Here is a 66,981-nt window from a genome sequence, read left to right as displayed (position 1 = left end):
CCTGCTGCTCTTAACCACTACACCAAAATGGCTCTCATTTCCTGGCGAGTTGCCGATCTTCAGAGAAAATCAGGACCTGTTGAAAATAGCATCAGAAATACTTCCCACCTCTGACCCAAAGCAGAACTCATGGGGGGGGGGGCGGTTGTCTGTGTCGACAGTACCATGTATTTCAGGGTATAAACATCTACTAGTGAAACCCCCAAAACAAAAGATTTGAAGGGGTGTGATGGAAGTATAGTAGACAGTTCTCTCTGTGTGTAGTGACAGCCCCTGAGGTGGATGGTGCTGAGAGAGCTCTGAGAGAGCCGTGGCTAGCCCAAGGTCACCCAGCTGGCTTCAAGTGGAGGAGTGGGGAATCAAACCCGGCTCTCCAGATTAGAGTCCTGCTGCTCTTCTTAACCACTGCACTAAACTGGCCACACTAATAAATCTTCATTACGTGCATTTGCTCCACCAGCAAGCAGAAGGCAGAGAAAACGACAGCCCTACAGAGTCACAGGATTTTCTTCTAGCACCAGCTTTCACGGCCTAGTTGTTATTATGCTGCTATACAGCCTTGGGAGCCCCCAGTATTGCTGAGCCACTGGGTATTTTTTTTTTAATTTTGAGAACAGAGCTTGAGCTCCACAACAAAATGGCTGCCCTGGGAGGAGATGGGGCTTTGTCCAGTCGTGAAATATCAGGAGGTTAACATGCTTTTAGGAGGCAGCAGTTTCCAGATTAGTGCAAGAGAATGCCTTGTGGGCTCTTCTGAACTAGGGCAGCCAGCTCTTGTGTTCAGAAAGTCTTGGGAGAAGAGCCTGGGGAGGGTGAAGTTTATGGAGGGGAGGAACCTCCGCGAAGCATAATGCCACAGAATCAGCCTTCCAAAGCAGCCATTTCCTCCAGGATAGTAAAAAAAATTCCAGTAGCTCCTTTAAGACTAACCAACTTTATTGTAGCATCAGCTTTCGAGAACCACAGCTCTCTTCGTCAGATGCGTCATGACGAAGAGAGCTGTGGTTCTCGAAAGCTTATGCTACAATAAAGTTGGTTCGTCTTAAAGGTGCTACTGGACTCTTTTACTGTTTTGCAACTACAGACTAACACGGCTAACTCCTCTGGATCTGTGTTCTCCAGGGGAACAGAGTGCTGTAGTCTGGAGATTAGTTGTAATTCCGGGAAACTGGCAACCTTAATAGGAGTGCTGCATCTCCTGTTCACGCGAAGCGGAGAAAAGTCAGCATCTGCCCCCTTGGTTTTAGGGAGAAGATGCTTTGGGGGAAAACCAAGTGAGCATCAGGAAACACTATTATTATTATTATTATTATTATTATTATTATTATTATTATTAATAATAATAATAATAATAATAATAATAATAATAATAATAATAATAATAATAATAATAATAATAATAATATTTATATCGCGCCCTCCCCACAAGCGGGCTCAGGGCGGGTTACAACAGAAGATAAAATATACAAGATAAAATCACAATAAATTAACACAGCTTTCTAATAAAACACCTGCTCACTGTATAAAAACCATATAACATCTGACTAGGGATCCCAGACCCCTGGTGGGGGTGAGGGATCCCCCCCACTCCCCCACTTACCTAACCAGCAGGGGGAGGGACATTCGCTGCGGGCTCTCCCGTGCGCAGCAGCCACCGGGATCGGGCCCATTTAGGCCGAGATCGGGGCCACTGCAGAGCACGGGAGTGCTCCTGTGCTCCGCAGCACCTGAAAACGGGCCTGATCCATGGCAAAATGGGCTCGGGCCCATTTTGAGGCACTGTGGAGCACAGGAGCGCTCTTGCGTTCCGCAGTGCCTGAAAACGGGCCCGTTCTGCTGCGGATCAGGCCCGTTTTGAGGTGCTGTGGAGCGCTGGAGCGCTCCTGCGCTTCGCAGCGCCTCAAAAATGGGCCCATTTCTGTGCGGAACAGGCCCGTTTTGAGCCCCTGCAGAGCCTGGACGTGCTCCCAGGGGCTACACAATGACATCAGTTCTGAAGTGACGTCATTGCCCCAAGGTAAGTGCCAGGCCCTATCCCCCGCCCGGAGGTTGAGGCGGCCTGGCAACCCTACATCTGACGGAGGTAGAGGTGCGGCTTAACCATGTGTGGTTGCTCATATATAGGAGGTAGATGGTCAATACCCCCTACAGACATAGAGGAGACGGGGAGAGAGGCTCATTTGGTGGAATCGCTGATGGCCTCAACCATACGCCTGGCGGAACATCTCCGTCTTACAGACCCGCCTGAAGGAGACAAGATCTTGGCAGGCCTGGGTGTCCTCAGACAGAGAGTTCCACCAGGTCGGGGCCAGGATCGAAAAGGCCCTGGCCCTGGTTGAGGCCAACCGAGCCTCCCTGGGGCCAGGGACCACCAGTAGGTGCTTCCCAGCTGATCTCAGCACCCTCCGGGGAGTATATGGGAAGAGACGGTCCCTCAGGTATGCTGGTCCCAGTCCGTTTAGGGCTTTATAGGTCAAGACCAAACCTTGAAGCTGATCCGGAACTCCACGGGAAGCCAGTGTAGCTGCTGCAGAACTGGAGTTACACGTGTCCTGAAAGGCACGCCCATCAAGACACGGGCAGCAGCGTTCTGGACCCACTGTAGTTTCCGGGTCAGATCAAGGGAAGCCATAGGGAAGCCACTAGTGGGTGCCACAGAACTCATGGGCACTGTGTGGGGACTGCTGGTCTTGAAGGTGCCACGACTCCCGTTTTGCTTTGCTTTCATTGCGCAACAGTGAATTTTTAGGCCGTATGCTTTGCCGTACGGTGCCATCTAGGGATCAAAAGCAGAGCTACAGCAAGTCCTGATGAAATAACCAGGAGTCTTAAAAGAGGAACAGTTTTTTCCCGCACCAGCTTTCCCGGACTAGAACTTGCTTTTTCAGATGCAATGATTAGCTCAGGGGTTTGAAAAACAAACGAGTGGAGTCATTGGCAAGATTGCCCCTGGGTTTTCCTACGGAGTCGTTTCCGTGTCCTTGAAATGTCACGCCAAACTGCTGGCGTTTCTTTCAGCAGTCTTTCAGGTCTGTATCGGCTTTGCACTTGCTATAGCGATTCTGCAGTCCATACCCTATTGCATTATTTATTTTTTAAATTATTATTTTTATCGTAGAAAATGTAAAAGATAGAGCAAAGAAGGAAAGTAAAACATAACAAAAACACAACTACCAAGAGCCAAAAGTGGCCTGCCTACAAAGTAAAAAAACAATAAAAAACATAATAAGCATTATTAATAATCCATTACAGTTTTTCGCCTACAACACTCCCTCCTTTATTATCAATCAGCCTGTGCTCTAATTAATATCTTTCCCCTATATCTCATCTTCTTGATATCCCAGATCCTTATTCTTAAAAATCAAAACCACAAATCATTAATTCGTTTTTCTTCGTCTCTCGCAGATAGTCCATAAAGGGTTTCCAATGTGCTGTGAATATAGAAAGTGTTTTGTCTCTAATTGTATTATTTATTGAATGTCCCAGCCATTGATTATATTGATTTGCACTGTGTAATCTGCCTTGAGTCTCAGTGAGAAAGGAGGACAATAAATAATGTAAATAATATAAATAATATAATGTATATAAATAATAATATAATATATATAATATATATATATATAATATATAAATAATAATTTATAGTCCACCTTTCTCGCTGAGAAAGGTGGATTATAAATAATGTAAATAATAATAAAAAGGCGCCATAGAGTGCAGAATGGACAGGGCGAAATGTAATTGTGTAAAATTCAAATCTGGTGGAAGTATTTCAGGCCTGGAAACAGGGCTATTTCCTTTTTCAGATGGGTTGCACTCCCCCCAAAGGAAATGGTTTTTAGTTTGGGCATATTCCTGGACTCTTGGCCTCCAGCTGGAGTGTGGTGTAGTGGTTAGAGTGTCAAACTAGGATCTGGGAGACCCGGTTCGAATCCCTGCTCTGCCACGGTGACCGTGGGTCAATCACACTCTCTCTGATATAGGAACAACCCGTTCTGTGACAAAATTTCTGACTACAGTGATGTCTTTAAAACGTCAAAGCAATAGGTCTTAAGTATAAAAAGAAATAGGTATATTTTATCTGACTTGTTAAAGGGCTTTTAGATATAATCAACTCAGTTTAGAGATTTTGGTATTAGGGCAAATTTTATTTTATCAAATCTTGTCGAAGGCTTTCACGGCCGGAGAACGATGGTTGTTGTGGGTTTTCCGGGCTGTATTGCCGTGGTCTTGGCATTGTAGTTCCTGCCGTTTCGCCAGCAGCTGTGGCTGGCATCTTCAGAGGTGTAGCACCAAAAAGACAGAGATCTCTCAGTGTCACCAAGTGCAATAGTGTCTTTTACTGGAACACTTGGTGACACTGAGAGATCTCTGTCTTTAAGTGCTACACCTCTGAAGATGCCAGCCACAGCTGCTGGCGAAACGGCAGGAACTACAATGCCAAGACCACGGCAATACAGCCCGGAAAATCCACAACAACCATTATCAAATCTTATTTATTCCTTCCGGCTATGTGTTTTATTCTATGTTTATCTTACTGGGATATTTTATCTTTGAATGTTTTATTTTGACTTCGAATTATGATGTTTTTCTACGATGTTATGATGTTTTAAACCTTTTAACCGACGTGATTATGTGATTTAAGCTTAAGAGCTATGGTCAAGCGAGCTTATAAATAAAAAGGACTCTCTCACCTTAACCTACCTCACAGGATTGTTGTGGGGGGTAACATGGGGGAGAGGAGAATGATGTAAGCTCCTTTAGGGAGGAAAATGCTATATAAATGAAGTAAACAAACAGCTGGTAGTGGTGGCCAAGGGTGCCTTTCACCAGCTTCTCCTGGGAAGGGGAGATCCTGCCACTGGAGTACATGCTCTGGCAACATCTAGATTAGATTACTGCAATGAGCTCTGTGTGGGGCTGCCCTTGAAGACTATCCAAGAGCAACAGTTGGTGCAGAATGGTGTGGCCTGAACATTGACTGGAGCGGGTCATAGGGAAAGAAAATAAAGTTTTGCATTTTATGTCGAGACCTAGTCCTTTGGTATGTTTTGATACAGGAACACAAGCACATTCTTGCATACCCTTATGGAGGCATGGTTTATTCCCTTCCCCCTCCTTCCTGCCATATCTTCAACAAACTCTTTAAAAAATCTTAAGACCAATAAAAGGGAGCAGAGTGGCAGGGAAGACACAGCTGAGCAGGATCTCATAGCATAAGTAGCTACCTTGGAACCACAACGTTTCCCAGGCACTGCACAGGTTAAAGTAAACTGATCAGGGAGGTCAGAGTCTGTCAAAGCCCGACAACTGTTTCATGTTGAAGATTTCACCTTTTCTAATCGTAAGTGTTCACAAGTGCCAAGACCTCTTTCCATGCCACCTTCAGTACTTTGGGGGGAAACCAGCCTACCCCCTCCTTTGTCCATCCCAGCCTCCTTTAAACTCCTTCCTGCTTGCATTTTATTTTATTTATTTGACTTCCAGCCCTCCTTCCCGGCAAGCGGGCTCAGGGCAGCTTTCAACAATGTATAACATTTATCCAGAGGAGTTAGCCGTGTTAGTCTGTAGTAGCAAAATCAAAAAGAGTCCAGTAGCACCTTTAAGACTAACCAATTTTATTGTAGCATAAGCTTTCGAGAATCACAGTTCTCTTCGTCAGATGCATGGAGGGCAAAAAGAAACTGGTCAGATATAGAGGAGGAGAGGGGAGGGCGGAGTAGATGCAAACAGCCCCTTCTGATATTGAGATGCAAACAGCTCCTTCTGATATGGAGATCAGTTTTCTTCTGTAAAGGTTCAGAGGAGTTATCCGTGTTAGTCTGTAGTAGCAAAATCAAAAAGAGTCCAGCAGCACCTCCAAGACCAACCAATTCCACTGCAGCACAAGCCTTCGAGAATCACAGCCCTCCCCGCCAGATGCATCTGACGAAGAGAACTGTGATCACAGTAAAATCACACCGTCTTACTTGATTGGTTATACCAGAATCGTACCACAAGATGGCAGCAGACTCCTCCTCCTTGCCTGCCTCTCTTAGATGAAGGCACAGTTGTATTGTCGAAGGCTTTCACGGCCGGAGAACGATGGTTGTTGGGGGTTTTCCGGGCTGTATTGCCGTGGTCTTGGCATTGTAGTTCCTGACGTTTCGCCAGCAGCTGTGGCTGGCATCTTCAGAGGTGTAGCACCACCATTCCCACCTCCACCCCCATCTCCCACAGATCTCTACTAGATTGTTCCTGAGAGTTCACTCTCTCTTTCTCTGGCTGAACAGGGTTGCCAGCTCCAGGTTGGGTAATACCTGGAGATTTGGGGAGCGGAGCCTGGAGAGGGCAGGGTTTGGGGAGGCAAGGAACATCTGCAGGGCAAAATGCCATACAGCCCATATTCCAAAGTAGCCGTTTTCTCCAGGGGAACAGATCTGTATGGGCTGGAGATCAGTTGTAATTCTGGGAGATCTTCAGCCACCACCTGGAGGCTGGCAACCCTAGTGGGGAGGGATGGTGTGTGAGGCTAGGGACATGGGAGAGTCCTGGAAAATGTGAATTACTCGGTACTGGTGAGTGCCATCACGGAAGAAGCCACATGCAAAACACAGGCTGGCATATACCGAGAGTGCTTAGGTTTACCCAAGGAGTCACAGAGGTGTGACAGCTTGTTCATTGTGTTAGCGTTAGCATCAGTAGGTGACACGGTCCACACACACTTGGCTTTAAGAAGTAATATTGTGCTGCTGTGCCAATTGTCCAAACGCTGGGACTCTCCTTTTTAAAAGTGTTGATTTTAGGATACACGCTTCAGTGTGGTGGTGGAGGAGAGTTCCCTCAAGTCATAGCTGACTTATGGTGACCCCTGGTGGGGTTTTCATGGCAAGAGACTAACAGAGGCAGTTTGCCATTGCCCGCCTCTGGAGCCCTGGTCTTCGCTGGAGGTCTCCCATCCAATTCCTAACCAAGGCCGACCTTGCTTAGCTTCTGAGATCTGACATGATCAGGCTCACCTGGGCTACAAGCTTCAGTATCTTCTCTCAATTGTATGATGGAGAACTTTACTCATTAGGTATATCCCTATGTAAGATTTAGGATCGGGAAAGGCAGTCCTCCTCCCCTGACTGATCACGGCTCCTTTACCTAAAAGAAGCACAAACATCCTGTGTTTTGCAGAAAGGCTTGGAAATCCCTGTCTTGCCTAGTGATATATGACTAAAGAATAACTAAGGCTCATTCTAGGTGGGGGAATCTGGGTGGGGAAATTTATGGAGGTTTGAGGATGGGAGAGACCTCAGCCGGGATGCAGTGCCACAATGTCCACCCTCCAAGGCAGAAATTTCCTCCAAGGCAGTTGTAATTCTAGAAGATCTCCAGACCCCACCTGGAGGTTGGCAACCCTAACTAAGAGACAAGGACCCCCCCCCTTTCCTCCCCCTTGCTAAATGAGTGGGACAGTTCTGTGTATGAACCTATGGAATTACTCCAGTCCCATCTCAGCTGTATCTGTGAAAATCAAGGCAACTCAAGGGGATTTTTTTCCCTATCAGCCACGGGCTTTATATTTTCTAGTGGAAGTTGCCGTTTTCCTTCTTCTTTTCTTGGCATATGGGTAAAAACACATCCTGGTACCAGTTCCACCCAGCAAAGCTTTTTGCAGCACGATGAGGCCCCCACCACACAGTTTTTCATTTCTTCCACCCTATCCAACTTCATGAAGAGTCCTGGAGAATTCGAAAGCTTGCCTACTGTTTTGTGCCATTTCGCCCAAGTGAACTGATACGAATCATACTTCCGAATAACTGAGATGGTTCGTCACAAGTAGCAACGCGTCTTTCTCTCATCTGATGCCGCTCAAAGCATTTTGTGCCCTCAAGTTTCTCCGTAACACTGTCTGGTTTGGTTTCTGTTGACTCTTTATCTAGTATAACTCAGAACATTAATCTGGGGTTTTGCTAGTATAGGACAGCCATGTTTCTCTCTTTTCTGTTCTCTGGCTTACCAGGGACCCATGGGTTTCTTAGCACTGGAGGAAGATTTTTAATTGCTACGGGTGTTTATGTTTTCAAATAGAGAGCAGCTGTCTCTTTCCGAGAGCCTGTGGTTGAAATCTGTTCCGCCCGATCCAATGAATTCTGCAACTTCTCCCATACAGCATCTGAACAGATAAACAGCAACTTTAGGCTTCCTCTGTTAAGCCCTGTCTGGCATGTCCCTTTTTGCCAAAACATCTAGCCTGAAAAATAGCCCTAGGGAGCTTACAAAATTTCCCTGCCGCTTTGTGACATCTCAGTTGATCCCCATGCAAGATGTTACGCTACGGCCGCCTAAATGGCATGCTTCGATCACATAGCGGCACATCCTCTTCCTTGCGGTGAAACGGATCGATTCGTTTCCAGAATTTGACCTCAGTTGGCTGAATGCAACTTGGAGAAAATCGGGCCCCTGGTGCCCTCTGCAGAGGGGTTGAACCAGCCATCAGTTATGAAAGATGGCAAAACATTCAGGTTTATTTATTTTTGTACTCTCTTTCTCTCCCCAATGGGAACCCAAAATGTCTCACAACATCCTTCCCTTCTCAATTTAATGGGGAACTGTTAAAAAAAGCAGGGCTTTTTTTCAGCAGGAACGCAGTGGAACGGAGTTCCGGAACCTCTTGAAAATGGTCACATGGCCGGTGGCCCCGCCCCCTGATCTCCAGACAGAGGGGAGTTTAGATTGCCGAGCGGCGCAGAGGACAATCTGAACTCCCCTCTGTCTGGAGATCAGGGGGCGGGGCCACCAGCCATGTGACCATTTTCTCCGAGGGCAACCCACTGAGTTCCACCACCTCTTTCCCCAGAAAAAAAGCCCTGAAATAAAGTATCTTCCTCACCTAATTTATGTTCTTACTGGGTAGCCAATGGCTCATCCCTACTGTTGCCAACCTCCAGGTGAGGCCTGGAGACCTCTAGACAACATTTCCTTGTAGGAAATGCCAGTGCTGGAGGGTGAACTTTATAGCATTGTAACCCACTGAAGCCCCTCCTCTCCCTCAAATCTCCAGAAATTTCCCAACCAGGAGTTGGCAACTGTACTCCCAGCTAAAGCCACTTCTGGTATCAAGTTACAATTTTTGTTACAATCTATGACTGGACCGAGTCAAATGTTTCTGATCTCATCACTCCTGCAGCTGTGGAGAGGCTCTGCAGAGATTTTGGCACACTTTTGTTAAAAATCAGATGTTTCTAGGACTTTGGGACTGTTCCGCATTTAAACCTGTGGGATTGCCGCCCTTCAGCGGGACGAGAGGGCAGAAGTAATGGCACGTCTGTAGCAGAACTGCAGATAAAGATCATAAGGGGAAAGGGAGAATATAAATATTGCAAAATCAAAATATAGTCTTTGCACACATGCTGTGAGGGACCCATACTGTGGCCAAATCCCCATTCTGCTGCAGGGGGTGGGGGGTGGGACAGCCACTTAGAAAAGACAAAGGGGAGGGCGTGAACCATTCCTACCCCCAGACGTAGAAAGCAGCGACAGATGGCACGCGTGTAACTGATCTCACTCCAAGAGAACTCAACTCCAGGGAACAGCAATTGAGAGAAACGTCAGGAGCCCCCAGTGCCCTCTGCGGAGGGGTTGAACCAGCCATCAGAAAGGGCTGCCAGGCCCATCGGAGGCACGGCTGAGTGCCAGCAGGCAGGGCCCAGAGCTAGGGGGTGGAAACTGCAATTTTGGGTGCAGGTGGCTTCCTGGAGTTTTTCCCCAGTCACACCTGGATACTACCCTCTCCGGCTTGGGTTTCAGCCCTCACCTGCTGCTTTGTTCCAAGGCTTTTCATTAGCACGGATCCTGCTCTCCAAGTTACCCACATGGGCCCCAGCTGTGGGTTGGTTGGCTCCATTCCAGCTGCCTAAGGAGGGAACCGTCCGGCTTGCTTCATGCCCTGAATTCCCCATCAAAAAACATCTCCCCCTTGCTTTGCCATCACGGATTGCTACTCTTGTGGCTGGCTGAGTTGAACCGTGCATCCTCGGAGAGGCAGTGTGGCATAGTGGCTAGTGTGCTGGACTTGTACTAAGGAGGCTGACCTTGGGCCAGCCAAAACTACCTCAAAAGGGGAAAGGTAGGATTTGAAAGCAAGAAACGAACGGGTTGGCACTTGGCTCAGAGACATCACAGAGGGGGCTTCTTGCTTTCCATCGCCCCCACCCATGCAATTCTTTTCGGTATTTAGCTGCAAATGCAATCAAAATAGGAGTTCCTTACAGACCCGTTCCTAAAAGGCCACATTCCCCACAAAACATATCCATGGCCAAGATCCTCCTCTAAGCCTATCTGGCAGTAAATCCCCCGCTTCTCCTGCAAAGGAGACCTATCCAAATTCACTGCAGTGCAATGCAAAAAACTCTGAAAGAAAAAATGCCCTCGAGGACTGGCTCAGAGACCTCATCTTACACAGCCCCCTTCATACTCCCTCGATTAATCCCTTTCGTACTCAGGCTGGTGCAGCAGGATTGGCGAGGCCTGTGTTCGAATCCTCGCTCTGCTACAAAGTTCACAGGGCAGCCTTGGGCCTGTCATGATCCTACCTCATTGTGTTGTCGTCACAATAACAAGGGGGAATGGAGAACCTGGGCTCTGGAGGAACAATGCGACAGCTAGGATCCTAAATCACATGCACCAAAGGAACCAGCCAGCTCGAGGACAGGGTCTTTCCCCCGTGGAGTGCTCTGCTAGAGCCCATTATGAGGACCTCAGGAATGGCTGAGGCACCAGCTGTCATTTGACTTCACCCGGGAAATGTGCTGTGCGCTCTTGGGATCGTGAATTATTTACAGCTGGGGTGCGATGGGAGGGAAAGATTCTGCTTTCACACACTTTGCATAAAGTACTTTCAGTGCTCTTTAGTGATCATTTGCAAGTGGTTTTTCCTGTTTCAGGCCCTTTCTACACGTCCTTAAAGGGATGGCCCGCTCACTAAACGCTGCTGGCTTTCCCCCTTGACTCCAGACATCTCAATTTTTAAAACGGTAGCAGGCTGTTTGGCTGCCATTTCTTCGGGACCGTGGGAAAGTGCGTTCTCAGAAAAGGCGCTGAAAAAATGGAAGCCAAACAGCCTGCTACTATTTTGAAAACGGAGACGTCAAGGGGGAAAGCTGCCAGTGTTCAGTGAGTGGGCCGTCCCTTTAAGGGTGTGAGGAAAGGGCCTCTCACAGGAAAATTCACTTGCAAACAATCACTGAAGTACACTGAAAGTGCATTATCCAACATGTGTTAAAGGAACCTCAGACTTGAGGGGGGGCTAGCTCAGCAACCCTCTTATGTCTCAACAGCTGCACCCATTTCTGCATTTCTACAGAGTGGGCCTCACCCCAGAAGCAGGCATTTTTACACCAGTGTTGCCACTCGTATCCAAACTAAGGCCTTCGTGTTGGGGCTAGAGGTGGGCACAAACTGGGGAAAAAAATGAACCGTGTGGTTCATGGTTCATCACGTTTCACGAACCATGGACCACGAACTTTCACAAACTTGCCCCAGTTTGTGAACTGGTTCGTTCGGTTTGTGAAAATGTCACTTCTGTGGCAGCAGAAGGTCACTTCCGGGGCTGCAGAAAGCCCATCCCCCCATTGCCTAGGAAACTGATTAATCAGTGCCAGGCTGTCTGCAGTGACGAACTGAAAAACGAACCAAACGAACCGGGCTAAAGTTTGCGGCGGTTCGTCAGAAATGGTCTCTGATGAACTGCCAGTTCATGAATCACGAACTGGCCTGGTTCGTGATGAATTTTTGTTCGTATTTCCATTCGTGCCACTTCTAGTTGGGGCGCATCTTAGCTTTTTCCCACTACAGGAGTGTTGGAAGGAATGCATGTGTGAACTCTATGGGATAGTGTTGGGTCTGAATTGACAGTGTGCGAGGAGCAGGCTGGTGGCTCATGTGTGTGTTTATAATTCGTCACTTGGTGCCTTTACTCCAGGAGCAATGAACGTGCAGGCTTGCTTGCTTTAAGAGTCATACGCAAAAACAGCTTTGAATCCCCCCCCACAAGAGACTGACATTTGGCCTGCATTTATATAATAGTAAATTGCAAGAAGTTTTCTTTAAAAAAAAGAGAAATCTGAAATTTTGCATTTCTTCAGTCTGCTGAAGATTCCAGCAAGCATTCCTCAGGGGCTGCATGAGTTCTCACATCATGGCAGCTTTGCTGATCTGAACAGGGACTTCTGCAGGTGCCACCCTGCAAACGGGCAAAATCAGCAACTGCCTGTACACACACACACACTCTGTGGTGCCCGCGGAACATCCCCCTAGATTTACACAAACTGAAAAACTGGAGCATTAAGGACCTTTTTTAAAAAACGGAGGTAGGAGGGCTGTACAGTACATGGTTCAAGAAAGATGCTTTAGTAATGGGATAGGGACTGTATACTATACTGCTGTGTACTGTCTGTTGCTGTAATGTTTTCCTGTGTTGTTTCTATGCTGTTTTATATGGAACATTTAATTGCTTATTCTTTATTCCAGCTCCGTATCAAATTTCTGCTTTTTTTCAAATCTCTGCAGATTTTAATTTGCATATCCCTACTGAGGTGTTTATTGAATATCCCAGCTGTTGACCGTATTTGACTCATACTGTATAATCTGTCGTGAGGCTTTGTGAGAAAGGGCCACTGTAAATTACACAAGCAAACAATTAAATCCATTTTTAAGTGGTCTTGACCCCCTGCGTTTGCCTTTGAATGCCCAGCCAGCTTCTAAACCGTTGCCTGTTGTTGAGAGACCGGGATCTGAAATGGATTTTAGATTTTCAGAAGATATCAAGACTAACAACAAATGATGTTGGCTGCAGCTGAGGGACATCATCCCACCCAAATCAGGTGAAGCAGGGATAATGTTTGCAAGTGATGCACCTGGAAAAATCTAAAAGATTTAACAGTGCAATCCCAAGAAGAGTTACTCTGTCTAAGCCGATTGATTTCAGTGGGCTTAGACAGGAGTAACTCTTCTTAGGATTGCATTCAAAATGTCTCAAATGGGATTCTGACTGCCTTCCCCAGGCCTTTCTGATTTCTGAAGTGCAGAAGAGGCCCCCCAAAGAGGGATAATAATAATAATAATAAAATTAACATCCGATTTATATACCGTCCTTCAGGACAACTTAACGCCCACTCAGAACACTTTACAAAGTATGTTATTATTATTATCTGCACAACAATCACCCTGTGAGGTGGGTGGGATGAGAGAGCTCCGAGAACCTGTGACTGACCCAAGGTCACCCAGCTGGCTTCAAGCGGAGGAGTGGGGAATCAAACCCGGCTCTCCAGATTAGAGTCCCGCACTCTTAACCACTACACCAAACTGGCTCTTCCATCAAGGCACCTGAGGGGGAGAACCCAAAATAGGGCACTGTTCGCCATATGGACAACACAACCCAGGAGTTGGAAGTATGTACAACTTGATGGGGATAACAAAATAGTTTGAAGCCATCATGGACTCTGAGTTCTGCACCGATAGAAGCAAAGCCTGGGGCAAAATCTCCCCTTCCAGGATCCAGTTGGCACTCTGAATTCCCAAGCTGAGAGGACTTTGGCCAAAAATATTTCAAAGAAGGGACAGAGCAGGAAATAGTGACTCAGAGCTTGCACACTCTCCGAAACGGCCCAAGAGAACAGGGTCGCTTTTGTGCGGGCAAGAGTCGTACTTGAAAGCCACAGACTACTGCTTTCTGGGCTGATGCCATTTCCCCTCCCCTCAAGTATCCCAAGGGAAAGGAAGCGGGGGTGCACACACGCAAAGATAGGGGTGAAAATTCGGAGTTCTTAGCATATTTGTGGGGTTCAAACTTGCGCCCGCAGGAAGGCTCGGCGTGGGCAGATAGTCGGCTTGCTCAGAGGCTGCTGTCACTGCGCCCCCTTTAAGGTAGGAAAATCTGTGGAAGTCGAGTTCTTTCCTCATGCATATATTGCGTGACAATCCTGCCTAGTCAGTAAGCATCATTATTATCCTGTGTCATAGATGGGGAGGGCTGAGAGATTGTGGCTTGTTGGCAGCTAAAAAGGTAAAGGTAGTCCCCTGTGCAAGCACCGAGTCATTACTGATCCACGGGGGGCGTCCGCATCATGACATTTTCTTGGCAGACTTTTTGTTATGGGGTGGTTTGCCATTGCCTTCCCCATGGTCAAACCACACGAGACAAAATACACTTGAATTACACTCGAATTGCACTCAAATACACTCGAATTACCCGTGTAATTTGGGTGTACTTTGTCTCATATGGTGAGACCCCCCCGTCTACACTTTACTCCCAGGAAACTGGGTACTCATTTTACTGACCTCCGGCTACCAGAACCCGGCTTCTGCCAGAATTGAACTCAGGTCGTCAGCAGAGCTTGGGCTGCAGTACTACAGCTTACCACTCTGAGCCACGGGGCTCATGTTGGTAGCTAACCAGTAGTTAAAGGGAGATTTAAGCCAGAGGTTTCCTCAAGCTCCTAACTGTGGTGCAAGATAGTCAGAAAGCATACGGACTCTTGAAGGTGAGCACCCCATTTGGCAGGGAGCTGACCCCGGACTATCTCCATGGCTGCTCTGGTCTGCCTCCTTCAGCCTAATCCATTTGTATCATTTGTGCCTTTTTTGAGTTTGAGCATTAACAAGCTGTTGAAGGGGAAAAAAGATTAACCAAAAGAAAATCTGCAAGGGCCGTGGCGATGTAAACTGTGACTTTTATTATCATTTCTTCAAACTGTACCACGAAAGGCACGCCACAGACTTTCTGGGTAACAATGCAAAAACCGTTCCTTACGGCAGTCATTTGATCTCTCGGGCGCAACACTGTCCTGGTGGGAAAAGCCTTTCACGGAAAGGATTTAAAGGTAGCGCAGGCCGCGGCGATGCTCGTAGGTGGAAGGCGGGCTGACATTGCAAGGGAAGGCCTCAGGCACCCCAGACCTGGGCAAGAGTTCCAAGAAATAAAAAACGAAAGGAGAATAATAAAAAGAAAACTTAATATCGTACTGGCTCCCCGTACAGACTCTATAATACAAAGGTCATGCTTCTTTGACATCCATGTAACATAACACGGACCCATAAATGATTACCTGTCGGTTACCAATGCAGAGGGAAGCTACAAGCACCCTTGGGTGAACGATATGGTATGGCACTGACAGGGTGGCAAGCATCCCTTACAAACCAGCAAGTGCCTCTTCCACACACCAACACAACTTTGGGGTGACAAAGCAAATTTCAGCAGTGAGCGACGGATGTATCCAAATCTTTAAAGGATCTCAAACGCCAACGAGCTGCGGTTCATGGGGCTGCCAGGGAATATGGCGCCCTCTTCTGTCTGAAGCCAGTGGGTAGGAGTTTCCCCTTGCAGGTTTAAATCAACTCTCCTCCTTGGCTTTTCAAGACAGTCGTTCTTGGCCCAACAGTTAACACTGATTCACTGATCGACCCATTTCAACACCGAAAGAAAAGGAAGCACAAAAAAAGCTCAGGCCTCTTTATAAAAAATATCCCTATGCTTTCAGCTTTATAAAATAATATATATTTTAAGAAAGTCTCCAGTTAGAAAAGCCGGCGTATCAAAATATGGCAACGTTATGGCTGTAAATACAAAACCCTTCAAAAATATTGGTTTCTTCCCCCCCGTTGGTTCTTTTAAAAGGCATTGTGCTGTGAATCTTGGGTGTTTTTTTGTAAATGCTCTCCCACCCTATGGAACGGCTGTCAAACCACCTTCGAGGAGAAAATCCTGATCCTTTTAAACCAAACACGGCTGGGGTCCTGAGAGTAGGAAACTCTAGAGTAGCCCCTCTGAAAATGGCACAAGCGATGCAAGGGAAAGATGTATCCATAACAGCATCTTTTTGTGCTACCGAGCATTTGGTATAGGAAGTCGGACAACGAGGATTCTATCGGGAGAGCCAAGCCAAAAGATGTTCTCAGATATTCTACAGGAGCTGAGAGTCTCTCTAAACAAGACGAGGATTCGCAAGTGAAGGGAGACGCGATGTTAGCCAGGAATCGTAGTGTAAAAAGACAGATTGGAAGGCTCTGTCATTTTCACCGCTCTAGAACCCGCACGGCAAAGATCGCTTCTCAGAGGGTTTGTTTATTTCCTCTTTCGGAAGGCGAAATTGACAGAGCCTTCAGGGAGGTGAAGAGGAAATAAACAAAGCGATCTTTGCCTTGCGGGCCCTAGAGAGGTGAGAATGACAGAGCCTTCCAATCAGTTTTTTTATACTACGATTCCCGGTTAACATCGCATCTCCCTTCACCCGAGCATTCTTGTGTAATTCGTCTCGTGTATAGACTCTCTCAATGGTTGTGCTCTTATAGTCACAAAGCTTTCTGCAGCATGTACCTGGATTAGGTCTGACGCTAGCGAGGCAGAAACTGCCCCGTTCCCTGCAATACGGATTTGCACTCACACAACTTTTCACTGAAACCATGCGAGATAGCAGCACAGGTTTCAACAGAATGCCGCACAAATGCAAAATGAGCGGTGGTAGTGGGGTGGGGTGGGGGTTAAGAGTGTTTTTTTTTTTTTACCTTGCCAGGATCAAATCAGGCTTGATACTTTTATTTATAGAGGACTATAAATAAATATACCGTGGTGATACAAGTAGGTCAGAAGCCTGCAGTTGCTGCATGCACACATTATAATATGTCTTATGCAAACTATTTTTGCGTGCATCTGTTTGGGCGCACATTCTAAGCAAAGATGCCCTAAAGCTCAGCTCGGGGGGAAGGTTCTATGGCCCTCAGCTATACCTCATACCCTGAAGCCAAAAGCCCGTAACTGGTATGCTGCTTGTGCTGGGAAGGAAATGGGGTACTGGAGGAAGTAGCTTGGCCATGCAGTTTTTGGTGATTCCCCCGTCGTAAAGCCAGCTCCGAGGAGGCAAATCTAACAAGCTTCTTTTCTCCACTGAGCAGGATCCTCAGAAATCCTCGGGCATGCTGGCTGTCTCCCATTGCACAGAAGAACGCTGTGAGAACGCTGCTCCCTTCCTATTACAGACTGAACCAGGCAAAGGACTTTCACAAATTTCTACGCTCCCTCCTTCTAGAGTTCCTGGATGATGTGTGTGTGTGTGTGTGTGTGGGGGGGACAGCAACACGTGCTGAGAACTGTGGCCCACCCCTCACAGTCCCCCATCCCAGGACCCTACGGGGAACCACTCTTAAGGCGGTCCGAAGATGGCAGCCAAAGAGAACTTTGCCAGATTACAACAGGAAAACACGCGGCTTCCGGTTTTCACTGGCTCCGCAGGGGAACTTCAAACATGAGAAATATCTCGGGGTATAAGAAAGCCCGAGTTTAGAAAGAAAGAAAACATGATATACGATTGAAAGACAGACAGGAAACCTTGCAATGCAGGAGCACCCCCCAGCTCCTGGACCGCAAAAAGGGAAACTTTCATTCACCTTGCATAAGGTTAGTGCTTATATGATTGTCTATATATGTATCATGAAAGAAAGGCATAATTATCTCTTTCTTGAAAAAAGGACGAGAAATAGAAAAGGCAAAATTAAACATAGAGGGGGTCTATACGTTCCATACATACATAAAACATATACTTCTCTCCATAGAATTATATATGTATTTTTATATAATCTCTGTCTCTCACTTTCTGTCTCTTAAGGTACTTTGGTCAGCAAATCTTATTGCTACATCTTTAAAGATAATTTGTTCTTCGGTTTCTTTTTATAAGAAGCTTCCAGAAGCTTTCCAAATCCCAATCTCTCTCTCTTTTTGAAACACAGATATTCCTGTAAACTTTACACAAAACCACCCGATGAATGATCTACTCGGATCACAACCCAAGTACAGTTCGTTTCTGCAGAACAGAAAATGCAAGATGGATCGAGCACAGTATGCTTTTCTGTTGTTACCGTCACCAACACTGAATATCCTTTTGTTTGGTTATTGTGATGTCGCATCTGTTTGGGATGAGTGCAGTTTCTTTGGCTTGACACAACACAGAAGATGGACCCCCCCCCAAAAAAAACAACGGGGACATTGTTACTTTACTGTCCACACTCCACAAAAGCAGAAATCAAAGCACAAAACCGAGAAGCTTGTATGGCAATGTAAGACGTGAGAACATCCAAAGAGTGGAAAACATCGGGAACTTCCTCGAGGTGGAAAAAAGAAAATTCAAAACGTTAAACACGTTGTGCACCTTTTTGTCAAAAACGAGGGATCCATGAATGTTTGACTGAGACACATTCAAAGGAAGAGACCCTTCCTTCTAAATCCAACCAATTTAAACCCAGATCAAATTCTGCAACACGGCACCAAGAGAGGCGCAGTCTCCCACCTCCTGAGAAGGAGGTCGTTCCGTTAACAGTGCCACGGTGGACAATGCCTTGATATTTAGCATCCGAGAGAAAAGACATGGAAGGAGAGAAATCCCTCTATGGCACCATAAAAACAGCACAAGGAAACCACTATGTGCCTTCATTGGGTCGTCCTTCTAGAGCAACCAGCTCTGAAGCAGCGCTCGGGAAGAGGCGGCGTCAGACAACGAACTCTGGCACTTCTTCGTGGGCGAGATCCAGGGAGAAGTATTTGCTGGTTCTTTTGACGGGGAAAGCGTCTTGGATGTTGACGCACTGCTGAGCCAAGCAGCCGTTACAATACAGGCCTTCTTCTGCCAGTCCGTGGCCGCACCCGAACGTGTAGCTCTGGGCTGTCTCCTGGCACAGGCTTGCCAGGCGCAAGAAGTCTTTTTGGTACAGCCGGATGTCATCCAAGCTCAAGCTGTGCCGGTCGGTGGAGGTCTTTGGCTTTCTGCAGACTGTCTGTGGGGGCAAAAAGAAAGCGAGCTCAACAAATACTTCAGATGTACAATTAACTACCACAGTCAGAATATTGTCAGGCCATAAGAGCACACAAAAAAGAACGCCGTGACCGACGCACTACAATCAATTTCAGAATCAATCTATCAAAAAATCTTTTTATATCACTTACATCAATTCAAGAAGGTCACACATTTACAGAAGGTATACACGTCCTAAATAGCCAGCTTACAGCATCAATTCTAACAAAATTAAAATGCACAAGTGCTTATGTTTTTTATAAAAATGCAAGTGCTAGCTTAAAAGGACCGTACCTCCTGAACATAGCGCATACATTCAAAGGCCACAGTGTAATACAAAAACTTCCATTAAATACAGTATACGATGCTTAACATCAATCCATACAAAAAATTAAATAAGTAATGCATATATCACAAATATATAGTAACTGCAACGGGTTTGCTAGCGAGAGTATCTCGTTTCTGGCAGTTTCTTCTTCCTGGCAGTTACCAAGAGTATTGAATCAAAAACATTCACATATCAATTTTCATGCACAATTGCTGTTCGCTCAAGGCCATAAGAGCAGCCTTGCTTTAATTACATGAGTAGCAGCGTCATTTCCAAGACTTTGAGCCTACACAGGAAATAATGGGAGAATGGCTTGTAGGTGGAGAATTTAGTAAAGGCCTCATGTTAACTGAGAGCCAAGCCACAAGTGATGCCTCACACAGGTTGGACACTTGTCAGCTTCCCTCAAGTTTTGATGGGAAATGCAGGCGTCCTGGTCTTGCAGCTTGGCTCTCCATTTAATTGAAGTTTAAACTTCTTGACCTGAAGCTTCCCTAAGCAATACAAATCGCTTTGGGAATCTTTGACTCGGGGTTTCCGAAACAGAGCCAGCATGCTGGGGCCAATTCGGAAATCCCAAATCTTTGCAAATTGGGTCCGATTCAGGTATTTTTCCCGAATTGGAAACCTGAATCGCACGCCCCTAGGAAGGATCACAGTCCAAGACCATTTAGATTCACATAATGGGACTTCATTTCCATGCCCCAATTCACACACCTGTGGCAACGAATCAATGCTCTGGCCACGGAGCTTGACAACGGTCTCTGAGGAGCTGGAAGTAGAAGAACTGACTTCTTTGACAACCAATCCTGAATTGGATAACATGGAAGATAAACAGAGAGATGAGGTCCATTATTATAGGTAAATGCTTCAGATCTTACAGGCAGCACTGACGACCCGTACCGTACACTCTTATGCCTCCCCAGGGTGTTACCTGAGTGCCCGTTAAACTTCCTCGCCATCAGCATGTCCTCCGTGATATAAATGCAGACGTCGGGGCTAATGTCGTCCAGAGACGTTTGGCTCGTTGGCTCGAGGTCTCGGGGGTCATCAACCAGCATTTCTATTTCTGAAAGAGAGAGGGGAAGTGGTGCGACTGGCGTGGAAAAGAGTGTCTGGGGTGCAACAAAGCAAAATCTCATTTACAGGAAGTCGTGGAAAATAAAGGTCGGGGGGGGAGGGTCTGTTTCAGCTGTGAACCACTAAAATTTGGAAAAGATTTCAGCATTTTGCAAAAGTTCTTGGGATTCCACCCCCCTCCACATACACACCGTCTGCATTCTGGGGCATCGAAAACCACTATAAATAGTGACCAGGAGTTAAACAGACAGGATCTACCATCCAAATTACATTTTTCCTTGGGATGAGACAGCAAGCTGGTTTTGCTCATGGCTTAGAGCCCAACTCATCCTCCTCCTTGAGAAGGGATTGAGTAGCTAAAAATAGGGGCCTGAAAAGCGGCAACTTCTCTCTGCCACCTCCTAGCCATGAGGATCTCGAAAGTTGCACAATTGTTCCAGACACTCAACGACTTATCCCCACCGTGTTGTTTTGCATCCTTCATTCTCAAGCGTTAAACAGGATCAGGTGAATGTCTGCTTATGTTGTAGAAAACTTAATATCTCAGTCATAGATCCAGAGGAGTTAGCCGTCTTAATCTGTAGTGCCAAAATAGTTAAGAGTCAGTAGCATCTTTAAGACTAACCAACTTTATCATCGCATAAGCTTTTGAGAACCACAGCTCTCTTTGTCAGATGATGAAGAGAGCTGTGGTTCTCGAAAGCTTATGCTACAATAAAATTGGTTAGTCTGAAAGGTGCTACTGGACTTTTTACTATAAAATGTCAGTGGGATTGTGGATCTCGGCAGCTGTCCAATTAAAAGAAAGCGATGGATTTTAGTAATCAACTACTTTCATTTTATTTTCTTAGAATGCTTTGACCCCGCCTTTCTTTGCAAGAGGATCCAAGAAACCAAAGAATACAAGTCATAAAAAACACTGAACAACGGGAAGGAAGGTCCTGGACAATTAGTACCATTTTGGGAGCCAAGCGGGCTGAAAAAATAGGGAGCATATATATGTGTGTATGTGTATATACATATACACCCACATATATCATGTGGATGAAATATGCGGAAATGCAGCAAATGCAGTTTTTGCCATATATCAAAGGAATTACTGATCAGATGGGAAAGCTTATGAAAAAGCATAACCTTCAAGCAGTATTCAGACCCACCCGAAAAATACAACAGATGCTACGATCAGCAAAAGACAGTAGAGACCCCCTCACCTCTGCAGGAGTATACCGTATACCCTGCAGCTGTGGACAAGTTTACATCGGGACCACAAAGCGTAGCATCCAGACAAGAATAAAAGAACATGAAAGACACTGCAGACTTGGACAGCCTGAAAAATCAGCAGTGGCTGAACATAGCCTAACTCAAACAGGGCACAGTATCTTATTCCAGGACACCAAAATACTGGACAACACTTCCAACTACTTTGTCAGACTGCACAGGGAAGCCATTGAAATTCACAAGCATAAGCAAAACTTCAACAGGAAAGAAGAAACCTTAAGAATGAACAGAGCATGGGCTCCAGTTCTGAAAAACACCAGGCCAACAAAACACTCCACACCCGACAATAGCCCTGCAGAGAAGATTAGCACATCAAGCACCAATCCATATGCAAAAGAACCTCCTCAGGATACAGTGAAGCCTCCCGCCATTAGCATTCCACACCCTGGGAAACTCTTACAGGATGACTCAGCTCAACCCCACCCCTCCTGAGTAGATACAAATGACCTACATCTTTTCCACACTGTGACACTGAGAGATCTCTGTCTTTTGGTGCTACACCTCTGAAGATGCCAGCCACAGCTGCTGGCGAAACGTCAGGAACTACAATGCCAAGACCACGGCAATACAGCCCGGAAAACCCCCAACAACCACAGCATATAAACGGTTCCATAAATAAATAACAACATATTTAAAAATAATAAACAAATAACACTAAAAAATAAAAATACAATCTAAAATATATTTAAATGTATGAAAAAATGAAATTGCAACCCCTTGGCTGAGTTTTCATGGCAAGAGACTAACAGAGATGGTTTGCCACTGGGTGCTTCTGCAATGGTGGTCTTTGTGGGAAGTCTCCCATCCAATTCCTAACCCAAGCTGACCCTGCTTAGCTTCAGAGATCTGATGAGATCAGGCTCACCTTGCCTATCCAGGTCAAGATATTTAAATAATATAAAATATACAAATTAAGTATCAGTGGAATCATTGATGATGTCACAAACCTCTCATAAACTTTTGGCACATGCTTTTATTGCTATACTGATATAAGGGTTGAATTTTTTTTTAAAAAAGATTGAAAATGAACGGAGAATATCCGGTTTGGGAGAAAATGGGAAGCCTTTTCATTTAGATAGTTTGCTTTTCCTTCATTGTTTTTTTTTCTGTATTGTGTATGTTTTGTCATTGTTTGTTGATTCGTTGTTTTTATTAGTATGTGTGCAATTGTAGTGTTTTTAGGCTTTTTTTAATGATATAAAACTCTTAATAATAAAAAAGCCCTATGCTGCCTTTTCTGGCACCAGATGTAGCCTCCACACCATGTCATTAGATCTTTTGCAATTTTTTAAAAATTGCCATTTTCATATTGCTACATCAACCAGCAGGAGAGGAAAAGGCAGAGGGTGAGGAATGGTTCGATGATGACAAACATCTAACTATCAAAATGTGATTTGGAAGTGGGTAGGAATAGGCGGGACAAAGAAAACCAAATGAAACATTACGCATGGGGGGAAAAAATGACTCAAACTTGGCTTCCAGGAAAAGATCGAGGTAAGAGTGGTCTCGCCTTGAGTTTCAGCGAGAAAGGTGGACTACAAAATAAACTAACGAACAAACAAATAAATAAAAGAACCAGAAAAAAAACAAGGAAAACCCAAAGCGAAAACCAAAGGCAAATAAACGCATGCAGAAATCGGGGTATAAATCAAAGCAGTATGGGGCCAGAACAGATGGGGAAAAAACCTTGTGGAAAACCCTTGGCCTCATGGGTCTGGAGTTGCTGACCATAGATGACCACACATGACAAGTCCTGTTTATACGGCAAAATCAAAGACTGAGGTATACAGACAGGAGGAGCTATCATACACGGAGTCCAAACTAAAAAGAACATGAAGATTTGGGTTTATACTCCGCCCTTCACTACCCGAAAGAGTGTCAGAGTGGCTTACAATCACCTTCTCTTTCTGTCCCCGACCTCTGTGAGGTAGATGGGGCCGAGAAAGCTCTGAGAGAGCTGTGACTAACCCAGCTGGCTTCAAGTGGAGGAGTGGGGAATCAAACCTGGCTCTCCAGATTAGATTCCTGCTGCTCTTAATGACTACAGCAAACTGGCTCTATGGTCCATATACCTCAGTACTGACTACTCTGACCAGCAATGGTGGCCCATGATCTCAACCAGGGCCCTTTCCCACCCCTGCAGGCCAAGATACTTTGTAAATCAGAGATATCGGGGCCTGGAACATAATTCAGGCAATATTTTCCACTGCTGAACAAGAGTCCACCAATGGCAGCTGCAGGCTCTTACCATCGTCCTGAGAGTCCTCTTCCAGCCGCTCCTTCTCCCCGCTTTCCACGCCAGAGGTGTGGGAGCTGCCGTGGCTGGTCATCGAACTGCAGGCCCTGAGTTTGCGGTGGACGGAGGCTGGCAAGAAGTCGTCCTCGGCTGCACGATCTCTGGGCTTGGGGTCAGCCTCGATCCCGGAGGTGTGGGAGCTGCTGTGGCTCATGGTGGAGTGGCGGGAGAGGCGTTTGTGTTTCACGCTGCCGGAGCTGCTCCCGCTGGCTCGGGACCGCTTCTCCAGTTGGTCCATGTCAAGGTCAAGGGCATCGCTGATATAGGACTCCCGATACTGCTTCTTCTCTAGAAGGGAAAGCCGAGAGTTAGAAGAGAAGAAAATGTGCCAAGTAAGAGTCTCTGACTGTCCAACCGTTGCTCGTGGTGCCTCCGAAAATGTATTGATGGCGCAACCACACTGGGGGGGGGGGTTACATAGAGAGGACGGGAGGGAAAGATCAGCAGAATTTACACACATTTCCAGGAAGATGCACTGTTGTGGTTGGGTAAAGGAAATTTCTACCCAGCCACCGGATGACGTTAATCAGAGACGGGTCTGCAGGCATTATACAATGCTATTATTGAGAGCCAGTTTGGTGTAGTGGTTAAGAGTGAGGGAGAGCGGGTGTGATTCCCCACTCCTTCATCTATAGCCAGCTGGGTGACCTTGGGTCAGTCACAGCTCTCTCAGAGCTCTCTCAACCCCACCCACCTCACAGGGTGTTTGTTGTGGGGATAATAATACTTTCTAACTTGAATGGTTGTGCACAGGGTGAGGCCTGCAGTGGTTAACTCCCCTGCCTGCTTGTCATTCTTCCCCCCGTTTCTTCTCTTGGTCGCCCCTTCCCTCCTCTTTCTCCCTTATTGCCTTCCACTTCCTACTTCTCCCTGCCCTCCTCCTGGCCACCCACTCTCTTTCAGAGAGCTGCTATAGCAAAGTGGTTAAGTGGTTGGGCTGCAAATCAGCACTCTGCTGGTTTGACTCCCAGTACTGCCATGAGCTCAGCAGGTGGCCTTGGGTAAGCCACTCCCCTCAGCCCCAGCTCCCCAGCCGTACTGTGGGGATAATAAAAACACCGACTTTGTTCAACCCTCCAAGTGGGGCACTAATCCATCCAGAAGGGTGGTATATAAACACACTGCTGTTATTCTTAATATTATTATTATTAACTCAGTTCCCCTTTCTATCCCTTCCTGGTATGCTGAAGGGAAGGTAGGACAAAAAGACAGGCAGGGAAAGGAATGCAGGGTCACCTTCTGCTTTTCCTCTCTGCCTGCTTCAAGTGGATCCCACCGTCATATTTCCACTTACATGTTGCCCAAAGTCTTTTTTGTGTGTGCGTGTGATGTCTGCACATTGTTCTTAAGTAGAGATGGGCATGAACCGAAAGACGAACAAAAGTTCGGCATGAACAGGGCCGGTTCGTGGTTCGCAAACGGATGGTTCGTCAGTGCCCATTTCTGATGAACCGCCACAAACTTTAGGCCCGTTCTTTGGGTTCATTTTTCGGTTCGTCACTGCAGACAACCTGGCGCCGATCAATCAGTTTCCTAGGCGATGGGGGGGATGGGCTTTCTGCAAACCTTTTGCTGACCCGGAAGTGACGTTTTGCTGACCCAGAAGAGATGTTTTCATGAACCAAAAAATGGTTCACGAAACAGGGCTAGTTCATGAAAATTCGTGGTTCGTGAAACACGATGAACCACGAACTGCACGATTCATTTTTTTCCCTGGTTCGTGCCCATCTCTATTCTTAACCTTTGGTGGGTTTTTTTATAACAATTTTTTATAACAATTATGATTCTCCTGAAAATGAGGGGGTGCCCTGAAATCTGTATGCTAGCTAGTGGAGTTTTTGACCTGCACGGGCCATATATAGTAATTAGGTATAAAGATATAGAGAAAGTCCTGCAACTATTTACTCATATACACACGGGCTCTATTTGGAAATTCTGATGAACACACAGATAAAGCTTGATGCCACACTTCCCCTTGACATGCATCCAGTTTATCCCTTTAGGATTATTTATTTACTCAAAATATTTATCTCCTGAGCATTTGAAAAGAGTGACAAAGACATTGTGTTTTATATCTATTTCCCCCGCCTCCTCCCCTTGGGCCACTTTAAATGATTTTCTCTTCCTTTCTCTCTTTGTCGCATGCATGGATTGCATCTGTTCATTGAGTCTCCTAACTGCTGATCATATTGCATTTTACTCAGTGCATGCCCTCGCTGTTGATTATATTGTATTCGCTCGCCCTGTGTTATCTGCCTTGGGTGTCAGTGAGAGAAAGTACTACTAGTCAGGGCTCATTTTGAGGGGGAACGCAGTTCCGGCAGTCCCCCAAAGAGGTCACATGTCAGGTGGCCCCGCCCACCTGACTCTCAGCCGTTTTGGGCCCGTTTCAGCCTGGATTGGGGCCGAAACAGACCAGATCGGGCCTCTGACGGGTGGTGGATCACTCTCCGGCTCAGCAGCAGCCTGATCCTGACCATTTTGGGCCCCTTTTGGCCATTTTCAGCCCCTTTTTGCCAGTTTGGGCCCAATTTTTTGCCAGTTTGGGCCCATGAATGGCCAGGATTGGGTCCAAAACAGCCAATATAGGTGATGTCAAGGGGAGTGACATATGCTAATGAGTTAGGCTAATGAATTCCTCCAGCTCTTTTTCTATGAAATGACCCCTGCTACTAGTAGATTCAAAGGAGTTAGCCATGTTAGTCTATAGTTGCAAAATAGCAGAGTCCAGTACCTCCATTCAGACTAACCAACTTTATTGTAGCATAAGCTTTCGAGAACCACAGCTCTCTTCATCAGATGCATGTGATGAAGAGAGCTGTGGTTCTTGAAAGCTTATTCTACAATAAAAGTTGGTTAGTCTTAAAGGTGCTACAGGACTCTTTGCTGCTGCTGCTGCTGCTGCTACTACTACTACTACTACTACTACTACTACTAGCAGCGAACTGGTAGCTTATTTGCGAGGACTTATTTCCAGAGCAGTTGGAAGATGCTGGAGGCAGGCCCCCGGAAAAGAGGAGCCGGGAGAAGGGGTGGACGGCAGCTACCTTCGTTCTCCTCCAGCTTCCGGATCTGCCGCAGGATGGGCTGTAGGTTCATGTAGAGGCGGTGGCTGTTGCTCAGGAGCTGCAGGAGGTGCCTGGAGCGTGTGGGGCAGCCCGTGTAATAGGTGAGCTTGCGGGCTGACGGCAAGCCGTCGGGGAGGATCTCGAACCTCTTCCCCTGCGAGGGCAAACAAGATGCAATTAATCTGCAGAACTCACTGCCACGAGATGCAGCATTGGTTTCAGTGGCTTTAAAAGGGGATCAGATGGGATTGATCCGTCAACGGCTGTTAGCCACGATGACTAAATAGTGCCTCCATGTTCAGAGGCAGTCCATCTCTGAATACTAGTGCTCGGGGAAACAACAGGAGACGGCTTGGGCCTATGTGATTTGCTTGCAGGTCCTTCTGCTTACTATCAATCTCTTGGCCTGTCAAGGCCGGTATTGTCTACTCAGACTGGCAGCTGCCATCCAGGGTCTCAAGCAGAGCTCTTCCACATCACTTACTGTCTGGTCCCTTTTTTAAAAAACTGGAAATGCTGGGGAGTGAACCTGGGGCCGTCTCCATGCCCGGCAAAGTCTCCTCCGCTGAGTCACAATCCCTTCCCGCTTTGCCCTTTTCTACCCGACTCTTCTTCACCCATTCCTGGCATATGGTAGTTGAGGTGGGCGTGCCCTCCTGCCATAGGGGGACAGAGGTCCCCATGGTTTCTGCTGCTATCACAACTGGTCACCCTGCCCCACGGGCTCTGCCAATGTTGGAGGGCTGTTGCATTATCTTTGCGCTGCCGTCTTAATGATATTTATTGTGATTTTATTTGTATGCTGCCATGCTTTAAATTTTATATGGTTGTAATCTGCTCACAGCCTGCTTGTGGGGTGAATGGACTAAAAGTCGAATAAATAAATAAATAAATTCTGTGTTTCTCATCGGTAACCCTCTGATCTCAACTCTCTGTCCTCGTCTCAACTGCGCAACAGAGTTAAGCATTCGGAACAAGATCTATGGCATCACGCCTATGGGAGCTACAACTATACAGACGGGAGTTCGCAAAGGCGCGTCTCTCACCAACTTCTGCGTGTGCCTTTGGATCTGTAGGATGGGACCTGTCGGGGTGTCTTGCACTCTAGAAGACCTTGCCCGAGAGAATCATGTCTGGCTCCTTCCCTTCTGCCACTCAGAAAGCGGCACGTGCCTTGCGGGGAAGGCTTTTATGGTCCCTCTCTTCGACTGGGACTCTCACTTGGCACTGCGGCAGTGTGCTCTTAGTTCTTGGTTTATTACTCTGCTTTATTTTTATTGGCTGCATTTTCTTGTACTTTATCGTAAGCTGCCTGGAGGCCCTTTTCTGACTAGGAAGGAGGGGGAAAATGTGAGCAGCAAATAAAGCAAAACAAAACTGAGTTCAGATACAAGATATCCGAGTTCAAATTCACGTTCCGTCGTGCAGCTTATTGGCGGCATGCTGAGTAAGAGACCCTTCCTTAGGATAAAACCAGATGCTGACCAGAACAGATGGCTGCTGTCTGTCAGCATCTTTCCTCTGCAACCCATGGAAACAGCAGCCAGGGTGGTATAGTGATCACAGCATCGGACTAGAGCTGGCGTGATCCGAGTTCAAATCTCCAGTTTCCTATGAAGCTATGACCTTGGGGCCAGTCACTCTCTCTCAGCCTAGCTTACTTCAAGGGTTAATGGAAAGATGAACCTCTGGAAAGAAGAATCGTCACCTCCATCCTAGGATGCCCTCCTTCCGGTCCAAAGGAGCACAGTCAATGCTACCCCTTCAGTATTCTACCGCATCATTCTACTGCAAGGGTGGTCTAGACCTTGGTGCCTCTAACAGCAGAAAGATCTTAGCATAAGGGTGGAGCACAATCAGCACAAGATATTTCTCACATGAAAAGTTGGAGACAATTCGTGAAGCACCAACACTTTCCACCAGCCCGATACTACAAGAGCCAGTTTGGTGTAGTGGTTAAGAGCGGCAGGACTCTAATCTGAAGAGCCGGGTTTGATTCCCCACTCCTCCACTTGAAGCTAGCTGGGTGACCTTGGGTCAGTCACAGCTCTTTCAGAGCTCTCTCAGACCCACCCACCTCACAGGGTGTTTTGTTGCGGGGATAATAATAACATACTTTGTAAACCGCTCTGAGTGGGTGTTGTCCTGAAGGGCAGTATATGAATCAAATGTTGTTGTTGTTGTTATTATGAGGCAGAAATATGATGTAAAGCGAACAGTGGTGTAATGTGGACTGTGTTGTACTTGGAGCAGGAAGACCTGGGTTCAAAACCTTCCCCATGGAGGTGATCTTGGGAGGTCAGCTGCCTACTCTAAGGGCCAAGCTACACATGACGAATGACACTTGAACGGCAAGTGTATTCCTCCCTGTTCACTTGCCCTCCACTCAATCCACTTGCTGTTCAAGTGTCATTCGTCATGTGTAGCTTGGCCCTAAGGTTTGGTAAAGATAAAGTAGGGAAGAGGGAACTGTGTACAGGCAGGATAAAAACATGCTATGGTAAGGAATGACGTTGCCTGCGGAGGAAAGGGAATGTTTCCTTCCATAGGAGGCAAGCCCTTTTGACTCCAACACGAGTCTTCAGAGTCCAGTGGGCTGTTCCTCGATTGCAAATCAAGTGTGTACATCTGTGTGTGTGTGGGGGGTCAATTTCCAGTGGAGAAGCAGCGGTTGGGAGTAAGCAAGGTGCTTAAACCTTCTCCTCACCCAGGACTGTTTTCTTCCCCTCCTTTCCCCTCCAGCGGCCTCCCTGCCGTGTTCGCAAACTCATGTAGTACGTTTTTATCTCCCTCTTCCTTTGAAGAGCTCGAAACAGTTCTCCTTTCCCAAAAACTCTTTGAGGAAGGTCAGGATGAGGATGCGCGACTGGCCTGAAGTCAACCAGCGAGCCTTCCGTGACATTTGAACCCAGGTCTGACACCCTAGCCATGACCCTGTACTGGCTCGGCAGGAACCTGTGGCTCTATTCACATTAAGCAGACTTTGCCCTGGCTAAGAGGCAGGTTGCGAAGTTCCACATTGTGTTATTTAGAGGCTGGACACGCAGCTACTCGGGAAGAGAGGCCGACTCGGGCTGGCTCCATACTCACCACAAAGACAAGCTTCCCGACGTTCGTCCAAGGGAAGTCAAAAAGCAGCTGCCTTTCACTGTTCAAATTCTGGAAAGGGGGAGAAAGAAAGAGACGCTGCTTGACTGTGGAACGAGGGGAAGGGGTAACGGTGGTTTCTTCCGTCTGAAAACTCCGTAATTTCCACCAAACGGAATGCTCTGCCATCACAGAACCGGAATTAGGACTGTGGGCTGCAGACTGATAGACCACCCCTCCTCCCAGGGATACTAGCGTAGCCTATATATAGCGGGAAATCAGTTGTGCACAGCTCTGATTGGCTGGTGCCTGTTACGTCACAGAGGAGGATCCCAAGCAAAATCTCTACTGATGGAAGGGATTTCTATCATCAGAGCAGAACTTCCAATCCCTTCCACAGTATCCCCAAACCCTCCTGAAAAACTTCTCCTGGGAAAACAGAAGACCTCCAAGTACAGAGAGGTCTATCCATGGCTGTTGGCCATAAGAGCTCAATGGAACCTCCATGTTCCGAGGCAGTGTATCATCAGCAAGGCCAAACGGAGAAGAGGAAGTAATCAGGCATCCTTTTCTTGATTTTGGAACTTGACATCAGTGCCAACCTGCTCCCCATCGCTTTTAAAAAACTAACATCAGCCAATACAAAACGAGGCCGTCTAGATAAGAGTTAGGGGTCTCTATATATTTGGGGGGAGGCTTCCCATTTAAAAAAGACACAAATTAATGGGGGGAAGTGGTCGGCAGTGGAAGGGGATGGGAATTCCAGTTGCTCCTTGCCATCCCACTTCACCATTGACAGCCCGACTTGCCAGTCAATGAATTCTCCTGCCGAAGGGAAAGGAATGCTTGAGGACTAGAAACTTGCTGACACGTAAGAGACAAACAGTGCAATCTTGTGGAAAGTTACTCCAGTCTAAGTCCCTTGGCTTCAACAGAGTAACTCACCATAAGACTGCAGTTAAAAGAGTCTCAGAAATCCATATTCTTTGCCAGATCCCATGTAGAATGTTGTACGAATGAAAACGAGCAGCCTGCGGATCGGGCACCGTGCGACACGGGAGATGCAGAACTGAGATCTCGTACCGTTTTTTTTTTTAAAAAAAATACAAAACCACCCACTGCATGTGACTGAATCAGGGCCACGAAAGCAAGGAATAAAATTTCCCATGCAATACAAAATTACGTTTTTCCTTATAGGGGAAAACAACATGGGGTTTTTTTGGAGGGGTGGGCTGATGGAAATGAAGATAACGACTCTTTTCCTGAAAAAAATCCCATTCAAACATTTCCTTCCATCTATGTGGTTATGGAAATTTTTAAGGCACATACCTGAAATATCTGTATCCCCCGCGTGGTGAGGCCAAGGGTCAGAGAGGCCTCGATTTCTTTTTTGTCCTGCAAAAAACCAGATAATATAATGAACTCGCTTTCTTTAGAAATGTAGCCATTGCCCCTAGCAATTTTAACAGCTGTCAGCCCTGGATTGCTACAGAAGAGAGCATTCAAACACGGAAAGCACAGGGAGAGAGATCTGAAAGCCAGTTTGCTGGCTGTGGCGTGAGACTATGGCTGATTCCGCACACGTTGGATAATGCACTTTCAATGCACATTATCAATGGTTTGAGGTGGATTTTTTGTTCCGCACACAAAAAAATCCGTTCCAAATGATCTATAAAGAGGATTGGAAGTGCATTATCCAACGTGTGCGGAATCACTCTATGTCGGATTTGAGCACACCTTGGATAATGCACTTCCAATCCTCTTTATAGATCATTTGGAACGGATTTTTTTGTGTGCGGAACAAAAAATCCACCTCAAATGATTGCTAAAGTGCATTGAAAGTGCATTATCCAACGTGTGCGGAATCAGCCTATGTCGGATTCGAGCACATAGAACTGAGTTCATGTGATTGCCAGTCACAACTGTAGCGCTACTCGGGAGAAGGAATAACATGGGGTAAGGAAAAGAGACTGAAGGCGATTTGAAACAGGAGTTTCTGCTCGTGGTGTGTTCATCCTCCACATTCTGCTTTTGAGAGGCAGGCGGAAGAATTGTTTCAAAAACGGGACACACATTTCTTGAGCGGAAGCCCCAGCCAAACCCCTTTCAATTCTCTCCTTTTTAACACTCTCCAACCAATTTCAAGGGTCAATCCAGAAACTGGCAAAGCTATAGATCAGGGGTGGCCAAACTGTGGCTCGGGAGCCACATGTGGCTCTTCTAGACATATTGTGTGGCTCCTGGTGGTCTCTGAGTATCACCATGGCCATACATTTCATTTTAATTTCTCTCTCCCCCTTCCCTCCTTTCTTTTCATGTCTTTCCCTCCCTTTCCTTCCTTCCTTTGTTCTTTCTATGCCTTTCATATTTTCAGTAAAAATGTTGGGGTTGCCAGGTCTGACTCAGAAAATACCTGGGGACTTCGGAGGCGAAGCCTAGCAAGGATATGACATCACTTTTATGTTTCTCTTCCAAGTCAAAGGTCAGGTGACGGCTCTTCCCAAGCTCCACCCCTTCTGATGATGCCACTTTCAGGACACTCCCCAAATCCACCTTTTTCTCTGAAGTCACTTCAATGCATCATGTCTTGTGGCTCTCAAACATCTGATGTTTATTCTATGTGGCTCTTACATTAAGCAAGTTTGGCCTCCCCTGCTATGGATTCATAGGACATCTGCTTATTTTCTGAGACACTTGAGGGGGGGCCAGACTCTCCTCTCCCCCTCTGAGCTCATCTTCTACTTGCAGGTAATTTTCAGTGCCGGGGATCCTGAGAACAAAGGCTGCAGCCAGAAGTGGTTCAATCCATTCTGGCAACTTACCTCTTCCTCTGTCGATTCAGGAGTTGCTTTACTGGGCACGGCACTAACCAAAATCCTAGCTGGAGGTTGTGCTCCAAGCAACACTCAGCAAAATAAAAGAAACACAAAAGGCTTCCTAAGCTAAAAAAGTAGAGAGTCCAGTAGCACCGTTAAGACTAACCAACTTTATTGTAGCATAAGCTTTCGAGAACCACAGCTCTCTTCGTCAGATGCATGCATGCATATGTCGAAGAGAGCTGTGGTTCTTGAAAGCTTATGCTACAATAAAGTTTGTTAGTCTTAAAGGTGCTACTGGACTCTGCTATTTTGCAGCCAACAGACTAACATGGCCAACTCCTAAGCTAAAAAAGGGACGGTGCAGCCTTATCTTCAAAAGGCCAAACTGGGTGCCCCATGACATACCCAAGGGGTCTTTCTTTCTCCCAAAAAGCCCGTAGGAAGTCAAACCGCATTATAAGTGTTATCAAGAATGAAAGAAGCACTCTGCAGGATTATTCTAAGGCCCCACAGAGCCCAGCATCTTGTTTCCAACAGCGGGCAGTGAGAAGCTTCTACAAATTCAGAGTCAGGACATAAGGGAACAATTCGCAGTCTTTGCAGGGGGGGGGGAAGCACCTTTTCTGCACTCCACACTGCTTCCCTTGCATGTAGCACTACAGGGCATAAGGGAACAGCTTCCTCTTTGTCACCCATCAAGATACTGTCATGGAGAGGTATACTACCACTAAACATGGAGGTTCCCATTTAACTGTCAGCCCTAAATTTGAACCGGTGTTATTACATTATCTCAAGTGGGTAACTCTTATATAGAAATGCATGAACTCTAAACAAAATTAGGAGCAGAAGAGAAACAAGGAACAGGTTGATTTCACGCAGCACCCGAAAGCACGTCCTGCTGCACAGCCAACCCAAGCAGCTTTTTTGAGGAAGTGATATTTTTTCAGAGAACCAGTAAAGCAAGATGCAATCATAGAATTTGAAGGGGCCTTACAGACTATCTATCCCAGTCCCCTTCCCAATACAGAAACACCCGACAATCAGAGCGGTATGGCCCAGGATTCTTTGCAAGCCAAGGGGGAGGCTGACGCCTTCTCTTAATCGGGAAATAGCCGGTTTTGCAAGCCAGGGATTCTCACACCCCGGCTGGCATCTCCTCAAATACTCTGTGCAGAACCAGGGAATGCTAGACATGCTTTGGGACTCCCGTGTTCAGCACTCCCAGTGATGTTTTAAAGAGTTAATGTTTAAGCATGCTGATTCATGTTGGCGCCGTGGTACACCTGGTCTAAATCAGTCACCGGTGTGTCCGTGAATCAACTTTTTAAAAAATTGCCGGGAGCTCCAAACACAGGATTCCCGAAGCATGGAGATCCATAACAGAATCGCTGCTACAGATTTCCCCGTTTCTGCATAAGTGGGGCTCCATATACAGTTCAGAGCACTATTGTTCGGCCTCCTCATGAAGATCTTGATCAACCCAGTTGTAAAACTTAAGGGCACAAGGCACTTCTGTCCACCCTTGTCTGGGGTACTTGTCGAACAAGCCAAGCTCCGAAATCAAGTCGCATCAAGGCACAGAAAAATGTTGGAAATGTGGGAAACACACGGGCATTTTTTCATATGTGGTGGTCCTGTAAGGAGGTGCATAAGTATTGGATAATGGTGCATGCCTTGATACGGACATAAACAAAGAACAGATGCACTTCACTATTCATGTAGTAACTGCAGCTAGAATTCTACTTGCGTCCTACTGGAAACGACAAGCAATACCTAATCAGGAGGAACTAAGAGCCGAAACAGACGAGACGAGTTCCCTCAATTCAACCTGGGTTGAATTGCCTCAAGGTTTGACGGGAAATGTAGGCATTTCTCCTTCCCGTCGCTCAGAGGAGGAGGGGGGAGGAGGAGGGCTCCTCTTGCCCGGCTGCCGCCGTTCCCAAGCGCGAGGGACTCGAGGAGCCTGGAAAGTGGCGGGGGGATGCTCTTACGCTGGGACGCGGCGGCGGCGCTCTTGCTGCAGCCGCCCCCCCCGCCCCAGCCTCTTCCTCTCGTCCTCCTTCCTCTCGGCTTCCCGCCGCCGCCGCCGCGCCCCAGCCTAAGAGCACCCCCCCCCCGCCACTTTCCAGGCTCCTCGAGTCCCTCGCGCTTGGGAACGGTGGCGGCCGGGCGAGAGGAGCCCTCCTCCTCCCCCCTCCTCCTCTGAGCGACGGGAAGGAGAAATGCCTACATTTCCCGTCAAACCTTGAGGCAATTCAACCCAGGTTGAATTGAGGGAACTCGTCTCGTCTGTTTCGGCTTTAACAGAGAAGATAATGTAAATTGCAGAAATGGACAAACTCACTTCCATATTGAGTGGCCAAGAGGAAGAAGGCTTTTTTACACCTTGGAATCCCTTTTACGAATGGATAAAGAATAAATATACAGAATAAAATCCAAGAAGATGGCTATAATGTATGAAATATCAGAACTTACAGTTATAATTGTATTGAGATTAATTAGAAGGCTTGGAGAACTTTAATGTTGATATAAGCAAGCCTACTGAAATTGTACTGAAAATTTTCTTGCTCCTTTTATCTTATACTTACTTTCTTTTCTTTCTGGGAAAATAATTAAAAAAACCAGTTTCCTGATCAATTTTCAGTAAAGTTCCATACAGCCAGGGCTTTTTTTCAGCAGGAACGCGGTGGAACGGAGTTCTGGAACCTCTTGAAAATGGTCACATGGCTGGTGGCCCCGCCCCCTGATCTCCAGACAGAGGGGAGTTTGGATTGCCCTCTGCGCTGCTGAGCGGCGCGTAGGGCAATCTAAACTCCCCTCTGTCTAGAGATCAGGGGGCGGGGCCACTGGCCATGTGACCATTTTCTCCAAGGGCAACTCACTGAGTTCCACCACCTCTTTTCCCAGAAAAAAAGTCCTGCATACAGCCCAAACTGAGATTAGAACATCTGGGAGTCCTGTTAGACACAACACGCGATTGCCTCTTCCTAACCGAAGCAATGGCAAGAAAATGAAGGAGATGTCGCAAGCGATCATCAAGGCCAGGTCGTCATCATTGATGATTTCGAGCACTGATGCTGTCCATTGGGGCAAATATATACAAAGACCCTTACAGTACTTTTAAGACCTTTCCAAATAAAAATTACGAACAAGAACGATCTTTCCTTTTGGGTCCCCTGGACAGTACCAACTAGCCTTTAGATTAGAGCTCTCACCTTACGGGACGGTTTGCCTAAGAAGAAAGCTCCTACTCTCCTGGATTTCCGCAAATTATGCAGAACTGAATTATTCAGGAGAGCTTTCTACCCAGATTATAGGGCCGTGTTGTAAGAAGCGGCTCAGAGAAATGCACTGGCAGGGACAAGTAGCACCTTTAAGACTAACCCACTTTATTGTAGCATAAGCTTTCGAGAACCACAGCTCTCTTCATCAGATGCATCTGATGAAGAGAGCTGTGGCTCTCGAAAGCTTATGCTACAATAAAGTGGGTTAGTCTTAAAGGTGCAACTGGACTCTTTACTATTTTGCAGCAACAGACTATAACACGGCTAACTCCTCTGGATCTATGATTGGTAGAAACAAGGACTGTACGCTACACTGTTGGGTACTGCCTACTGACGTAGACATAGGCCTACGAGGGAGTTTTCCATGTTGCTAAATTAGTTCCACGTTCCCTGTAAATTAGTTATGCATTGATTCAGAAATATCTCATCTCTGTGGTTGGCTTTATGATTCCTTTTTCAAACTTTTCTGCTTTCATACCCAAGTGTATCTCCTTCACAGAACGTCCTAACAGCTGTTCCTTATTTTACTTTGCTCAGTGGATGTCCTAGCAGATTATATTGTATTTTCACATGCACTGTGTAATCTGACTTGGATCGCAGCGAGAAAGGGGAACTACATACAAACAAACAAACAAATCTGAGCCCTTTCACATCCTGAGAATAGCACACTACAGCTGCAATCCTACAAAAACTTTCCCGGGAGGAAGCCCTACTGAGTAAAACGGGGCTTGCTTCCGAGCAGGTCCGGTTAGGACTATGCCACCCACAGAAGCCAGCCCTGCATGGATCTCTTAGATCGTGCGGCATCTTAGCCTTGCATGCCGTCATGGCTGAACCGCACTGCGCCAACACCCTGAACGAGCCATCCCTCCACCTTGGTTCGGAAGAACGCTTACAGGAAACCTGCCCATAAAGCAAGCATTTAAAGCATTAAATAGAATCAGCATTAGGGTGAATAACGGCTCCCAAAATGTTAGCTGCCAGGCAGCAACTACTTCACTGCATTAAAGCTTGCAGCTCGTTCTGTGTTTGTTTCTGGGGGGAAAAGGGCCATTTTTTTTTGACGGGCCTCCAAAGCAGACAGAGATAACACTTGAGTTGCTTCTTAAATGCATGTCTTCCCCAAAGGAGGTCAGAGAATATCCTGCAGATGCCGCTTGAACGGGCGGCTGCCTTGCCTGCTCCGTACCTTATAGAGTCTATAGTAATGCACGGCGACGTCGTCCAGCCGCACGGCCTCCTTGATATACTTCAGGTGGGCTTCGGAGGCGCTCAGAGCGCACTGGTCCTTGTGCATGATGGGGATGTGCTTCAGGATGTATTCCTTCCCTCTCTTTGCAACCACCTGTTTGGAGACAGAAGATGCGCAACGTGTTAGCAGAAGGAGCCAATGTGCCCATTATACTCAGACTTTCAATGGACCCAGTTTGTTGATGAGAGGGGGAAAAGGGACCAACATTGGTAACTGCTTTATTGCTTCCAAACTAAACAAAGTCAATTCTTTGTTTAGTTTAGCATATCTTTGCAGCCACGATCAGAAACGTGCTGAATTCCGGATACTGAATTTTGCACCCAATACCATGTGCTGTGCCCTGATCTGGCTAGCCCAGGCAAGTGCAATTTCATCAGATCTCAGAAGCTAAGCAGGGTCAGCCTTGGTTAGTAATTGGGATGGGAGACCTCCAAAGAAGTCCAGGGCTGCAGCGGCAGGCAACGGCAAACCGCCTCTGTTGGTCTCTTGCCTTGATCAGAAATGAAGGACACATCTTTACACAGTTGCCAAATACATGCACAGCTGGACTCCATTCTCAACACAAGCAGCTGAAATTTGGAAGGAAGGAAAGGAAAGCCAACCTGTAGCTGCACAAAACTGTACTAAAGCTGGCAGTTATTTGTGCAATTATTTTAAAAAATGCTTATCAATTAATCACAAATAATTGCTATCGGTAAGGACAAGCGAACTGTGAATTGTTAAGAATAAAACGCCTTTTTACAAAGAAAAAAACCCAGCAGGGGATCACCATAAGTCAGCTATGACCCAACGGCACTTTCCACCACCACCGTGTGCTGCACTTCTGTAGCACATGCACCGTTGTTGACATAATGGACATAACCATTATTTGCAGCCTTAAGTCTAGCTTTCATCTTAAACATATAACTGTCTACCAGTTCCCAGCTCATGGGATAAATTGGCTGGGTTAACGCAATACGAGCTGCCACTTAGAGTCTATGTTTTCTGGATTTTATACTTTCTTTTAATGTGATTTTATTGTGATCACACGAGATAGGATGTTATCCGCTCTATGCCCGCCTATGGGGAGAGCGGATTATAAATTCAATAATAAATAATAAATAAATTAAAAAGGCTCTTGTCCAGAAAGAGCAGCACTTATCAAAGCGCTCCTTAAGAGCCAAACAAAGTCAGGAGCAATTTCCCCTAGCTTCACCCTGCACTCTGTAATCAAGACCGTGGGATTGTTATCCTCATACTGGCAGCCTCCCAGTTAGACTACTGCAATAAGGTTTACTTGGGGCTGCCCTTGAAGGCAGTTTGAAATGTTCAGCTGGTGCAGAATGTTGCGACCCGCCTTTTGACAAGGAGAAGGCCACACAAAACAACACCGAATGTTAGCTTCCAGGCCCTGTTCAAAGAGCGGGGTCTACCCAGCATGGGCTCTGCATAACTGTGTGTGTGTGTGTGGGGGGGGGTGCCTTGCCCCTGTTTCGGAGGCCAGCTGCGGAGGCCTTGGACATACTCATTGTAACAGAAGTCAGAAGAAGTAAAACGGAGCTTTTACCGAGATTGCAGTGCTGGCTGAGAATTGGAGCTGCCTCTTTCAATGCTTTGTGCTGGCAAATCAAAGCGTTTTTATTCAAGAACACGGTTATTTTTTAAGAAAGAGTACCTCAGGGTGGCTCAGCTGGATTTTATATATGCATTTTACTGCTTCTGGCTTTCAACTCACTGTTGGTTTTACACGCCGTTGTATTTTTTAAAACAAATCCGTTCTTTCAACTCGGCTTTATTAGACGTTGCTTCACTTCTCTTTTTAGGGATGCAATGAATAAGCTTTATGAGTAAATAAATATTTGCAATTCTCTGCCTCTCTTAATATACAAAGAACAAATTGCTCCAGACAAGTTGGCAGAAAACAAAGTGGTCCCCCGACTGCATTGCCTGTCGGACTTGGATCTTTATTGCGTGGTGGGAACAGCAGTGGAAGGAACTCGTGCAACTTTCCCAGCTTTTGTGGTGTGCTAAACGGGACACTGTTGCGAATTCAGCTTCACCATGGTTTTGACATCTTATCCACACGGAGGGTTTCAAGTGTGCATATATCTTAAGGGGGAGGGCACATCTCAGTGGCAGACCTCTGTTTGGCATGCAGAAGGGCCCAGATGTAATACTTGGCATCTCTAGCCAAGAGATTTCAGGTGATGGGGAAGATTTTATCAACATCTGCCTGTCCACGTGCATTCTCTGTGCTGTACCCCCCCACACCTGAAGAGGTCAGGAAAGCTCCCCCTCTCCTGGATCTCCACAAACTATATAAAACTGAATTGTTGAAGAGGGCTTTTAACTCAGATGGGCTGTGCTTTAAGGAAGCTGTCCCAAAGAGATGCATCAGTAAAGGGATAGGGACTATAGGTTTTACTGCTGGGTACTGTCTATTGCTATAAGTATGATCCTACTAGATAGTTTCCATGTTGTTCAATATATCAGTCGTAGAATTGCTTCAGCTCTTGTTTTAGCATTTCTTCAACTCTGTGCTGGATTTCTGCCAGTTTTAAATCTTTGCAAATTTGCATGCATGCTACTTTGTTTACGGAAATGTTTTTGAAATTGACTGTACTGAGAGTCTCTACACAAAACATCTTATACGAGGATGCTCAATTGTAGGGAGATGCAATGTTAGCAGGGAAGCATAGTTTAAAAAGACAGAGCCAGCGGACATCGCTCCTCAGAGGGTTTGTTAATTTCATCTTCGCCTCCCCAAGGCCTCTGTCAATTTCACCTCTCTACAGGAGGATAGTTTAAAAAGACAGCTCTGGCAGAGATCACTCCTCAAAAGGTTTGTTAATTTCATCTTCGCCTCCCCAAGGCCTCTGTCAATTTCACCTCTCTACAGGAGGATAGTTTAAAAAGACAGCTCTGGCAGAGATCACTCCTCAAAAGGTTTGTTAATTTCATCTTCGCCTCCCCAAGGCCTCTGTCAATTTCACCTCTCTACAGAAGGATAGTTTAAAAAGACAGAACTGGCACAGATCACTCCTCAGAAGGTTTGTTAATTTCATCTTCGCCTCCCTGAAGGCTCTGTCAATTTCACCTCTCTACAGGAGGATAGTTTAAAAAGACAGAGCTGGCAGAGATCACTCCTCAGAGGGTTTGTTAATTTCATCTTCGCCTCCCCAAGGCCTCTGTCAATTTCACCTCTCTACAGGAGGATAGTTTAAAAAGACAGAACTGGCACAGATCACTCCTCAGAAGGTTTGTTAATTTCATCTTCGCCTCCCTGAAGGCTCTGTCAATTTCACCTCTCTACAGGAGGATAGTTTAAAAAGACAGAGCTGGCAGAGATCACTCCTCAGAGGGTTTGTTAATTTCATCTTCGCCTCCCCAAGGCCTCTGTCAATTTCACCTCTCTACAGGAGGATAGTTTAAAAAGACAGAACTGGCACAGATCACTCCTCAGAAGGTTTGTTAATTTCATCTTCGCCTCCCTGAAGGCTCTGTCAATTTCATCTCCCTTTCGGGGAACTACACTTCCCGGCTAACATTGCGTCTCCCTACACTTGAGCGTCCCCATGTAAGATGTCTTGTGTAGAGAGACTCTGACTCACGCTGTGTAATCCGCTGTGAGTCTCAGGGAAAAAGGCAGACAGCAAATAACGTAAATTTTTTAAAAACCCTTCCCGAGGACCAGTTAGCGGCTACGATCCAGACCTGGCTGGACCAGCAGTCCGACTTAGCATTTGGTTGCTTCGTGGGTGGCAAAAGATTCTCTTTCTCTCCTACTCCTTTGAGATAGTGATGGGGGGGGGGGAGAGAGATGTCTGCCACCGCACATTCCAAGCTCTGTCAAAAAGAGTCCAGTAGCACCTTTAAGACTAACCAATTTTATTGTAGCATAAGTTTTCGAGAATCACAGTTCTCTTCGTCAGATGCATGATCCGAACTGTCTCCTCTTCTGTATTTGACCAGTTCGGATCATGCATCTGACGAAGAGAACTTGATTCTCGAAAGCTTATGCTACAATAAAATTGGTTAGTCTTAAAGGTGCTACTGGACTCTTTTTGATTTTGCTACTACAGACTAACACGGCTAACTCCTCTGGATCCAAGCTCTGTGATGCTATTTGATTTCAATGTCACCCCAGGCTTTTGTGCATGCTACCTGAAGTCTAAGGCACTTTAGAAGAGAGAGTACGCGCACGAGAGAGAGATGTTCAACCCTCCTGGGAGAGGGACTTAAAATGGAAATAGTGACTCAACCTGAGGGCAGAAGCCTCCTACTTAGCGAGTTTGCACTGACGGTTATCAGGGGAGTTGGCTGAACTCGAAGCAGCAGCGTGAAAGAGTCATTCCGATCTGCAACCGCAACCAAATCAGCCAACCCTTCCCTTGTGGTAAGACCTGAAGGATGGGCTCAGAAACGTGCTCCCGCGAGGAGCCTCATTGAGACTGACTCTGCAACTCACAGCTGCAAAAGGCATTTGTTCAGTTGCAGGCCTGGGTTTGCAGCGGCCAAAGGCACAGAGGGCGGCTTCAATAGCACTGATTTCCCGCACAGGACTGAGTGTGCAAACCATGCGTAGATGGGTGCACAGGACGATCCCACGCGTGGCACCAAGAAGAGGAGAGATTTTGAGGCATGGGCGGGGGGCATCACAACTCAGTGAGAAACCACAAAATCCTGAAGTGCGATTAGGCAACGCTTTAAACTCTTAGTCAAAATCAAAACACAACTTGAACAGAGGCAGCCCAGATCCTCAGTCTCGGGCCAATGTTTTTGCCCAGCAACTGCTTGCCTGAGATCTTTTCAACGGGCAATGCCAGGGGCTGAATCCAAGGCCTTCTGCAGGCAAAACATGGGCACCGAGCTATGGCCCATGGTGCTACGAGCAAAGCATCCTTGAAACGGTTCTGAGGCCAGGAAAATGGGTGCCCCGGGGCTGCCGATCTCTCTCAGTCCAGGCTGGGCAAGGAGAGAACCGAGGCCCAGGCATTACAGAAAAGAGAAAGGCAGGAAGAAAGGAAGGAAGCAAGAAAAAGAAAGGAAGGAAGGAAGAAATAAAGAAAAAGAAATAAAGAAAAAGAAAGAAAGAAAGAAAGAAAGAAAGAAAGAAAGAAAGAAAGAAAGAAAGAAAGAAGGCAGGCCTACAGTTGAAAAATGTGAAGACTAAGAAAGAAAGGAAGGAAGAAAGAAGGAAAAGAAGGAAGGAAGACCTGCAGTTGAAAAATATGAAGACTAAGAAAGAAAGAGTGAGCTACAGTTAATAAAAATGTGAAGACTTACAAAAGAATAGATTTGACAGTCTTGTCATCCTTCTCTTTTTTTAAACACAGAAAAGAGAACTCTTACATGGAAAGGGGGGACCCCCTTAAGTAAACTTCCAAAGAGAGAGATCGGAGTTGATTCCTCACTCAGCCATTGTGAAGAGAAAACCAAACCTGTTCCCCCTTGGCCTAGTGTTACATGAGCAACACCATCAACTGATGAAGAGCTCTCAGCGCTGCTTAGAATATCAGCAGAGTCCTGTCGGATCAGGCCGGTGGTACATCTAGCCCGACTTCATCTTCCACACAGCAGCCAAACAGTTGCCCTGGAGGGAGGGCCAAGGAACGGGGCACAGAGGAGTCCCCTGGTGTTGCCACCCAGCTCCCTGGGATGCAACAGTTGACTGCCTCTGGACATGGAGGTTTCCCCTTTCGTTAGTGGGGCTAGCAGCCACCGACAAACCTCTCCTCCATGAAAGCCATTCCTCTTCAGCTTTTGAAGAGCCAGTTTGGTGTAGTGGTTAAGAGCGGCAGGACTCTAATCTGGAGAGCCCGGTTTTTATTCCCCACTCCTCTGCTTGAAGCCAGCTGGGTGACCTTGGGTCAGTCACAGCTTCTAGCTCTCTCAGCCCCACCCACCTCACAGGGTGTTTTGTTGTGCGGATAATAATGACATACTTTGTAAACCGCTCTGAGTGGGTGTTAAGTCATCCTGAAGGGCGGTATATAAATCGAATGTTGTTATTATAATATTATTATTGAAGACTCTACTGTTGTGATCTACGTATACGGGACAGGCGAAAGAAAATCTGCGTATGTGGGACAGGCGAAAGAGGGACCAGTTTTTGCAATTCCATGGGATGCAGGAAGAGTGTCTTTAAAAGGGGATAAGACACATTTGTGGCGGAGGAGAGGTCTATTAATGCCAACCCGCCACGATAAATAAAGGGCGCCTCCAGGTTCGGAGGCAGCAGACTTCTGAGGGGTGGCAACACTGGAAGGTCTGGCTTCTGTGCCATGCGTGTAGACCTTCCAGGGGCATTGCGCAAAACGAGATGCTGGACTACAGCGGACTCTGTCTTGGCCCGATCCGATATGGCTGCTCTTATGTTCACATCTTCTGTAGCAGGATTAAGAAGCCACAGAAAACAGTATCTGTGGCGGAACCTGGAACCTGACTGTTAGTGCTGTTTATGGCAGTTCAGGGGATATGTGCTTGTGTCCGAGGGACAGCGTGTGGATGTGGCCCAGTGGCCAACTTTGTAAAGAATTTGTTTCTACCTCCTTGCCTTGGGCAGCGGAAGGGTTAACCCCTCACTTCTCTCCCCCCCCCCCCCGGACAACATTTCCAAGTTCCACGGTGAGAGGCATGAAGGCTTCAGTTATGCGCGCTCGCTGACATCACCCTCTGTTTATAACCGTTCTATTCTGGGGATGCCCACAGCTGCTACGATGTATTAGTAATCGGTGACTGAAGCGCCGACAGGCACAAACGCAGTTGCACGATACACACACAATCAATGTGAAAATAGTTTCAGGTGGGTAGCTGTGCTGGAGTGCAGTAAAGGCAAGATTTGAGTCCAGTAGCACCCTACAAACAAGATTTTGAAGGTATAAGCTTTCCAGAGCCAAGCTCCCTTCATCAGATACGAGGAGGAATGGAGATCTATATTCTCTGCGATATGCTTTCCACCTTCTGACTGGGATATAAGGGCTCAGAGATCTCCGTTCCTACTTTTATCCAACGAAGGGAGCTTGGACTCTCAAAAGCTTATACCCTGGGAAATCTCATCGATCTTTAAAGTGCCACTGGACTTGAAAAAGGCGGAAGAGGCCGGGCCAAAATCTCCAGCCAGCCAACATCAGACTTTTATCCTTCTCCTTCCCCCAAGGAGCTTGTGACAACATACGACATGTGTGGCTCCCTTGTATTATCCTCACAAGAGCCCTGCAAGGTAGATTTAAGTTGAGAGAGGGAGAGAACGTGATTGGTCCAACATTAACAGACTGTGTTTCCTAGTTCTGTGGAGATTTGAACCCAGGACTCTCAAGCTGACTCTTTAAAATACTACACCACTTAAACTCCATGCCTGCAGTGGGTAAAGCCACAAGGCCTTTTAATATCTTCCCTTCTATCTCAAGGGGAAACAGCCTTTTTGCTTTAACAGTAGAGTTTCGCTGGTGTGGTTATAATTGATTAAGTGCCGCCAAGGCTCAACTGACTCATGGTTACCCCACCTGGCTCTTGAGCCAAGAGATGAGTGGAGGTGGTTTGCCATTATCTTTCTCGGTGGTCTCCCATCTAACAACTATCTACGGTTGACCCAGCTTAGTTTCCAAGTTCTGACTAGCTCAGGGCCAAGTCACAAGTGACGAATGACACTTGAACGGCAAGTGGATTGAGTGGAGCGCAAGTGAACAGGGAGAAATACACTTGCCGTTCAAGTGTCATTCGTCACTTGTAGCTTTGCCCTCAGTCTAGTAAGGGCTACTCAGGCTGGGCGTGCACCTTCAAAGGATATCCCACAAGCCACTGCAACGTGCCGAGATCCCATAGCAGGCATTGGTAAAGCAATCCCAAATCACATCGACATGGCACAGTAGTTAATGTGTTGGATTAGGGGACCCGGATTCGAATCTAGACTTCGCCATGAAGCTCAGTGGGGGATACCTGTGGGCCCGTTACATAAAACCAACTCACCTTATAGGGCTGTTGTGAGGCTACAGTGGAGGAGGGGAGAATGCTCCTTGGAGGAAACACAGAGCTGGAAGGGACCCCAAGTGTCATCTAGTCCACCCCCCTGCACAACGCAGGAAATTCACAGCTATCTCCCCCGCTCACTGCCCCAGTGAACTCTGCTCTGTGCCCAGAGGAAGGCAAAAAACCTCCAGGATTCCCAGCCAATCTGTCCTGGAAGAAAATTCCTTCCTGATCCCAAAGTGGCGATCCGCATTATGCTGGCCATATAAGAAAGGGCCACGAAAGCCTAGCACCGGTTTATCCCTTCCTGCCCTCCCTCTCCCGATCTGCCTAAATTCATACTGAGCAGGATAAGATCATAAAAGGAACAACACAGTTTGATAACCTGGCAGCTCAGCTTTGAAGGCATGCAAATTCCAGAGAAGGGAGTGCTCGGAGAGGGAAGGCAAGGTCCTCGCCTGTTGGGCTGGCGCTCGAGGCCTTCTTCTCTTCATCCGAGGACATTCAAAACAGGAAGAGGTGGTGATTCCGGCCCCACCCTCTCTTGAACATGGCTCGGCACCTGATCTGCAGATTTCCAGCCAGAGGCCAACTGGCCCCCGAAAAGCCAAGGGCAACTTACTCACAAGGCTAGTTTGCCTGGAATAGTTGTCCAATGGTTTGCAGACTGAGTCTGAGGGGCTCTTGAGGGTCCTCCGTCAAAGCAGACGAGCCTCTCGGAAAAGCGACCGCCACACCTGACACCCATGTTCCCTTCCCTCCAGCAGGGAGAAAAAAAGGGAATGACATGTGCTCTGAGCAAGCATCCTTGAAGGATTTCCCACAAGCCTTAGCAGCATGCTGGGATCCCGCGGCAGGTGGGAAACGACCGAAGCAAAGCAGAGCGGCCTCCTGATGTTAAAAAGATTAAAAAGCTGGTTTGCAAACGAGGCCGTGCCAAGCTGCAGAGCGGATTCTTTGGCTCTTCTGCTGGGCCGCTACGGAGCTTGACTTCATCTCGCCACCAGGCAGCCAGCTGGATGAGACCCCACCGCCTTCCTTGCCCACGGCATAGCAAGCTCGCCATAACGCTTTGGAAGGGCGCCCTGCGTCATCAAGGCCCGTGAGGTCAAAACATAAACACGAAAAACGGACAAACCCACAAACCCTCCGCCCTGCAAGGGAGGGCGGAGAATGAGCTGTGGCCACACTTGGGAAAACAACAACTCGATTCTGGCCAAGTTGGAAAGCCCCGTCATCTTTCACTGCATTTTCCACCAGGGCACAGAAAAACACATTCATGCCAGTGCAAATCTGATGCCCGCTGCATGGAATGGCCCAGCCTCGCCCCTGCAGAGACCCAGGTTGGCAGCGTGGCTCAAAGCATTTAATAAAAGGACCCCAAACAAGGCAGTAGAAGGTGCCCCTACCCAGGCAGGGAAGTACGATTCAGGCTCGAAGTATTTCCCGTAGTGCTTGTTCCTTTTGAAGTTGCCCAGGTCAGCCTGCAGCGCAAAAGCTGCCAGCAAGAAATAGGCCTCTTCGCGCAGCACGCACTGGGAACGCAGGACTTGCTTCCGCAGGTGCCAGTAATAATAGTAGCGGGCTGTTCTGTCACTGGAAGATGGAGAGAGAAAAAAAGACACAGTCAGGGTAGAGAGCAGAGTAGGCAGAAAATCAGAGGCCTTGGAGAAAACTCTGGCCTGCAGCGAGCTTTCCTTTATGTTGGCTCATTTGACCCAAGGTCTCAAGCACAGAACTTATGACAGACATATCCACAGTTTAAAACAATCTACAACAGTGCATGCATACAGAATCATAAATCACCACCTTAAATAAGAATCAAAATCAAAAAGAGTCCAGTAGCACCTTTAAGACTAACCAGTTCTATTGTAGCATAAGCTTTCGAGAATCACAGTTCTCTTCGTCAGACGAAGAGAACTGTGATTCTCGAAAGCTTATGCTACAATAAAATTGGTTAGTCTTAAAGGTGCTACTGGACTCTTTTTGATTTTGCTACTACAGACTAACACGGCTAACTCCTCTGGATCTATCACCTTAAAATAAGGTATAAAAGCGGAGATAATATATAAATTACCTAAAATATTTGTTCGGAATAAAATATATCAATATATAAGAATTTTTAAAACCAATGCATTGAATATGTATAAAACAGGGTAGGGAGATATAAATACAGGCTTCTCTTTTAACAACAACAACATTCGATTTATATACCGCCCTTCAGGACAACTTAATGCCCACTCAGAGTGGTTTACAAAGTATGTTATTATTATCCCCACAACAACAATCACCCTGTGAGGTGGGTGGGACTGAGAGAGCTCTGAGAGAGCTGTCAGTGAGCCAAGGTCACCCAGCTGGCTTCAAGTGGAGGAGTGGGGAATCAAACCCGGCTCTCCAGATTAGAGTCCTGCCGTTCTTAACCGCTACACCAAACTGGCTCTTTTCATTTCTAGGTAATGCAAGTACCGCTTCAGTGTAGTTTAAGGGAGTTTCCTATTGTTAGGTATTTTGCTCCATAACACGTAAATTCTGGGTCAGACTCTGCCAACAGTGGGGCTATTACCCATGATTCCAGGGGAAGCTGATGTTTAAGTAATGCAGGAACAATCCACTGGGACGTGGGGGCTTCCCACTGGTGGCAGAATAATATAAGGTGGTCCAGTGTCCCTATTACACTGATCACGCAGTCACATAAACGATCTTAATATGGAGTTATGGCAACATGCTCCTTCAGGTCTACAGTGGGGAAGGAGTTTAGTCTAGTGAGTGTAAAAGCATGCCTGTGGTTAGGGACTGTAAAAGAACTCACGTACAATGGAAGAGTCATGGAAGGAGGGATCCCAAGTGAAAGAGACGAGCATACTCGTCTCGTGCGGGCTAGAGTGCTGGCCCAATCTAGACTGAATACCTTGCAGCAGGCAATTCCCTCGCCTGCCAGCTTTCTAACAGGCATGCTGGTACCCAATCACCAGTAGCAGGAAACTGGGGCACAAAAGAGCTGCCATCTGGGAGGTCCACAACTGCAAACCCCACCTCTCCTACAAACTCACTAAGCGATCTTAGGCAAAGCCACGGATTCTGAGCTTCACCGTCCCCTCCGGCACATCTGCAATATGGGTGTAACAGTTCGGGTCTACCCTGCAGGGCTGTTGTAAGGATTCACAGCACAGCAGTGTGGTGAGAAGCACCCTGACCACTGAAAGCTCAACATATTTACATGCCTAATGAGTTGTGCCAGAAATGTGGGTGGAGAAGGGCATTCGAATGCATGCCTAAGCCAAGTCATTTTAAAATCGTACTCCCGCCTCCTCTATCCAGCAAAGCTCAACTGCTTGGTGTGCAAGATATGGAGCAGCTGGTAATAATAATAATGATGATGATGATGATGATGATGATGGTGATGATGATGATGATAATGATGATAAATAATTGTGCTTATATACCGCTCTTCTAGACAGATTAGTGCCCCACCCAAAGCGGTGAACAAGTTGGTGTTATTATTATCCCCACAATACAGCTGAGAGGAGTGGCTGACTCAAGGCCACCTGCAGAGCTCAGGGCAGTATTTTATTTTTATTTATTTATTTACGTCATTTATAGTCCGCCTTTCTCACTGAGACTCAAGGCGGATTACACAGTATGAGGTTAATACAATCAGTATCAAGTACATTTCAATACAATACCATAAAGTAAACAGATACAAGTTTAAAAGACATAGCATTAGCAAGGATCCAAGACAGAGTAGAAAAAATACTGGAGCAAAACATAATCAATTCTAGGACTAGCATTAGTCAACATGGAGCACTGGTGGTACATAGTAGTACATATTTAAAGCAGCAGATAATATATAAGGCAAAAATAGTGATGAAGTCTATGATCCCCAACTCGTTAGTGAAGCATCTGAGACCCCCTCCCTACAATACAGCCCTCCCATTTGAGTAGTGGGATTCGAACCCGTACAGTGCTGATTTGCAGCCGAACCACTTAACCACAGTGCTACAGCACACTTGCACCCGCCAAGCCACACTCTTTCTACCTTAGAAGTTTATTTCCTCTAGGATGGTCAACTTAAGACAGCGGAGTGGGATTCATATTGGAAGAGGTCACTACATGGAAACTGCGGCCTTATGCCATCATGGCTGACCCAGGGGTCTGCTGGCCCATTCCAACCTACTGGTGTCCACCGGCCCATTCCTGTTGGATCTCTCCCCATCTCCCCAAACCCAGGACTTTTCAGCCCCGATGCCGTGGTGCAGGCTCAGGCAGGGGCGGTGAAAGCTGAGCTCATGGAACAGGCCGCACTCGAAGGTGATCTGGCTCTAATTTAAGTAAGCGGATTTAAATCACATCAAGGATAGCCATTGGACCTGTCACTTGCTATAGAAGGTTTTGGGGGAAATAACAAACTTGGCCCCCCTCCCCTCGCCTCAAATACTTGTGCCAAACGTCCCCGTCTCCTCCCTGCTTACCTGATCAGCCGGCCGTTTTCCACGTAATACTGCACGCGGAAGTGAATAATCATCGGGGGACCAAACTGGTCAATTCCCTGTAAGCCAAAGACCCAAGAAATGTTTCAGCTTCAATAAGGGCAAGAGGGGAAACAGCTCATTTAGAAGGCGGCATCTGGAGAGAAGGTTTTTCCCTTCCTCTTAACACGCCGACAAGAGAAGCAGTAAAAAGCGGAGATAACAATAACAACAACAACAACATCTGATTTATATACCGCCCTTTAGGACAACTTAATGCCCACTCAGAGCGGTTTATGAAGTATGTTATTATTATCCCCACAACAAAACACCCTGTGAGGGTGTAACGGGTTGTCTAGATCCCAATTGCCGTTTCAAATCATCTTTTTCAAAGAGTACCGTCCGTATTCTCTTCAACCAATGCTTTCTTCAAAATTAATCCTCACGGGTATCTCATAGCATAGCCTTTCTTTTCACAGGCTAGCTACAAAGAAAGGCTATGCTATGAGATACCCATGAGGATTAATTTTGAAGAAAGCATTGGTTGAAGAGAATACGGACTGTACTCTTTGAAAAAGATGATTTGAAACAGGCAATTGGGATCTAGACAACCCGTTAGAGGAATTACTACCAAGAGGAATTACTACCAAGTCATTTCATCAGAAAAAATATTATTCTGAATGAACTACAGCCATCTGTGAGGAAACTGACATTGAATAATTCTTACCTACAAAGCGGATACACGGTGCTGTGGAAACTACAATAGCTGAGTGGACTTGTGTGTATGGTGCTCTTGATGCATTTGCACTTTATTTTTTCTGTGCAATATATGAATATATGAGTAGCACTTTAGACACCTTGCACTTTATTTATTGGCATAGAACTTCCATGTTAGCACTGGTATGAATGGTTTTCTGCCTATGAGTAGGGTTTGCAATAATTAAAACTGAAGAAATTGTATATTAACCCTTGTACTTCTGTGTGAATTGCTTTATACCACTGTGAGGCTTGACATTGGTTGTATTATAGATTTATTGGTGTTAGTAAGCCAGACGTGGGTAATTTTGCTTTTCTTGTGCTATTTGCCACGTTTCTCTCTTTTTGAGTTCCCACCTGGAAGTTGTAGATCCAGAGGAGTTAGCTGTGTTAGTCTGTAGTAGCAAAATCAAAAAGAGTCCAGTAGCACCTTTAAGACTAACCAATTTTATTGTAGCATAAGCTTTCGAGAATCAAGTTCTCTTCATCAGATGCATGATCCGAACTGGTCAAATTTGCTTATGCTACAATAAAATTGGTTAGTCTTAAAGGTGCTACTGGACTCTTTTTGATTTCACCTGGAAGTTGGCAAGCCTAAAACCCCCATGTGCAGAAGCAGTGAACTTCTGAGGGCCAGACACTGATCTCGTGAATCCCCCCCCCCCCCTGGATGGCTGCAGTGAGAAACGGCATGCTGGACTAGATGGATTTCTTTCTAATGCTCTTCCATTGCTGGAAGAAATGAGCACCGTTTACAAGAAGAGTAATTTAGGGGCTGGGGGTGTTGTGGAGGTGTGGGTGAAAGATCAAGCAGGCTTGTTCAAACTGTCGGGGGCACACACTTGTATAGGAGCTCAGAGGGTCACCGCAGTTTTCAATTCACTTCAGATTCCCTCGCCGTCAACGCCCTTTTTGTTTGGAGACAAACTACCCGTGACCTTTTGCTGTTTCCACGCGAAACTCTACTGTCTGGAGAGGGTGGCAGGAGGCCAGCGGGGGGGGGCAAGGCCGATTCCCCCGAGGTCCTTAAAGGTAATTTTCCGAGACGTCCCCCGCAAGTCTGTCATTTATCTTGGGGAGGGCTCAAGTTTCAACACCGAGGCAGCCTCAGGCAGGCTAACAATGCCATATATTTCTGAAACGTCTGGCATTAAATCACTAAGCCGTTCAGGGCTTCTGATTACCTCCTCTTAGAGAGGGGAAGAAGAGCTCACTTTTGAAAAATAAATAAATAAAAAGAACCCAGTAACCGTCTACAGATGATTTAACTTTTAATTACGTCTCCTCTGCTTCAAGGCAGAACCTTCCTTCTCAGGCCTGATGGAGCTTTCAAAGACTGAGGGAAAGCTCAAGTTCCTTGTGGTTTAATTCACTGTGGCTTAATCCTGGGGTGTGGTGCGTTCTCCAAGCCCTGCTTTTGAAATAAACCAAAGGCCAGTTCATACAGAAGCCTGCAATATCACTGCTTTGGATGGGAGGGGCACTGCCGGACTTCAGGCCTGGCTGCCCTCATGCGAGAATCTCGACTGGACACAACACACAAACTGCCATGGCTACATGAACAACCTGCACGTGGTGCTTGCTTGCTACACAAAGTATGTGCTCTGCCACCAAGCTATAGCGCCCCCTTCCATGAAGTCTCAGACAGCATTCTAGACTCATGGGACAGCCTCAGTACCACCACTGGCATGTCCATCTCTCAAGCACATGGCACCCCGCCTCCTGTAACCCAAAGGGCTTCCACTAAGAGTCTCTCTATGTGAGACACCTTGGTGACTGTTCGTTAAGTGTAGGGAGATGCAATGTTAGCTGGGAAGCGTAGTTTAAAAAGACAGAGCCGGCAGAGATCGCTCCTCAGAGGGTTGGTCAATTTCATCTTTGCCTCCCAGAAGGTTCCATTCTAAAACTGTGGGATGGCAACCAGAGGGCAGCGAGGAATGGAAATGGGCCGGAGCTGCCTTCCAGAGCCAGGCTTGGACCTGGAGAGGTTAGAATGGGCTGGTGTTTCCCTTCTGGCACTTCACAGCCCTTTCACACAGCTCCAGTGTATAGCAAAGCCTTTGCCCCGCCGCCGGCTCTGTCTACCCTTCCCAGCTAACATTGCATCTCCCAACACGTGTTCTTCACGTGTCAGATGTCTCATGTAGAGAGACTCTATGGGTCAAGACTTTAAAGTAGGCCACGGCACTCTACGTCCTGGATTCTAAGGTCCTAGAGAGCAACTACTTTTTAGAAGGCCCTGCTGTTTGTGTAGAGACCATGGCCTCCGCCTCTTTTTTTTGGCTCACTCTGAGAAGAAACAGGACGGCGAGGAGAAGTCACTCATTGCCAGAGAAGATTCCTGCATGGCTCCAAGCTGTGGCTCGTTCCTCACTTCTGATCTGGTGTGCTGAACCACAACCCTAGCCTTAACACCAGGGAAGTCTTGACTCTGGTTGTTACTCTTCCTGGCACACAGCTTACTATCCTTTTTTTTTGTTGTTGCTCTGAATAGGTCCCCTGCTCGGTAAGCCTCAACCCTGAAAAGGCCCCAAACCACAGCCCTCACCCATCACCTTGCTGAACTCATCTGGGTCCACCTTCTGAAGTAGAAAGTAGCCACACTAAAGCCAACGAGCTGGCAGCTTCCCTCTACTTTCAGTCTTCCTGGCCTATAAGAAGAAGAAGCTGATGATGGTAACAACTGCGCTTATATACCCCTCTTCCAGACAGATTAGGGCCCCACTCAGAGTGGCGAACAAAGTCCATGTTATCGTTATCCCCACAATATAGCTGGGGAACTGGGCTGAGGGGAGTGGCTTACCCAACGCCGCCTTCTGAGTTCACGGCAGTAGTGGAATTCGAACCAGCAGGGTGCTGATTCACAGCCCAAACACTCAACCACAGCCCTGCTGGTTCAGGCCAGCAGTCCATCTAGTCTTATCTCACATAGTGGCCAACCAGTTACTCTGGAGGGCCAACGACAGGGCATAGAGCCCGAGACCTTCCCCTGACATTGTCTCCTGGCAGTGGGGTTCACAGGTTGACTGCCTCCGAATGTGGAGGTTCCATTTAGTTACCATGGCTAGTAGCCTCTGATGGACTTTCTCCTCTGTGAACCAGAAAGGAGAAGCTTTAAGGGACCCCCCTCCCCCAGCAACCTCGCTCCTACCTTGCTTGCTTCCTTCTTCCACTCTTTCGGACAGTATTTGTAGAGCTTCTGGGACAATTCCATGTACACATGCTCATTGTCTGCCGGACAAACAAACAGGAGTCGATTAGGTTGCGGGTTGCGGCAAAGGGTTGCCTGCCGTTCTTTTGAAACCCAGTAAACAATGACGCGCTCTGGGTGCAATTCCCTTTCAAAGCCACGTTTGCAAATGTGCCTGACGGTTTCTGCTGCGAACGTAAATGCCACAGAGGCTCCCCCACCCTGCAAATTAGTATGCAATTTTAAATATTTATAATTGAATCACTTAGCACGTTCTTGTCCGCTCTGAAAATAAATGTCTGTCCCTTACAAAAACTGCACGTTTATTTATTTGCCCGCGTACTTCATTTGTACCTGGCCTTCCTCTCCAAGGGGGACGCAGAACGGCTTTTGTCGTTCTCTCTCCTCCGTTTTATCCTCATAAATCTACGAGGCAGGTTAGGCTGAGAGTTTGTGACTGGCATAAGGTCCCCCAGCCAGCTTGCATGGGAAAGTGGGGATTCGAACTTGGGTCCCCAGATTCTAGCCTAACGCCCTAACCATTCGATCAACACTTGCTTTCTCATGTGGCTCCGGATGCAAAAAGCTGAAAAGCGAGGCTTAGAAAATGCCTGTATTTCTCTAACGTATTGTGAACCATTGTATGTGTCAATTGCAGCCAACTTCTGGTGACCCCAGAAGACGGCAAGAGACATTTGGAGTTGGTTTGCCAGTGTCTGCCTCTGCGTAGCGACCCTGGTCTCTCCCATCCTCATCAGCGCCAACCCTGTTTAGCTTCTGAGATCTGACGAGATCGGGCTAGCCTTGGCCATCCAAGTCAGGGATTTATCATTAACTCCTTTTAAAAAGGATCTCTCAGCTCTTACCTGGTTGCTTCTGAATGCAACACCTGAAGTTCGCAGAACATTGCCCGGAGTGGCCTATGGGCGAACCCTCCCGTCTCCCGTTCAAACTCTTCTTCCTCCCCTTTCAGCTCAGACTACCGTTTGCAAACCGGCCTTCAAAGGCACCCGCACAGACACAGAACACTTAAAACACAAACCCCAACACCTTACTCTGTATGACGCTGAGTCCAAAGAGGTGACAGTCTTTCAGACGGAGCAGGTCGCACACCTGAACGAGCAGCTCGTGGCACAGGATTTTAACCTGCAGAGCGGAGAGGAAAGCAGAAAAGAAATGAGCAGGACTATTCTAGGGCAGTAAGAATAATTCTGCAGAGGCTGTACAGAAAAGATGCCTGAGCTCGGGGCCATCCCAGTTTCCTCTGGCATCTGCAACAGCCGGGGTTGACTGCGATTGATCAGTCTTGCCGGATCATTGACTAAACACCGTTTACGTCTCAGCTTCCTGCTGAGCAAGATCAACCCTGGAGGTGGCAAACAACACCAATTAAACACTCCTCAATAAAATCGCCAACGAAAAGACAACAGCAAGGAAAATAAGCCAAGAGCGGCAAAGTTTGCGAACAAACGAGGGGGCATGACCAACTGTCCGGGGCAGGGAGTTGGGTAAACCAGAGGGGGCCACCACTTAAAGTGCCTTACTGTACGTGTCAACAAACGAAAGGTTCTGGAGAATGACCTCAAACCCCAGGCTGGTTGTTGGGGTGGGGGGTCTTCTAAGTATCCCAACCCCCAATCTATTCAGGGCTTTACAAGTTCAATACTAACACTCTGTGAGCCAAGCTACAAGAGACGAATTATTCGAGGAGGAGCACGTGAAGGGAGTCGCAATGTTAGCTGGGAAGCTGAGTTTTAAAAGAGATCGGAAGGCTTTGTCAATTTCCCCTCTCTACAGAGCCAGGGAGATGGCTGCTCAGAGGGTTTGTCAATTTCCTCTTTGCTTCCTAGAAGGGGAGGAGCAAACGTGTGGGTTAAGAGAAAGGGTTTTCCCACAGGTCACTATTCCTCTCAACCTATTCTTACTGCTTAGACGCTTACCTTGCTTCTGAGTAACCCTATGGACATACCTGCGGAAATGATCTGATTTCTGAATAAAGCCATTTAACCAAGAGCCTGGATTTCTCGTTGCAGTGGTACAGGGATCTATGTGCCATAGCCTGGCACTCACAGGGTGATTGTTGTGGGGATAATAATGACATAGTTTGTAAACCACTCTGAGTGGGTGTTAAGTTGTCCTGAAGGGTGATATATAAATCAAATGTTATTGTTGTTGTTATTGTTCTGTTTTTATGTTGCCTCAAAAGCAGTCAGGGCAAGCAAACATTCCTTTCCCTACCTCCATTACAGTCCTGTCCAGTGGGGGTTATTATTATTATTATATTATTATTATTATTATTATATCATTATCATTATCATTATCATTAAACAGAGGTTTTCCCTATCACCTACTACTCGATCCCTCTTTTCTGGAGATGTCGGGGATTGAACCGGGGACCTTCTGCGTGCAAAGCAAAGGATCTTCCACTGAGCCGTGTTCCCTCCTTCATTTATTTCATTATCTTGCAATCTTCAGGCCCTCAGTTCAGGACTCTGAACCACGCAGGACTAAGTGCCCAGCAAGACATGATGGGTGGCCCTGGGTTCATGCCGTCATTTTAAAAATCAAGTTCCCAGCCAGGAATTCCTTTAAACCTGCCTGCAGGGGCTTGATTCTGGTTAGGATCAACACATTGTTTTAAATATTTATAATACTTATAAAGTATTATAAGTTATAAAGTTTTAAAGTGTGTGTGTGTGTGTGTGTTTTATATTGTATGTAATCCGCCCTGAGCCTGCTATTGCGGGGAGGGCAGAATATAAATCAAATTAAATAATTAAATAAAATAAATAAGAAATAACATAACGTGGGGCTAGGAGGAGATCCCACCTCCCCCCACATACTGTTTTTCCTCCACAAAATGGTACCGCAGCATAAAATGGAAGAAAGAATCTAGTCAAGATGTGACTGAATGGACGAATAAATTGTATGAATATGCCTCTATGGCTAAGTTAACTTCTTATATGCACAAGACGCCACACAGGAATTCCAGGAAAAATGGAGAGATTTCTTTGATTATGTAGCTGGAAATTAAGTGAAACTATGAATAGTTAATAAGGATATATAGCTGGTTGTTGTGGGTTTTCCGGGCTGTATTGCCGTGGTCTTGGCATTGTAGTTCCTGACGTTTCGCCAGCAGCTGTGGCTGGCATCTTCAGAGGTGTAGCACCAAAAGACAGACTGTGACACTGAGAGATCTCTGTCTTTTGGTGCTACACCTCTGAAAGACAGACTGTGACACTGAGAGATCTCTGTCTTTTGGTGCTACACCTCTGAAGATGCCAGCCACAGCTGCTGGCGAAACGTCAGGAACTACAATGCCAAGACCACGGCAATACAGCCCGGAAAACCCACAACAACCATCGTTCTCCGGCCGTGAAAGCCTTTGACAATACAAGGATATATAGCACTTATAAAATCAAGATCTCAAAAATGTTCAGTACAAAATGTGAGGTATATGACTGAATATGAGTATAAAATTTTGGGTATAAATAACTAAGGAGAGGGAGAGGAATAATATTACGAAATTTCGTTGTGTCGTTAAATATTTCGCATATATTCTTTGTTGTAGCTTAAATCTATTATTCTGCACTCTGTTTAAGATTCTTTATGCGCTTTCTATTGTTTTTTCTTTTAAATAAAGTTATAACGTATCTAAAAAAATGGTACCGCAGGGCAGGGGCGGGAGGGCAAACTATGCCCCTTTGGCACCATTTTGGGAAGGGAAAACACAATCTTATCAGTCGTCCGTGGCGCAGTTTGAAGGCATTCCCGACTGGGAACTCACTTTTTAAAATGGAGTTGCATCTCTGGGCTAAGCCTAGGAATGTCTGTCACATCTACTCGGGGCCGAAGATATTAGAAGTACCGAGGGGAAGAGTGATGGCACATTCTCACCGCTGCCAGGCCCCCTCTCATCTGCTGACTCTCGGACCAATTATGCTAACGACATGCAAAGAAGACAAGCAAATCCACCGCCTTAGTGTAATATCCAGGGCTGCTCTTGGTACTGGAAAAAGCGTTTTTCCTTGTCACGAAGACACCAACCGACACTTAAGTAGAAGAAACAGCAGCGTCAGCAGCTGTTAAGATGATCCGGCCGCTAAGAGAGGGAGAAAATAAATGGCATCTCCAAAGAGACAATAGGAAGGAAAATATTTTTCAAAGGGAGCTTCTTAATAAGTTACTGACCTGCCAGAGGGGCAAGAGGAAAGAGTGTTTGATGCGGCACTCGACAACAAATCTATTATATTTAACAACTGCTGTTTCCAAAAGCAAATCCCAGCTCAACACTGAGAGAAAAGGAGCTTTCCAGAGAGCAGCAAGGATACAATCTGCCACCTCCTTCCATTTTTCCGACTGCTAATGGCTTGGTGCTTCCATCAGAACAGGTCCTAAAAATTATCCTAAGGCCACATTCTGCATGTTCGGAAACATTGCAGCAGCACCTAGCTTGGTGCTGGGCTCATTTCCAGAGGCAGTTTTTGACCTTCAGCTGCCTGCATGCATGCTTTCTCGGAAGGTCCAAGATGTCATATCAGCCAATGAAGCATCAGTACTCTGTTTCACACACACTTGAGTGATGTCAACTAGGAACAGGGCATTCTTTGTGGTGGCTCCCCAGAGGTATGGAATATCCTCCCACCCCTAGCCAGGGGAGTTCTGCTGATCTATTTCACTCCTGTCTTTTCAGAGACAGTGACAGAGGTTTACAAGATGATGCATGGGATAGAGAAGGCAGAGAAAGAAGTATTTTTCTCCCTTTCTCACAATACAAGAACTCGTGGAAACTCAATGAAATTGCTGAGCAGTCGGGTTAGAACAGATAAAAGAAAGTACTTCTTCACCCAAAGGGTGATTAACACATGGAACTCACTGCCACAGGAGGTGGTGGCAGCTTCAAGCATAGACAGCTTCGAGAGGGGACGGGATAAACATATGGAGCAGAGGTCCCTCAGTGGCTCTTAGCCACAAGGTCTAGGGCAGTGATGCTCTGTATTCTTGGTGTTTGGGGAGGCAATCAGTGGGATGGCTTCTAGTGTCCCTTCCCCACGGGCAGACCTCCTGAGGACACCTGGTTTTTTGGCCACTGTGTGACACAGAGCATTGGACTGGATGGGCCATTGGCCCGATCCAACATGGCTTCTCTTACGTTCTTATGATTTTTAAAGATTTTGCTGAGCCTTTGAGAGCTTGGCTGATTGCTTTCCCATCATTTTAAGCAAGCCATATTTCTACCTCCCAATCACACAAGAGTCCTCAAAGTTTTGGAAGCAAACATTTCACTGGGCAGGGGTCCGCAATCTTTCTGAGTGTGTGGGCACCTTTCAAATTCTGAAAGGGTGTGGGTCAAGACCTATAGCCGTGTTAGTCTGTCTGTAGCAGTAGAAAAGAGCAAAAGTCCAGTAGCACCTATAAGACTAAATTTGTGGTAGGGTATGAGCTTTTGTGAGTCACAGCTCATTCCTTCAGAGCTATATATATTCAGAGTATCTGAAGAGGTGAGCTGTGACTCTCGAAAGCTCATATCCTGCCACAAATTTTGTTAGTCTTATAGGTGCTGCTGGACTCCTGCTCTTTTCTACCCAAAATGGCTGCCACAGAAGGCGGAACCAAATTCAAAATGACCGTTAAAGCCAGGTGCCTCCTCTCGATCCCCCTCTCGAAAACCCTTTCGTTTGAATGAGGGCAACAAATAACAAGTCTTGCCTTACAATGGCCGTACCCGTTTTCTGAAAAGCTTGGTGGACGCCAAGAGAAGTACTGGCAGACACCACGGTGCCCACAAGCACCATGCTAGGGAATCGTGCACTAGAGAATAGGAGGCAAGGAGGCAAAACTTTTCCGAAAGCATTTCTGAAAACCTGCATTATGGAGGGCTGATGGAGGAGGAGAGAGAAAGGGATTTTTTTCTGATTGCCACAGCAACCGAAGAAGTGATCTGCGACTCACAGAAGCTCAGGTTGGAATAAATGCGGTTAGTCTTTAAAGGAGCTGCCGGACTCCTGATTTATTTTGCCACAACAGACCAACATAGTTACCCCACGGAACAGTCAAGCAACCAACACTTCACTTTTCTCTTTCACCCTCTGCTCCTCTTTGCCGGCAAAGAGACTTAGCACTGAAGAGAAAGTTCTGTACCTGGCAAATCTGTCTTTTTTTTTTTTTAAATAAAGCTTCTAGTTTTTATGGAGGGTCTGAATTTTTTTTTTTTTTTTTGCAGAATATAAAAATTTCTGCTCAGTCCTGAATAGCTGAGAAGGGTAACGCTCAAAAGAATCCAAGCACTTCCCGCAAGGGAACCTTCTTGATATCATTGGACCCTCCGAAGGCCCATTTATCTCGGCTTCCAAAAGAAAGATGGGGGGCAGAGGGGCTCTGTAAAAAGGGTAAAACTTTGTGCCAGCCCACTCACGTTAATAATGATATTGAGGGAGTCGTCGTTGGGGAGGAAAATACAGACGCTGCGGCGGTCTTGCATGACTCTGTTATTATGGAAGTTCAGTTTGTTCATCGTGTTCCGGGCCTTCCCCCGTGAGTTGTTCAGTGAGCCGCTCCAAGACCACGTGGGAACCTCAGGAACTCAGTGCTCAGCGGCCGGCAGCTTCCCTTCATCACCCGCGTCACAGGAGGTGGGGCATCTCGGTGTCTCCCCCCATAGGTGCCATCACTGCAAAAAAGATGAGAGGCACAGAAAAACATTAGATGACGTGGACTGAGAATGCCGCGCTGTTGTATTGCACGGAAGCTGTGCAAGAAGAGAGAATGACCCAGGTGCAGCTCCCGGGAAGGAAATGGGACCACCCAGGGAGACCCCCCCCCCATTAGCTATGTTTTGTTGCTCCCCCACTGTGCTTGTTCTGCAATAAGAATGGCATCCATGTCCATACAGCGACTTTTTGTTTTGCAAGTCACTTTCAGTCTCCCCATTTTAAGCCTCCAAATAATTGGGGATTCAGTCACCCTTTACCCACCTCTCCTTACTTCTGGGAACAACCACACTTTTGGGGGACTAATGGACAGACAGCTAGAATAAAATCACGGAACTTTATTTTTATATATGACAACGGCAGCGAGATTATTGTATGCACAAAAATGGAAAAGTTCTACACTACCAACAACAGAGGAATGGTGGGTGAAGATGATGGAACTAGCAGAGATGGCTAAACTTTTTTTTTTTAAGTTGAAACTTTTTACTGGAAAACTTCGCCCATGAAGTTCTTGACAAATATATACCAGTGAAGCACTAGAGAAAGAAGCTAAACTTACTTCTTCGATTAGAGAAAAGACATTATCTACATTTATTGTTACCTGGGGACCCCTTACAAACTTTTTACATGAAACGGGGAAAAAATGAACCGATGACTAGTGGATTTGATGATTAAGTTGCGGGGGAAAGAAACTGGATAATATAAAAAGGAGAGACTTATTCTTTGTAATTACAGAGTAAGTGCTAAGCGTGTGATTTTACTTGCATTTGTTGTAGAGAAAATCAGAAGTTACCTCTTTATATTTCTCTTTTATTTTTATATTTTATACTTTCTCTTTTATCAGTTACCGAGCTCAGTTCAATGTAATGGTTATTACATACAAAGCCCTTCACGGCCTTGGTCCAGCATACCTACGGGACTGCCTCCCTCCCTACGTCCCTCCACGGCAGCTTCGCTCATCCGAACAGAGTCTCTTGCAGGTGCCAGCCTGTACATGGGCAAAATCAACAGCAGCCCGTACATGGGCTTTCTCTGTGGTGGCCCCTGCCCTGTAGAACAGCCTGCCTGAGGAGGTCAGGACAGCCCCCACTCTCCTGGCTTTCCACAAACAATGCAAACCCGAATTATTCAAAAAGGCCTTTTTTCTCAGCTAAGAGGGCAGTATTGTAGGAAAGGGATCGCAGATGTTTTGCTAATGAGTTAGGAACCATAGATTTCACCATTATGTTGCTTTACATATTATCTGTTGCTTTGAATATATGCTCCTATATACTACTTGTGCTTTATGTTGTTCAATGCAAGTCCTAGAATTGATTATGTTCTGTTTCAGCAATTCCTCAACCCCATACTGGATCCTTGCTAATACTGTATCTTTGTAAACTTATATTCTTTTACCCCATGACATTGTTTATGGAAATGTTCTTGACACTGTATGGAAATGCCTGCCATTGTTCTTGACACTAATTGTACTAATCTCACACTATGCAATCCGCCTTGAGTCTCAGTAAGAAAGGCGGAATATAAATAACATAAATAAAATAAAAATATTGTATTGCTTTTTTTTAGTCTTACATTTTTATCTTTTTCTTTTTCTAACCTTTTGCTAGTTTTGATCTTTTTGCTCTAAAAAACTCTTAAGAATTAAAAAAAACCTGAATAACCACACTTCTGTACCCATTCCCTACCTCTGGCTGCTTTCACACTCATTAAATTAATGCACTTTCAAGCCGCTTCCAATACAATTTTCACACAGTAAACTCCAGTTGCAAAAGACACTGAAAGTGGGTGGAAAGTGCTTTATTTTGTGTGTGTGTTCCCTCACGATCACGGGAAACCTGCATCTTTCCTATCGAAATTTCACCTCCTGACAGCATGCTGTACGTTCTTAACACTGCATGGAACAGCTGCCTGATCCAACGCCTCAGTTCTGTAAACTGCCAGCCTCCAGAACTAGAGATGGGCATGAACCAGAAAAACCCCCGAACCATGCGGTTAGTGGTTCGTTGCATTTCACGAACCATGAACTTTCACGAACCTGCCCAGGTTCATGAACCGATTCGTTGGTTCGTGAAAAAAATCACATCCAGGTCAGCAAACCGTCACTTCTGGGCCAGCAGAAGGCCACTTCCGGGTCAGCAGAAGGTCTGCAGGAAGTCCATCCCCTGTTGCCTAGGAAACTGGTTGATCAGCCTAAAGTTCGTGGCGGTTCATCAGAAATGGGCTCTGACGAACCGCTGGTTCGTGAACCACGAACCAGTCTGGTTCGTCATGAACTTTGGTTCGTATTTCGGGTTCATGCCCATCTCTATCCAGAACCACTCCAGTCCAAGCCAATAAGGATACCCATTCAGAGAGATATCCAGGTGTGTGACATGATGCCCATATTCCAGGGAGAAGCTGCTAAGATGTCTTGAAGCTTTAAAGGAAATGCTGAAAGGGTTCCCATCACAGCACCATCGCTGGTTTATTTTGGGCTGGCTGAGACCAGCCAATTCTCTTTTTTTCCAAAACAAGACAAAGTGGTCCACCCGGCGAAAATTCCAAGGGCTTTACTGAAGTGGTCATTAAACTGCGGGCTCTTTGTGTTCAGAAAACTCAGACATGGAAAAACACCCATAAACAGACAGAGCAAGCCAACAGATGAAGTTTGGCCTACATGCAGAGCAGGAGACAGTGGAAGAACGGACCTGACTGCTTCCTTCTGCAGGTAGACGGTGCTGGTTTTCAGGGCTCACCCACATCAAGACTCCCTGCCTGCAGAAAGCTAGCACATTTTTATCCCGTCCTTCCTCTGAAGACCTCAGGGAAGTACATACAACACTCCCTTCCTCGTCTTATCCGCACAACTGCCCTGTTGCGTGAGAGCACCTGGCTCATGGTTACCTCCTTAGCAGTTGTCTAGAGGGGCAGCCTACACATTTTCTAAATAAATAAAATACCCAGTGCGCACAGGATCTGAACCCGGCTCTCCCAGGACTCAAACCGCTATACTGCAGCAGCTCTCACATTACAGAGAGCGTTTCTAGCCCCTGCCATGTTTCCCTGTGCCAGATTTCTACTTGCAGGGTTTTTAAAAAGTGTGATGTGCCATCTTGCAGTCTGAAACGGTACAGTCCACGTTTCCACTTCAGGACTTCATTCCGCAGCATGTGTGGAGCAGGTCTAAAACGCCTGAAGGCAGAGCTGCCCCTTTGGTGCCAGACTTGGTTCCTCAAACAGCTGTGAAATAGTGTCTCTGTGTGTGTGGGTGCAATTTGAAGTGGTAAAGAAAAGAGTAAGGGGGAGGGCTTACCCCTTCCTTCACCATCCTCGTTTTGCCCAAGAACCTCCATCCCAGCAACTTGCCAAGGTTACAGGGGCATATAAACTGCATCATGGGTGAAAGCATCTGTGTGCGTGTGTGTGTTGTGGATGGTTTCAAGAGAAAAGGTCAAGTATCGCCTCTCACTTCAAGCTGTCCTTCCCCTGATACTTTGCAGCTGTTCCAAGGAGACCCAAATTCCCACCTGGAGTCTCTCTGTTGAACGTGCAATTCCTGCTTTGCTCTCCCACGTTTGCAAGGATGACTCTTAACATTTACCTCTGCAGATCTCTCTCAAACACACACACCTCTCAAAACCTTAACGCCTGGCCAATCCATCAGCTGATTTCGAGGATGGGACCCCGAGACACCCGAAGGAAAAGAAAGCAATTGGGGGCGCAAGCCAAAAAGACACTAATACTCTATCTCACCTCTCTCTTGCCTATATCAGCCACTGGTCTGGCCAAAGACGTTCCCCAGTCTCGGCTCCCAAGATGCCCCCCCTTTTAAACCTAATAGTTTCGAAGTGCTGCTAAGCATGGACCTCAAGTTTCATCAACTACTTGCAGTACAACCCTATGCAGGTCTACTCAGGAGAAAGTCCCATGGGGCCTTACTGCCGGATAAGCACGCCCAGGACTGCAGCCCTTAATCCTCCTTGTGTGTTTTTCTGGATGGTTGACCCCAGCATCCTAAGGAGACAGATGGAAAGATACTTGACTGGTACGTACACACGGCCTGGGAGTCCCTTGGGCTACTGCCAGATTAGCTCATAATGCCCAGAGATAACATAACCAGGCAGCTTGGGGCACCTTCCAGACTAACAGATTTATTGAAGCTTAAGCTTTCCTTGGCTCGAGCCCACGAGATGTTGATTCATTTGCTTGCGTGTTTCGAAACAGAAAAAAGAGGGAGCATATTTTGCTACTTTCCCAGAACACAAAATACTAGACAGACTTGTGGCTGAAGCCCTGGCCAAGAAGCTCAGAGCACGGCTGACGTAACAGGAAGCAGCGCTGCATTTTTTTTTCAAATAAAGAATACATTGAGAATGACATTCATCTCTCCCATTTTTAAGATGATGCGGTCAAGGATTCCTCCACCTCCAGGCCACAGTCAAGGCTGCGTATCTATAAAAGAACTCGGCGTTGGAGGTCCGTCTCCCCCCCCCCGCCCCCCGGGAACCTGGTCCACCACTGGAAATCAAAGCAGAACAAAAGAAGAAGGAAATGGCTTTGCTTCCAGGTTCGGGTCAACCTCGATTTCCATGGTGGTCCATTCACAGTGGCTTGCATAACAAAGTGGGATGGTTTTTGGGATCTCCATAAAAAGTAGCAAGATGGCATCTCAACCCATTTGAAGCAGGTGGGAGGAAGCAGATAGGGGCCTTTTGGGGTCTGGCACCTCATTTATGGAATCCTATAATAATAACATTTGATTTATATACTGCCCTTAAGGACAACTTAATGCCCATTCAGAGCGGTTTACAAAGTATGTTATCATTATCTCCACAACAAACAAACACCCTGTGAGGTGGGTGGGGCTGAGAGAGCTGTGACTGACCCAAGGTCACCCAGCTGGCTTCAAGTGGAGGAGTGGGGAATCAAACCCGGCTCTCCAGATTAGAGTCCTACCACTCTTAACCACTACTCTCCTTCCCATGGATTCCTAAGGAAACCACATGAATTTCATACAGTCTCCAATTTAACCCTTTACATAGTTTTTATTCTAGTCTAAGTTTTTAATTTTTATTTTATTTACTGGTGGTGGTGAGTGCCCTCAAGTCATAGTTGACTGATGGCGACCCCTGGTGGGGTTTTCATGGCAAGAGCCTAACAGAGGTGGTTTGCCATTGCCTGCCTCTGCAACCCTGGTCTTCCTTGGAGGTCTCCCATCCAATTACTGACCAAGGCTGACCCTGCTTAGCTTCTGAGATCTGACGAGATCAGACTCACCTGGGCTACCCAGGTCAGAGTTATTTTGCTTATTTATTATTAAATTTAGAGTCCGCTCTCCCCTCAAGCAGGCTCGGAACGAATCACATCAATTTAAAAACATGAAATAAAACAGATAAAGCCAGTAGCATGAAAAAGCAGATACAATTTACAAATCCACCCTCAGTAGTGCACAACGCACAGTCCCATATACAGCCATTTTGGGCCTGCAGAGGCTGCTAGCGGTCAGCAAATGAAAGAAGCAAAAACCAGGGAGGGGCCCAGGGCCCCCCCCCCCATATGAGGCCGAATTGGAGGCCTGTTTGCCTCAACCATCAAAGCCTGTAGGAACATCCCCATCTTACATGTTTTCCGTGGACTAGAACTCGCTTCACCAGAGGCTTGTAGGCGGACAAGGCATCTGTCCCTGTATTTATATATTCTATATCTTTACCGCGAGAGGAGAAGAGCCAAAAAACTTACAGCCAGCAGGGGTCAAAGGACTACGAAATGCAGGAAACTTAGGATAAAATAGAAGTATGTTTTGTGTGAAATCCAAACCGAATTAAAAACATGTACCCACGATATCGGAGGCTGGCAATGCCCCTAATTTGGGGGTTTCTGAAGAATGTCCAATTTGTTTCTAGGATGAGGATCGTGGCGCTTTAAAGGATTTACACTGTTGCGACACATTTAATAATTGTGTTAACCAGTTTGGAAGCAGAGAATAAAAATGAAAAAGAAACCTTTGCCACCCTAAGCACCCAAAGGCTTTTGGAGAAATGAAAAACGGAGACCACCGGATATGTCTTACACGTACCAAACTGCAGAATGCCGACCCGGCGTCGACTCTCACCGCTACGCAGGTCTCCCTATGAAATGCAAATATGCGAGAATTTCTGTCTCTTTCACTGCATTTCATTTTGGCTCAGCGCCCAGAAGATTGTTACCAGCGAGGGCTCCCTCACTCCCTTTCAAACTTCCCGTGGCAACGTGTTCCCGATAAAAGTGTTACAGCTGTCCTGAGAGACCGGAGCAGGAGAACACACGATTGCGTTTCACGGGCAAGAACGGTCTGACCAGAATGCCTTCACAACGTGCGTCCAGCACGCTCCGCGGACCAAGGCATAGGAGCTTTTGATCAATTCCACATGAAGGAGAAACCGGGAGGACAGAAGGTGATTTATCTCCAGCGAACGGCCCTGAAGCCTAAAGAATCATTCTGGTCTGCAGTGCACCGGCAACTAAAAACAGATTCCTAATTCAATGTTCGGATGCTGTGACTCTTGAAAGACACAATGATCGCATTCACACAGTGTTTCTCGTGTGTGTCTGTAGGGGGGAGAGGACACATACTCTCAAGTCATTCTAGAGGCAGGCTG

General features: G+C 46.6%; 1 protein-coding gene across 1 annotated transcript; it reads right to left on the bottom strand.

Annotated features, from left to right (window-relative positions):
- Positions 1–16,223: 16,223 nt before the first annotated feature.
- On the bottom strand, positions 16,224–60,318 carry FRMD6 (FERM domain containing 6). The gene is made up of 13 exons (XM_054972452.1): positions 60,070–60,318; positions 54,710–54,800; positions 53,616–53,695; positions 49,712–49,788; positions 46,652–46,838; positions 37,233–37,388; positions 31,270–31,335; positions 29,944–30,012; positions 26,833–27,007; positions 23,738–24,073; positions 20,066–20,200; positions 19,849–19,940; positions 16,224–18,786 (listed from the first exon to the last, which is right to left on the bottom strand). Exons 1-13 carry the CDS (start codon positions 60,166–60,168, stop codon positions 18,502–18,504), a joined length of 1,848 nt encoding a protein of 615 aa, XP_054828427.1. The 5' UTR covers positions 60,169–60,318; the 3' UTR covers positions 16,224–18,501.
- Between the last annotated feature and the right edge of the window lie 6,663 nt (positions 60,319–66,981).

This window comes from Eublepharis macularius, chromosome 2, assembly GCF_028583425.1.
Source record: "Eublepharis macularius isolate TG4126 chromosome 2, MPM_Emac_v1.0, whole genome shotgun sequence".
In the NCBI taxonomy this organism is placed as follows: Eukaryota; Metazoa; Chordata; class Lepidosauria; order Squamata; family Eublepharidae; genus Eublepharis; species Eublepharis macularius.
This window is presented reverse-complemented; position numbering and strand designations above follow the sequence as displayed.

Bases quoted from the DNA above. Each gene is read 5' to 3' on its own strand.
- FRMD6 (XM_054972452.1), bottom strand. From the start codon at position 60,168: ATGAACAAACTGAACTTCCATAATAACAGAGTCATGCAAGACCGCCGC. The intron at 53,696-54,709 runs GTAAGGTGTTGG...TTTGTCCGGCAG, and splicing joins TGGACTCAGCGTCATACAGA to ACAATGAGCATGTGTACATG. The intron at 19,941-20,065 runs GTAACACCCTGG...TATCCAATTCAG, and splicing joins GAAGTTTAACGGGCACTCAG to GATTGGTTGTCAAAGAAGTC.